This window comes from Sander vitreus, chromosome 9 (genome assembly GCF_031162955.1).
Source record: "Sander vitreus isolate 19-12246 chromosome 9, sanVit1, whole genome shotgun sequence".
Taxonomy (NCBI): Eukaryota; Metazoa; Chordata; class Actinopteri; order Perciformes; family Percidae; genus Sander; species Sander vitreus.
The window spans coordinates 32,280,560-32,352,648 of record NC_135863.1 but is presented as its reverse complement, the minus strand read 5'-3'; the positions used below and the strand labels follow the sequence as shown (position 1 = coordinate 32,352,648).

At 40.8% G+C, this 72,089-nt stretch overlaps 3 protein-coding genes across 3 annotated transcripts in view; 1 reads left to right on the top strand and 2 right to left on the bottom strand.

The window, feature by feature from the left end:
- The window catches only part of LOC144522974 (protein sel-1 homolog 3), a 17,805-nt gene extending 14,180 nt beyond the window's left edge, over positions 1 to 3,625 (top strand). The window contains 8 exon segments of the mRNA XM_078258218.1: positions 108 to 191; positions 287 to 368; positions 618 to 693; positions 784 to 905; positions 1,071 to 1,189; positions 2,528 to 2,636; positions 2,881 to 2,956; positions 3,122 to 3,625. Coding sequence (XP_078114344.1) covers positions 108 to 191; positions 287 to 368; positions 618 to 693; positions 784 to 905; positions 1,071 to 1,189; positions 2,528 to 2,636; positions 2,881 to 2,956; positions 3,122 to 3,363 — 910 coding nt within the window. The 3' untranslated portion in view covers positions 3,364 to 3,625.
- Positions 3,626 to 21,090: 17,465 nt separating this feature from the next.
- LOC144522973 (sodium-dependent phosphate transport protein 2B-like) lies at positions 21,091 to 29,350 on the bottom strand. The gene is made up of 12 exons (XM_078258217.1): positions 29,305 to 29,350; positions 29,078 to 29,209; positions 28,853 to 28,981; positions 28,474 to 28,617; positions 27,466 to 27,577; positions 27,160 to 27,355; positions 26,152 to 26,247; positions 24,742 to 24,853; positions 24,021 to 24,188; positions 23,161 to 23,277; positions 22,942 to 23,066; positions 21,091 to 21,953 (listed from the first exon to the last, which is right to left on the bottom strand). Exons 1-12 carry the CDS (start codon positions 29,348 to 29,350, stop codon positions 21,408 to 21,410), a joined length of 1,923 nt encoding a protein of 640 aa, XP_078114343.1. The 3' UTR covers positions 21,091 to 21,407.
- Positions 29,351 to 38,951: 9,601 nt separating this feature from the next.
- On the bottom strand, positions 38,952 to 44,448 carry LOC144522972 (chymotrypsin-like elastase family member 3B). The gene is made up of 8 exons (XM_078258216.1): positions 44,406 to 44,448; positions 44,202 to 44,290; positions 43,544 to 43,641; positions 43,211 to 43,339; positions 42,778 to 42,914; positions 40,605 to 40,747; positions 39,799 to 39,951; positions 38,952 to 38,969 (listed from the first exon to the last, which is right to left on the bottom strand). The coding sequence occupies exons 1-8, from the start codon at positions 44,446 to 44,448 to the stop codon at positions 38,952 to 38,954; spliced, it is 810 nt and encodes a 269-aa protein (XP_078114342.1).
- Positions 44,449 to 72,089: the final 27,641 nt, after the last annotated feature.

The following is a 72,089-nucleotide window of genomic DNA, read 5'->3' as shown; positions in this document are numbered from 1 at the left end:
ACCTCAACAAATCAGAACCTATTTTTAGATCATGTTAAAATATTTTCCATTTATGTGGAGAAAATGATATTCCATAATTCATCACCCATCCTTTACCCTCCGTGCTGAATGCTAAAAAAGGTCTGTGAACAGAATGGACACCTTGGATTTATGGTCAGAGCTGCTCTCCAGGCCCACCTCCAGGGCTCTAGGTAAGGACTTTTCAATTGTGCTCATTTAATCATTTTCTCTGGGCCTTACCATTTATCTCTGCTTCTTCACATTTGTTTTATTTTGTTGCCAACAGGCAGGAAGCATTTGTGAAGTATGTTTTGGCAGCTGAAACAGGTCTGGGTTTAGCCCAGAGCAATGTTGCACACCTGTGCCAGGTAAATGTATGCTGTTTCTTCATGAATCTCCTTAGCAAAACAAGGAATATTCCTTTTATCTGATTTTCAGCACAGCTCTAAAAATCAATGTCTCATAATTGTAGTTCTGAAGGTAGCTGACGGACATAATCCCAGTCACATACTAAAAGAGGAAAACCAAGCCGGAGGGAAATTGTCAGCAGTTGATAACATAACCATCATCATTGCTCACCTCTTTCTTTCACCCTGCACTCATTCTCCCAAATGCAGGAACTGAATCTCAGTTATGATTGTCAGTGGAGATATCATAACTACTCTGTATTAAACTATGATCCCCATCCATCCGGTAAATTCCTCTCATTTCATTTTGCTTTAACCTCTCTCTCCTTCTGTCAGTCTGCTCAATAAACAATCAAGTATTTATCTTCTTTTATAGCGCTGCTGAAAATGGGAGACCACTACTACTACTCTTCCTCCAGCAAGCGAGAAGACTCATTATCCTTAGTTGATCAGGCCATGTCGATGTATGGCAGAGCAGCTCTAGCAGGAAGCCCTCAGGTGACAGATTTACTTGGGCTGTAATCTCATCACTTTATGATAAACTTAATTAAACCTTCATGGGCTCAGGCACACCGCAATAAAAACAACAAACAGTATTAGAGACTTTCTCTGTGAATAGCCCACCTGCCCCCGATATGATTTTAATTTCACACAAACTCACAGGGAATGTTCAACTTGGTGGTTTTGGTGCAACAAGGCCACGTTCTTCCATTGAGCATCCACGGCTTGTTTAATGTGTCACATCGTGATGAGCAGGACATCGTGGTGAAGATGTTAAAAAGGTGACTGCCACAACAATTACTAATGTCAATTAATATGTTTTGGGTGATCCATAATGGTACCTGTAATATACAACACATTCTAACTCCCATCGCGTAAAATATGGACGCATGGTCAGGTGCCTTTGGCGTTGTTATTGATGCTAAAAGTCTCCTTTAGCGTCAGATCTAAACACGCTTTATCTTAACGAGCTGGGTCGGGACTATTGGCGTCACTTTTGACGCAGTTAGGTTTAGGGAAAGATCGTGGGTGGGCTTATAAAAGGTGCGTTTACATGACACGTGGGACAAGAACGGAACAATTGGGTTTAGGTAAAGAAGAACGGGACAGTTGGGTTTAGGAAAAAAAAGAACGGGGCAGTTGGGTTTGGGAAATGATCGTAGGTGGGGTTATAAAATGCTAATTCTGTGACACTCGGGACACAAACCCTGGTCTCCGGGGTGAAAGTCCTGTACTGTTTGACCCATCCACCTTCCCAACCAAACAACCTCCCTCACGCGGAATTTGGGCTTTAATACTACTCGCTACCACGCCGCGGAGCTGCTGCTCTGCCCGGTGCATTCCATACACACGCTGATGGTGCTTATTGCGTCGTATCTGACGCTGAGAGCCAATGACCAAGCGTCCGAATTTTACAAGTTGGGAGTGAGAACGGGTTGTAATATAATGGGCTTCTACAGATGTTTTACTTTTTTTTTTATTTGATAGAATATTTGATGTTAACATTACCAATGGTATTTCTGTACATACTCACTGTCTTGCCTAGAGTTAGGTGAGAATATTGGTAAAATACATGTAGCCTATGTACGGTATATATGAAGGCACCAGCAGCAGCCTGTTAGCTTAGCCTAGCACAAACACTGGAAACAGGTGCAAATAGCTAGCTGTTGTCATGCTTTTTACACTTTTTAAAAGAGAAAAACAAACGAGCTTTAATGTGTTACTGTGGAATTTGTTACCTTTGGACAGAGCCAAGCTAGCTGTTTCCCCCTCTTTCCAGTATTTATGCTAAGCTAAGCTAACTGACACTTTTAGTGTTTGCTTGATATTACCAGACAGAAATAAATGTGGTATCAATCTTGTCTTCTAACTCTTGGCAAGAAAGTGAATATTCCCCAAAATGTCAAAATTCTTTAAGGCAAATTCAATTAGCTAACATTAGGTGTTATTGCTAAACACATCTAGATATTGGACTCCCACTTCTGCTCTTGCAGTTACTCATTGACATCATTCTTATCATTTCAATGATGTGCTTCTACTGTTAGTTTAACAAAAAAATATGAAGCCTTGATGTGCCCATTATAGTGTGTAACACAGTTTCCATTGTTTTATCTCCTAAGATGTGTGGAGACTGAGGAAGCAGTAACGCCCTGTTCTCTAGCACTGCTCGGAGTCCAGATGGGAAAAGCCTTGAGGAGAATGACTCAGAATCGTGCACAGCTCCTCCTGGTAGGCATAAGGAAATCCACTCTTACTGTACTGTATGTAGTAAGAGAACAATTAAACCCATACAAGCTGCACTCCTACAGTTTATTATCCTCCTTTGATATTTTAATCTACCTTTAATTATTGAAATACGTGAAAAATGCTAACTGGACTTTCATCATGAATAAGACATTAAAGACACTATGGACTGCTATTTTGAGGACAAAAATGTGATAATTTATTTAAATCGTTCTTCTCATTTCTCTAGGTATATGCATCTCTTCTTTCTGTCGTCGTCATTACTGTCATTGTGCCATTGCAGAGCTGTCTCGATAAGTGATTGTGTCCTTCTCTTCTGCACCCACTTGCACGTTTGCCACAAGATGGCGCAATTTCCCCACATATTGGTTTACTACCTCTTGCTCTGACTTGAACATCATCTGTGTAATCATGTTTGTTTACCATGAAGCTTACCTCCTTTCATCCACTTTATCTGCAAATTAACACAGAACACAGGGTTCCCAGTCGCGGAGTGTTTGCACTGAGGGCAAGGACATCGCCTGTCAGCCAAGATGGTGTGAATTGAGAGCAAGATGGTATCATGGGAGGAACCTACAGAGCGACAGGGAATCCATGGCTTACCACACTGATTGGCGAGCAGCGGCTCTGGCAGACCTGCGATTTGGCTGTGACTCTGTCAGGCGTGTGCCTGTGTGCTTCCTGGAGCACACTCCTCTATCATCTCTTATGACATACAATGCCCAGCACAGTGATCCAATAGCCACAGCAAAAGCCTCAGACACTACATATTGTAAGAGCATACATTTAGAGAATGAGTTACAGCACTGTTCATGTGACACATTTGTGTTTCTGTGACTCATTTGAAGTTATGAGACAGGAAGGGAAGTGCTGATCAGAGTGTGAGTGTGCTGCTTTGTCAGCGTGGTGATAATGTTTCTGCAGTAACCATTTTTCTGTTGTTTTATTTGTGGAAAATAAAATACTTATCATGCAGTTCATTTAATTAGTGCTGAGTCCGTCCTGCAGTTTATATGGTCTCTGGGATTTGGCGCCAAGGAAGCAGAGCGAAGCTACTCTTATGCAACGTTTATGTCTAGTTAAACATATTTGAATATTTTTTGATTATTATTAAGTCATTTATCTTGTGAAAATTGATTTCAGATATAGCACTGTTAAAACTGACAGACACATTTAAAAGCGTAACGGCTCATCCACAACCTCAGTGATGGATGGTGAAGGACAAGTGAGAGATGATGGGATTACATTTCACTGAAATTGTACCTCGTACAGTACAATTTTGCGTGACAAATAAAAATGATTGTTTGATGGAAGCTGTGTTCTAATAGGTCAGCTATTAAGCTTTGTCGCCAGCCTTATCAGGGACATGGTGATAAGTGTCTCACAGGAGACTGGACATGCAACAACATGCAGGGCCACCAAAACATTTGTCCAAGGCCAGAGCAATGGAATTTTAAGAAGTTATTGATTTAGTCTGGGCAGGTGCTCTTGGTCGATAGATAACAGACTTTACACAATATCAGCTTTAGCCATCGCTATGGGAGACAAGAACATAAAAAAACGTTTGACCTGAAAAATAAGTTACTATAGAAGACACCTCAAACACACCTTCAGAGCCCTTGCTGGGGTGTTAGTCAAAAAGTAATGCTTCTCTGTGGTGCTGTTGTTACTGTATTCATAACAATAATGGGCAATATCTTTTAAGGGATTTAGTTTCTATTGCCGCCAACAAATATGAGGAATAGGCAGTGTTACTCAGTCCCTAACGGTTATTTACAGTGTGGTGACAGTTGTGATGATATGCACTTTATAGCAGTAAGTGTTGTTGCCTGGTATTCACGGAGCTGTCATTAGTTAAATAAGGAGTTTCACAGTGTAAACAGCACCACGTGGAGCTCCTTCAGTTAAGAGTGAAGTCTGTATATAATTTGGGGATGTAATAATGATCTCCCTTTTCCTTCTATCTCCATCTGTCTTTCTTTAAAGGGACAGGTCTCCAAATCAAAAACATTGCATAGCCTACTTCTACATGTGAACTGCAGTCTTTGTTAGATGTTTTTTTCTGCAGTTTATGTGGTAGTATTTTCATTGGTATTGCCATTGCTAAATGCTTACATTTTAGACACATTTTTACACTTGTCGATGAAGTTGTATGCTGTGGCTGATACCCCATCTCTATGAGTATCCATGCTGTTTGTCACGCTTCACTAAAGCGGAACCCAGAAGCAGACTAGGACAAGGTGAGTTGAATAAAGGCGAGTATTTATGTAGAGACTTAAATGTGGAAGCAGGAGAATCCAGGTGACGGAGCAGGCAGTGGAGGTGAGTAGATGGGATGAAATGAGCAGATCCAATGTTGTTTCTGAAGCAACCGACGACCAGACAGAGGTGGAGTGAATATCCCGGGAGTGTAACTGCAGACAGAGGAAGCGAAGGTAAGTTCACAACGAGCGAAAATAACAGAATGGCAAAACTAACTCTTAGTAAACTGAGGCTGATACACAGGCACAACATACTGTTCATGGCTAACGATCCGGCAGGGAATGGCTGTCAGGTCAGAGCTTATGAAGTGAAGCGGTGATGATCAGGACCAGGTGTTCAGATGGCTGATGCAGGTGTGGGTGATTGAGAGATCTCCCGCCTTGCTTCGTCGCCAGGCAACCAGACAGGGTGCGTTCAGGAAACTCAGGAAAACAGAATACAGGCAACTCAGGCAGAAAACAGACTCAGGAAGTGGGATTCATGACAGTACCCCCCCCTCCGATGAACGCCACCGGGCGGACCACCCGGAGCGTCAGGATGGAGGCAGTAGAAGTCCTTAAGGAGGTCAGCATCAAGGATTTGACGCCGAGGAATCCAACTCCTCAGGACCATAACCCTACCAGTCCACGAGATACTGGAAACCCCGAGTTTCGCCTGGAATCCATGATGCTGCGCACCATGTAGACAGGACCACCTCCGATCATCCGAGGAGGAGGGGGAAACAGAGGACTGAGGAGAACAGGCTTGAGGCAGGAGACATGAAAGGCGGGATGAACTCTGAGCGTCTTGGGCAATTTGAGTCGAACCACAGCAGGATTAATGACCTTCTCCACCACAAACGGACCAATGAACTTAGGTGCCAGTTTCCTTGACTCTGTCCGCAGAGGAAGATCCTGTGTAGCCAACCAGACCTTATCTCCGACAGCATAAGCGGGAGCTGGGATACGGTGACGATTAGCCGGGCGCTGATACCAGTCAGAAACTCTAAGGAGGGCTTTTCTGGCCCAATGCCAGGTCTGGTGGCAACGGCGAATGTGGGCTTGGACAGAGGGAACTGAGAGATCCTTTTCCTGAGAAGGAAACAAGGGAGGCTGGTAGCCGTAAAGGCACTGGAAGGGAGACATCCCAGTGGCAGATGTAGGGAGAGTATTATGGGCGTACTCGACCCATGGCAACTGAGAGGCCCAAGAGGTGGGGTTGGAGGAGACAAGGCAGCGAAGCGTGGACTCCATCTTCTGGTTAGCTCTCTCAGCCTGACCATTAGATTGGGGTTGAAATCCAGATGCGAGACTGACTGTAGCTCCAATGGCCAAACAGAAGGATTTCCAGACAGCGGAGGTAAACTGAGGACCACGATCGGAAACTGTCACTGGGCAGACCGTGGACCGTGAAAACTTCCCTAACTAGGATATCGGACGTCTCAGTGGCAGAGGGAAGTTTGGAGATGGGCACAAAGTGGGAGAACTTGCTGAATCTGTCCACAATAGCCAGAATAACAGTGTTCCCATCAGAAGAGGGCAACCCAGTGACAAAGTCCAGGGCCAGATGCGACCATGGTCGCCGGGGAATAGGTAGGGGGTGAAGAAGTCCAGAGCTGGGCCGATTGGTACTCTTATTCTGCGCACAAACTGGACAGGCAGCAACAAATCTCTGGGTATCTTCTCCCATGGCAGGCCACCAAAACCGTCTGCGTAGTAACGCCATAGTCCGAGCCACGCCAGGGTGACAAGCCATCTTGTTGGCATGGGCCCACTGGAGAACCGCAGAACGGACAGACTCTGGCACCAACAACCGACCGGGTGGATCGTTACGGGACCGGGCTGCGTCCGAAGGGCTGCCATAACCGCCTCCTTGATCCTCCAAGTAACTGCTCCAACGACGATGTCCCGGGAAGAATAGTCTCAGTCTTGGCCCCACTCTCCTCCGTCTTGAGAACATCCGGGACAAGGCATCTGCCTTGCCGTTCTTGGAGCCAGGTCGGAAAGTCAAAGAAAAATTAAAACGTCCCAAAAAACAAAGCCCACCTTTGGCCTGACGGGAGTTGAGACGTCTAGCAGATTGCACGAAAGCAAGATTCTTGACGTCAGTCCAAACAGTAAACAGTTGCTCCGCCCCCTCCAACCAGTGGCGCCACTCCTCCAAGGAGAGTTTAACAGCGAGAAGTTCCCGGTTACCCACATCGTAATTTCTCTCCGCAGGCGAAAGACGACGAGAGTAGAAAGCACAGGGATGGAGCTTACTGTCAATGGAGCTTCGCTGGGACATGATGGCGCCAACCCCCACATCAGACACGTCCACTTCCATGACAAACTGACAGGAAGTGTCAGGTTGAGAGAGAATAGAGGCGTTGGTGAATCGGCTCTTCAATTCCAGGAATGCTCGGTCCGCCTCAGGATTCCAACAGAAGGTGCTAGAAGTCAGGGCAGTTAATGGAGTGGCCACATGGCTGTAATCACGGATGAACCTTCGATAGAAGTTCGCAAACCCCAGGAACCTCTGGAGCTGCGATCTCGTACCGGGCTGGGGCCAATCAGGAACCGCCCTAACCTTCTCTTGGTCCATCTCTATCTCTCCATTGGAGATGATGTATCCAAGGAAGGATGTGGTGTGGGCGTGCTTTCACAAACAGGCGGTTCTCCAATAATCGCTGCAGGACCTGCTTGACATGCTGGATGTGACTGGAAAGCTCCTTAGAAAAAAAATGAGAATGTCATCCAGGTAAACAAACACAAAAAGACCGATCAGATCTCTCAGAACGTCATTAACCATACTCTGGAACACTGCTGGAGCATTGGTCAGTCCAAACGGCATCACTTGGTACTTGAAATGTCCCATAGGTGTATTGAACCCAGTCAACCACTCGTCCCCCTCTCTGATACGGACCAGATGATACGCATTGCGTAAATCAAGCTTAGTGAACACAGTAGCACCCTGTAAGGAGTCGAAAGCAGAGTTCATCAAGGGCAGGGGATACTTGTTCTTGACAGTGATATCATTCAAACCCCGATAATCAATACAAGGTCGAAGAGAGCCATCCATTTTTACTCAGGAAAAAGAATCCTGCTCCCAGGGGTGATGACGAGGGACGAATGAGACCGGCAGCTAGATATTCTTTTATGTAGGGCTCCATGGCTTCACGTTCAGGTCGAGAGAGACTGTATAAACGTCCTTTGGGATAGGCAGCTCCAGGGATCAGATTTATGGCACAGTCATATGGTCGGTGGGGAGGAAGTGACAGAGCCTTCTGCTTGCTGAACACTTCACCCAAATCGTGATAGGTTTCAGGAACTGGGGACAAATCTGGGGGGGCAGAATCAATGACCTGACTGGGAACAGAATGAGAACAGGCAGTTTTAAGGCAGTTAGCATGACATTCAATACTCCAACTAGTTACCTTGCCAGTCACCCAATCGAACGTGGGATTGTGTTCCCTCAGCCAGGGGTATCCAAGAACCAGGGGGCCACGGGGAGATGGCAGAATGAAGGAGATGAGCTCCGAATGATTACCTGACAGCAGCATGTTAACAGGTTCAGTCTTCATAGTAATACGTGCCAGAAGTCTGCCGTTAAGAGTGGTCGCTTCAATGGCTTCCGGTAACTGCTCCTTGAAAGCCCCAGCTGTTCCACCAAGTCGGCATCAGCACGTGAATCGACTAACGCGTTAATCTCCAAAGTCTGACTATTGTTCATGAGGGTTGCAGGAAAACGTGGTCTGACAGGGTTATTGGGAGACTGAAACTGGCTCACTAAAAGTCCTCCCAAACTTAGCGAGCCGGGCAGTTTAACGGCCGCTGGGGACAAGCGGAGATGTAATGCCCCGGGTTACCACAGTAGAGACAGCTGTTGGTCTCACGTCTACGTTGGCGCTCCTCCTTGGTCATCCATGATCAGCTCGTTCTGGTCTATTCCCCAACTTGGATGGTAACGGAGTAGATGACTGGTTGGAAGCCCCCCCCATTGCTTCCCCCTCCTTCTCTCTCGGATTCTGTTATCCACTCGAATAGATAACACTACCAAACTGTCCAGGTCACTAGGTTCAGGATAAGAAATCAGTTCATCTTTAAGTTGCTCCGACAACCCCTGATAAAAATCCGCTTGTAGTGACTCCTCATTCCACCCACTCTCCACAGCCAATGTCCTGAATTCAATTACAGACTCTGCTACACTGCGAGCTCCTTGGCGAAGAGAAAACAGCCGTTTAGCTGCGTCCTTACCTCGGACTGGATGGTCAAAAAGCTTCTTCATCTCTGCCGTGAATTCCTGGTATGATGCCATACAGGTGTCCTGTCGTTCCCATAAGGCTAAAGCCCAATCCAGAGCTCTTCTACGCGGCAGTTCAATTACAAAGGCTATCCTAGCCTTGTCTGTGGCATTTACCCAAATCCCCTTCGAACTTATCTGGTGTTGGAATCTTTTGCTCACGGAAAGAAACAGCTCCAGAAGCGGAAGGCGTGGGGGGTGAAACACGTGGTAGATTCTCAGCTGGTAAACTGAGCTGAGCCTGGATACTCGTCAGACTGGCAGACAGGTTCTGAACCGAAGACGCTATTTCCTGTAGGGCCATGCTGTGTTGTCCCAACATATTCCCTTGTTGGGAAATGGCATGGCGAACAGAGTCCAGGTCCGCTGGGTTCATCCTTGGCCGGATCGTTCTGTCACGCTTCACTAAAGCGGAACCCAGAAGCAGACCAGGACAAGGTGAGTTGAATAAAGGTCAGTATTTATGTAGACTTAAATGTGGAAGCAGGAGAATCCAGGTGACGGAGCAGGCAGTCGAGGTGAGTAGATGGGAGGGAATGAGCAGATCCAATGTTGTTTCTGAAGCAACTGACGACCAGACAGAGGTGGAGTGAATATCCCGGGAGTGTAACTGCAGACAGAGGAAGCGAAGGTAAGTTGACAACAAGCAAAAATAACAGAACGGCAAAACTAACTCTTAGTAAACTGCGGCTGATACGCAGGCACAACATGTTCATGGCTAACAATCCGGCAGGGAATGGCTGTCAGGTTAGAGCTTATGAAGTGAAGAGGTGATGATCAGGACCAGGTGTGCAGATGGCTGATGAGATGCAGGTGTGGGTGATTGAGAGATCTCCCGCCTTGCTTCGTCACCAGGCAACCAGACAGGGTGTGTTCAGGAAACTCAGGAAAACAGAACTCCAGGACAGAATACAGGCAACAGGCAGAAAACAGACTCAGGAAGTGGGATTCATGACACTGTTACCCAAAACAAGGTCAAATTCATTTCCAGCACTAAAATGTATATGCAAGGTATGTAGAAGAAAAAAAACAATGTAGGCAGCTTTGTTACAAAGGAATTGCTAGTTAATTTGGGAAACACTGTTGCTTTCTTCCCTAGAGTTAGATAAGAATTGATACCAGTCTACAGCTACAGCTGGTTAGCATAAAAACTGGACAAGTGGAAACAGCTAGCTAGCCTAGCGTGTTAATAAGCAAGCTTTAGTCGTGCTGGTAGGTACATTTTTGTTGCCTTTGGGCTGAGCCGGGCTAGCTGTTTCCCCCCTGGTTCAAGTCTTTGTGCTGAGCTAAGCTAACCAGCTGCTAGCGGTTGCTTCATATTTACCGTACCAACACGACTAAGTACTGTAAGTTAGCTAATGTAAGCTGTGGTTGTGATTGCTCAACACATGCTATACCGTCATATCTGATCTCACACTTACTGTTGACATCATTCTTATAATTTACTACTACATTATATTGATTTACTGACCATAAAACATTCTGTTATGATTCTGAGTTAAAGCTATAGTGCGTACTATCTGTCTCCCCCATGAGGAATTCTAAATAATGACAACACTGTCGGCTCGTCCACATGATACAAGTCTTACGTGATTGCGACGTGCCCCCACACCTCCTCCACACAGCTGCTAGTAGCCAAGGTGGACACGGAGGATTAAAAAAACATGATGGACTCTTCAGAAGAGGTAATGTATCTTCACTCGAGTTTCTGCGCGCGAAAGTCACCATATGACACAACATAACCATACTGAGAAATAGAGAGAGAGTTGTGTGGAGCTGATAGTCTTCATTAACTTTGTATCAACTCATCTGGCAATTGCTTGAATGTAACTGACGTGCAATAATATCAGAAAGTTACGCACTAAAGCTTTAAGTCAGTTTAATACTTTATGGCTTAAAATCCAGTGAGCCTTGATTGTGAAAAACTAGACCCATATCACCACCAAGATCTGCACAATAGCTCATCTTCACGGAAAATCTGATACTGATAAACTTTCTTTCCATTGACTCAAATTCAAATTTAAAGTCCAAAGAGAAATTGAAAGTCCAAACAGAAAACGAAGCGAGATCAAATTGGATACATTTTCCATTTGGCTTTTCTATTTGGATTTAATATTTGGCTTTTCAATTTCAATTTAACATTGGCTTTTCCATTTGGATTTAATATTTGGCTTTTCAATTTCAATTTAACATTGGATTTTCATTTGGATTTAATATTTGGCTTTTGAATTTCAATTTAACATTGGATTTTCATTTGGACTTGACACATGTCAATGTAAATGAGGAGGTGTGGCCCAAAGGCTGGTGGGAGGGTCTGAAACGAAAGGGGTGCAGAGGCACCTTATGAACAGCAGGGGGAGCTGACTGCTGGGGAGCACACTGTTGAGCATCTGTCTGCAGCTTCGCCACCAGGCTGGCTTAGCCTCTTATTTCACATGATAGAAACTGATGATGTAGGCTAAACACAAACGACATTTCATGCAACAACAGTGAAGTTTTCATGTAGTTACTATAATTGGGCTCGTGTTAGTGAGGACTAGATTAGGACTGTATTTAAAGCTGATTCTGGTTTCCAACTTCGCCCCAGGTGTGTCTGTTTAAAACATGGACGGAGACAACTTCTATCTTTTGATGTTTTATTTAATTAAGCAACAGTACAAACATGGGTGTGGGTAGCTCTGCTACATGTTTTGTGTGTTGTCAGATCTTGAGGACACACACACACACACACACACACACACACACACACACACACACACACACACACACACACACAATCTCAACCGGGTAGTCATCGTCCGAACTGCGACCTCTCCTTTTTCTTTCTCTCACTTTTTTCTCCGGGTGGTGCGCGCGGTGTGAATTGCGTGTCCGCGCTATTCTCCGACATGTACTCACAACAATCACTCCTGATTGCTATTTTTTCGTTCATTTGATTTCCGATTTTGAAACGATATCCAAATTTGATATCGAAACTTCACTGTTGTTGCATGAAATGTCGTTTGTGTTTAGCCTACATCATCAGTTTCTATCATGTGAAATAAGAGGCTAAGCCAGCCTGGTGGTGAAGCTGCAGACAGATGCTCAACAGTGTGCTCCCCAGCAGTCAGCTCCCCCTGCTGTTCATAAGGTGCCTCTGCACCCCTTTCATTTCAGACCCTCCCACCAGCCTTTGGGCCACGCCTCCTCATTTACATTAATAAGTCCAAATGAAAAGCCAATGTTAAATTGAAATTGAAAAGCCAAATATTAAATCCAAATGAAAATCCAATGTTAAATTGAAATTGAAAAGCCAAATATTAAATCCAAATGGAAAAGCCAATGTTAAATTGAAATTGAAAAGCCAAATATTAAATCCAAATGGAAAAGCCAATGTTAAATTGAAATTGAAAAGCCAAATATTAAATCCAAATGGAAAAGCCAAATGTAAAATTTAAAAAAAATAATAATATTTTTTATTTGATCTCGCTTCGTTTTCTCTTTGGACTTTCAATTTCTCTTTGGACTTTAAATTTGAATTATGAATAAATATTTCCTCCATACTGAAGTAGACAGAAATTAGTCAAGTGATTTTAAATGATGTAGTGGACTGTCATGATTTCCATTGTTTGAGTTGATAATGCGTTGCTTACTGTGGCTTTAAATAGTTCATGGTTAACAGACACTTTGCATTATTACACGCTGACAGAATCTCTCAATTGATTTACAGCTTTTTCCACTGTTTATTTTTTTTCAGTTGAATTAAACTGTCACTAAATCCTCCGGGGTATTTAATTAACATGGAGGGACCAAAAAAAAACTTTGACCGGTAGACAAGTTGTGTGAAGAAGAAAAACACCTTCATATTTAATTTATATATTTATTTAAGTCCAACTGGCTTCAGCATGTGTACACATGTCACAAAAACACACACGATCATGTCAGTACTATTGATTTCCCACAAGTGCAATTTTAGTTAGTAAACAGTAATTGTTAGTCAAAGAGTTTGATGATACTCTCTATAAGCATCTCATTTAATTTCACTTCTTCTCTAATGGCAGCTGTAACATGCAATTAAATCCAGCAGCCCATTGACATTCCATTCAAACTCCTACACTGTTCACAATGAGTGCCTTTTCATGAGGGTAAGTGTCCGCTTAAACAGAAACAACACACATGGCTGCCTGCAACCTGACACTTGAAGTTGTAGTAGTCTGTGGTTTTATACATTAACATACACACTCCTCCGTAAGGCTTTGGAGCTCCTGCAGAGACATCCCCATCTTGCGCAAGCAATGCACAGAGTCTACCATGGCTGAAACATTTTGACATTTAGTTATTAAATAGGGATTGTATCCACCCGCAGACCACCCATCTCACCTTAGCTTTAAAGAACTTCAGAGACACAATAGCAAAATAGAGGGATTACATATTGTTGGCGTTCAGGGCCTGAAGTTAACTTTTTTGGCAACCAGCCACTGTGCCAGGTGGATTTTAAAATCCGCTAGCCACACAGGCTTTTTACCAGCCTTTATTTTGCCAAGGTGAAATACAGGAAATGCACGAGAATCGTTTTTGAACTTGTTAAGAATACACAGGTGTGGCTGTGGCTCAGGTGGTAGCGCGGTCGTCTACCGATCTGAAGGTCGGTGTTTCAATCCCCAGCCCTGCAGTCCCATGTCAAAGTGCACCTTGTAGGGCAGCTTTGGCGGTGTGAATGGTGAAAGGCTCCTGTGCTATGTAAAAGCACAGTAGTTGTTCAGACTAGCCAAATGCTATATAAATACAGTCCGTTTACACTGAAGTACTGTCAAGTTCTTAACGAGATCAATAAAATTAATGACTCTTAGAGTTTATATTTTGTAACTTTTTATTCATGGATTTCACGGACAGTTATATATTGACTGCTCCTCTGAATACACAAACTAGTCCAACTAACAACCAACTAACAACTAACAGAATATTCAATTCTCATTGGCTACCCGCCAATGTGGCAGGTGGATTGACAGTTTCACCTGCCAGGCAAAATTCATCCGCATTTGGCGCTCACTGTTAACTTCAGGCCCTGTTAGCATTACATCAGTAGCTGCTTGTTATATTCATGATTTAGTTTTTATGTCCTTCAATCACCTTGGCAAGGGGTATTGTTCACCAGGTCGCTAGATACAGATGTTGTCTGAAGTCCAGAGGTTGAGGTTGATTGTGTCACAATCAATGTCAATGTCACAATTGAGTAGGTAGGAGGAGAATTTATGTTGGTCAGTTTAGTTAGCTGGACACTGACCTATTCATTACATCCGAGTTGACCAGATAATGTCGGTATTGCCTAATAAAGTCATGTTGGTTGCACATAGGTCAGTTATTGCCACCTTAATAATATTATCCAATTACTGTATATCAAACATAACTCAATTCTTGACATAACAGGATTAAGTAAATCTAACAATAATGTTTTTGTGTGTACTCCCCTTTGAGCTCAGGTTTATCCCACACAGTGAGGCCTGTGAAATGTGATGAAATTTAACTTTGGTTTGATAACTTTTTTGTGTCAGGCATTGTGGACATTTTCTTAAGATTGTTTAATGTGAACAGTTATGCAAAATAGAGGGATTTAGTTGGACAAATTTAAGACCAATGTCTGTTTGTAATTGGAATTGACACAGTACTAGGCACACACACACACACACACACACACACACACACACACACACACACACACACACACACACACACACACACACACACACACAGGTATGATAATAGATGTTACTGCATTATTGTCCACTGGCAGCCCTTGGGGCAGCCAACAATAGGGCGTTAGCCTGGGCCGACCAGAGGGCGAAGCCCCCGAAGGGGAGAGGCTGCCTGGCAGGCACAGGGATACATTTCTTAAATGTAAAATATGTGTGTAGATTTTTCATTTGAATGTAGGCGAGTGAACAATAGCACAATATGAAATAACTCAGGAATGTTATCAGGGTTTCTGGTGCCCTGCGGAACAAGCTCTTTTTTTTTCCACATGTAATCGGCCTGTCTAACTTGTGAAGCAGACGACTAGAGACTCAGACTTTGGCACAGGACATTTATTGCTGTTGAGTGTTTTAGAGAGGAGAAACACAGCGTTGGTAGAATTCCCTCAACACACGCCGCTCTCGGCCAGATCCAACATTTCTCTTAGAAATAATTTCATTTCTCAATAAAATAAAAACACATAGGAAACAATAAATGCAAAAATACAACATAAGAATATAAAAATACTTTTGTAATATATAGCCTATATAACACTGCTCTCAGATGTCTCACACTTTAACCAACTTTATGCCAACGCAGATACATATGAAAACATAGCATGTAAGCTAGCTCACTAAAACACTCAGAACTGAATAATAAACAGAAATACACGAAAGAGAATGAAACAGTCCAACTGCTAAAAACCTATACTAACCACAATCAGCCTGTCTAATCACTTAAATACACATTAAACATAGTATTTTATACATCCGCCTCGCGTTACACAAAGTACCTACCGCTCTCGGCCAGATCCAACATCGTCTGACAAGAGTCGGGAAAACAAATAGTACGTCCACAAACGATGGGCGCATTACCCATGCAAAATACATACACAATCCCTTCATTGAATAAGGAGCAAATAAACAAAAATGAATACACAGTAAAATGAGGGCTATTTGGTGGAATACAAACACTTTTCCATACCTGCTACACACACAGTGTCAACATTTTTAAATGATACAGACCCAGAAACCTGACTGAATGTCTCAAGGTCAGAATACCACTTAGCCTAAAAATGTCAGCAGCTAATACGAGAACTGAATGCACTGCCCTGAAACTGAGTGCATCTGAAGCCTGCAGGGGAAAACATGTATCACCACCCACATTGCTAAAAGTAAGCTACACTATACGCTGAAAAGTGATTTTGCCCACAGTGAATAAAGGTTGACATGCTTCTTTTGCAAGTCTACGGGCAGTGTGTACTGCTGTTCACTTAACTTGAAATAATAGAAAAGTAAGTGGGGGAAGTGACCAGTCGGTAAGAGTTGTTCTCGGAAGCTATTATTTACTGGAGCCAGTTTGTACCACTGCAGAGCTGGTGTATGTGTTCAGGTGTTGTTCTCAGAGTTGATTCAGTATTCTTGATAATTGTGCGAGCCTGCAGACATTGCACCTGCAGGGTTTGGTGAAGGAAGGATTTTGTAGCTCTGTTGGTAGGTAGGTTGCTTGTTTTGCAAGATATGTGGACACAAGTCCTACAAACCATACAACTATATGGGTTGTTTCTTCCTACCCTCTAACGCGACGGTTGCGGTTTTGAACATAAAGATTGCAGATTTAAACACGTCTCTAATGTTGGGAAACGGTTGCATTTTGGTTATGTTTAGGCACAAAAACTACTCAGTTTAGTTTAGAAAAAGATCATGGTTTGGGTTCAAATCATACGTTACTTCACTTTCGGTTACGCACTTGACGCACAACGGAACGTTCCTAAAGTTAAAAAAAACTCGCCGTTCACTTTTATTTTCAAACAGGAGTCAAACCCCACTGTCCTGGGTGAAAGTCCTGTGTTATATGTACATTACTTCCTGTATAATTACTACGGCCACTTGCGGGCGCCGTCACTATAAACGTTACTGTAACAACACTTCATCCTCCAATCAAATGCCTGCCTTGTTATCCAATATCATTTCACACTTCTGTCAACTGTCAATATACAAAATCTGAATGAACCTACAACTTTTCAAGTGTACAGGAAGTGAGCATTTTCATATTAAAAAGATTAATTTCAGGTAGAGTATCATTAGTCAATTTATCATTTGGCTTTGCTGCATACAAGTCAATAGTAGTCTTTTCCACATTTTGACTTTTAATAGCAGGATAAGCACACGTGTAACTAACATCAATGATGGCTCCATTTCATAAAAGTGTCCCAGTATGTCATGTCAGTGACCTAACTTGCACAAAATCATGGCCACACGGAATCACGTCAGCAGACGCAGAATTCCGCAGATCTTAATACATTTTTATGTTAACAATGCAATCACTAAATTATGCATTCACTGTTTAATTTGCCATGGGACAAAAACACCTGCTGCTCATCAATGCTGCCAAATGGGTGAATGTGATCACTAAATATTAATCTTTAGGATGTGTATGCTGACTTTCGCTGTGACCATTAACACCTTTATCATCGGTTCATGAGGTTGGGTGACCTCATGTAATTCCAGCAGCAGAGCTCCACCCAACTTCAACCCGAGCAGAGGTCTGATCAGAAGTATTAAATGGAAAGTGCTGTGTGGGCGTACAGGGCCTTTATTATGTGGTCATATATCTGGTTTATTGTCCATCTGCATGCATTGGGCAGCGCTGCCAATAATTGGTTGAGCGTTCCCTGGCACTACTACTCAATTGATCATGAACACGGTTAAGTGTAGCCATAGTTTTATAAAACAGCCTATTTAATAATTTAAGGATAATGTAGAGCAGTGGTTCCCAACCTTTTTTCCTTGGCGCCCCCCCTACTCATGTCTAAGAAAAGCTGAGATTCCCAAAACATCTGAAAAAAACGTCAAAAACGTTGACAAAAGCACCAGAAAGACCATCAAAAACGACCATAAAAGCGCCAAAATCGTAGGAAAAAGCAACAAAACGGCAGAAAAGGGACATTTTTTGAGGATAATGTAGAGCGAGCTGGTATTTATTGCGAATTAGAACCCCGACAGGGTTATGCAGGACTGAATCAACATAGGTCTTGAATCAGCATGAATGGGTTCTAATTTGCAACAATGACGCTCTACATTGTCTTGCGTATTACATGGCTACTCATACAGAGGTTATTAGGTATTAATACTTTTACTTAAAGTGCTCATATTATGCTCATTTTCAGGTTCATAATTGTATTTAGATGTTGTACCAGAATAGGTTTACATAGTTTAATTATCAAAAAACACCATATTTTTGTTGTACTGCACATTCTGCAACTCCTCTTTTCACCCTGTGTGTTGAGCTCTCTGTTTTAGCTACAGAGTGAGACCTCTCACTTCTGTTCCATCTTTGTTGGGAGTTGCACATACACAGTACCTCGGTAAGGACTACTAACCAGTCAGAAGCAGACTAGGGCGGGCCCTGACAAGCAAGCTAGTGTGATCCAAAACAAACCCGCTTCAGCCGGTAACCATGGCTTCGGCTCAGCCGTACATGTTTGAACCCGAGTCTGATCCCGAAATGCAGGCAGAACAACCCAAACCAGTTTCGCAACCTAGACTGGAGCAAGACCTTTCAGAGTGTTAAGTTATTTAAACTAACGTTTTAATTCTGCTAGTCTCCTAGACATGCAATAAGTATCTGAACTCTTCGGGCCTCCGCTCTAACTAGCTTGGTTTGAGGCGTGCCACACTAGCAGCTAGGCGAGCATTATAACCTGTGTTCCAAAGTGACCACGTTTGTCTCTGAAGTAAAGGCTGGACTACAATAGAGCTGTTTGGAGCAGTGTTTTCTGCTGGAGATGGTAAGTCCCTTTGGGGGGGACTTTGGGCTTTTTCACTTTGTAAACCTATAACATGCACAAAAAAGATATATAACACAATAAAGGAAAGGGGAAAAGCCCAAAAGCATAATATGAGCACTTTCAATAAAGGATCTGAATACTTCTTCCACCACTGCAGAAAAAAACACTTTCTTCAGAACAATTTCTCCAAGGTTAGCCGGTAAAGGGTTATATATTTGTGAACAATTGTTGCAAAATGCTGACAGGTTTTGTGGATAAAGGTTTTTGGATGAAGAATTATGACAGATGGTGAAATGGGAGGCACGGTTTGTTTCATATTAATACAGGTTTACAGTATTTGCTTTAAGACATTGCTCAATATTTATATTTACTCTCTCAGTATTGTATTTTATCTTTGCATAAAAAGTGCTCTACAATTCTCCATCTTTGCCTACCTGAAATTTATCTGTGGTTGAGGTAGAAATATGGCAAATTTCACAGGAACTGAAGATAAAACTGGGTTACACTTTACATGAACTCCAGCATCTAACACTGTGATAACAGAAAACATATTTTGACACCAGCATGGCACATGCATTATAATCAGGGCCACACGGAATCTGCAGATGCAGAATTCCGCAGATTTTGAACAAATTTAGAATAATTTTACAATTTTTATGTTAACAATGCACTAAATTATCACCTGTTTAATTTATTGTGTGACAAAAACACAGGCTGCTCATCAATGCTGCTAAATAGGTGAATATGATAACTAAATATTAAGATAATACAAATGTGTCGAATTCTTAAAAGTGTTATCACTGTGAGTTATCTAATAAATCACTCACCTGGAATGAAAACAGAAAGCAAAGTATACGGCGGAAAGTCTTTCAACATTGTCTTTAATCAATTACATAACTGTGTCAACATTGTCCCAATAAATAACTGTGTGTGATAATTAAGTAATAAATACATAAAACAAAGTATGTGGTTACAGCCTCCCTTTGACTTGATATTTCTTTAACCCAGATACTTTGATTGGACTCTGGCCAGATGGACAGTACAACAGTACACGCAGGTTACTGGCTGTATTAACCTGGGATTGATTGATATTTGTACCCTCAACCACAACTCTAAACTGCATATAGAGTATTTCAAAATCTATGGACTAACAATTGCTTACCAAATAAATTTAGAATCAAGAGCTACCTGGAAAAGAAATTCTCTAATTATACAGTGGGTAGACTTTGATCGATGTTATTGTCTGAAGTCACAAACTTACTGTTCAAAGGCAAATCAGATATGAAAGCGATAATCTTTTTTTGCTACAGGAAGTCATTTTCTCCTAGCACACTTACAGGAAACCAGTGAACCGTCCTGATGTATCATGTGAAACATGACACATAACAAGAAATGTCTGAGTTGAATATTCAATGAATTGATTAAAATGCACGTTTCAAACGTTTCATTTACAGGATTGTTCGGGTGCCGCTGGAAATTCGGCCGGATGTGCTTCACTTTCCTCTGTCTCTGTGTTGGCGTTCTAACCTCTGGTGGATTTGTGAGGACTATGGTTAACTGCTCCTCAGTCTAGCTAGCTGTCTGGATTTCCCCTGCAGAGATCTATCTGTCCAATCTGAGGTTTCTGTTGCACGACTAAAACTACTTTTGAACGTACACATGTTCCACCAAAACAAGTTCCTTCCGGAAGCTATTTTACAACAGCACCATCATTGAGTCTGCCGCTTAGCGCCGCCCATAACGATTGTGATTGGTTCAAAGAAATGCCAATAAACCAGACCTTCCTCCGGAGTGCTGTGGAGGTAGGTCTGACAATGCGAGACTAATTAAAATGACATATCAGTAACTATATGTAACTTCAACTTCCCTGCCAGCGGCGGGGAGACCGTGGGGTTAGCTAGCTAGGGACCGGGTTGGGCGATATGTATACATTTTTTCAACCGGCCACCATCAGCCCAGCAACCGTCAGCGCACCACCTATAGTGTATATAGCTGCCATAATTGGGAAATAAATCTCAGCTTCTGGATCTGCCCCTGGCCACGTAACCAGTAACATTTCTCGGTTAGGTTAATGTAGTAGTACAATGTTTTACAGAGAAGTACACAGCAAGTCAGTAATATACAGTTGGGTTGCATATTAAGTGGCTTGAGGGCCATTTGTAAGTACTTTTGGGGTACAATGGATCTGGAGAAAACTACTAGCAGCAATACAGGAGGCCAAACAGTAGGTTCTGAACAGACATGTTTTGAACGGACACTGCACTAGTCTATTGAAAAGTGATGTACTGAATGGAAAAAATTGACAAAACTGCGCTTTAAAAATAGGAATTTCTTTAATTTACAAATATTATAGTCTTAAATACTGAAGCATAACACACATTTTGAAATGCTGGTTCGAAGTTGAAAATAAAACCAGCAATCTCTTACACATACCATAAAAATATAAAAACATGTCATAACATTCGGAACCACCCATAGTTAAGTCATAGCAGATAGTGAGTCTGAACAATAAACTGAAAACATCGTAAAATAAACATCACATGGCCAGAAACAACAAGTTCATTCTAACATGTCCAACCCTTGTGTTCATATTCTCTGCATGGTGGTGTTTACTACAGTGGTTAGCATATAATCCAACAAAGAGGAATCATCAACATACCACAACACAAGAGGTGTGTTACAAATACATTATTGCATTGAGTATAGCCTCAAGATACACATTTAACTTGATAATATTAAAGATGCATTGCTTTAACAGCCTCCGCTGTATCCTCATCTCTTGACATGGCTGGATTATCGTACATCTCCAGACTCTTCTGGCTGTTCCTCCGAATCTTTTCGTCCTCCTTTTTCCTGCAGCACTTGCAGCACTTGCAGCACCAGCAGCAGTGTTTGCTACAGCAGCCAAAGACCTTGGTCACCACCTTGTCCCAGGGCGCCATGGAGTGCAGGGGCCGTGGCAAAAAGTCCCAGTCACGGAGGAACTTTGGCAGGTAGCGGGGGCAGCGAGACTGCATAATGTTGACAATGATCACAAAGACGACCAACGTAACGATGGGCACGCCGACGCCGACCAGGACTTGCCAGCCAGCCAGCGACAGGCCGAATACAGACAGAGGTAAAACCAAGAAGCACAGGAAGAGGTAGAAGATGGCAAACCAGCGGTACTTAGCCGTATGGTTCCCCAGCCCTCTGGCCAACCTGATGGGCAACCGCGTAAAGGGGATTGGATACCACAGTAAGATCCCCATGATGTTGAAGAAGAAATGGCAAAGTGCAATCTAGAAAAACAAAACACAGATGACAGTCAAACAAAGCTATCACTGTCAGATATCATAGAAAATATCAATCAGCGAGCAATGTTTGAGTTAAAAGCTATCAGCATGCTAACAATTATAATGCTATGCTAGCATGTTGATGTTTAGCAGGTATAATGTTTACCATGTTTGCCTTAGTGGTTTAGCATGTTAGAATGCTAAAGTGTGCTAATTAGCAGTAAACAATTAGCGCAGCTGAGGCTAATGGGAGTTTTTAGTTTTGATGATGGCGCTAGATGATTCAACATTCTATTGTACCATTTTGTAGTAAGGGTAAATCTGATGTATCTTTCCAATTTACTTTATTTTACATATTTGGATAAACCTACCCTGCAAGGGGATGAAGGTTATTCAGTTTCATCGTACATTCTTTCAGGAAGACTTCTAAGCTTTCATTCACCCTCTCTCTTTCTTAAACTGATCAGCTGACCTCTTCAGTCAAACCAACCAGAATTGGCCATGAATTCCATGAGCCAATCACATCATAGCATCCCTGCTTTAAATCTGCTCTTCTCTTTGCTGCTGTCAGTTGTAATTTTGGGCAAATCGTGCAACCCTCCTCCACCCCATTCACCTCCAGTCATCGTCATCCATCGTCTCTGTACATTTCAATATCGTGTGATGTGATGAATACATTTATTTATTCTTTGTACCTTTCAACGAAGTCTCTCCTGATTGAAATAGAAGTTAAGATATTTCACTAAAAATAACAAACATTTAAACCTCATGATGGCCCTCAAGTAAAAGTCAGGGGATCACCAAAGTCAGTAGGATTCATCCTCTGGGGACCATGAATGCTTTTGGTTAATGTTTAAATGTTTCCAATAGTTAGATATTTCAGTTTGGATCAAAGTGGTCGTCTGACCAAAATAACAATATTGCCATTCACAGACCCACGTTGCTAGCATGGCTAAAAACAGCCACATAAGGGAAACTTTGTATTGCATCTTACCTGCAGGGAGTTGGAGAGTGTTTCTCCAGGGCTAGCCATAGCAGCAAGTATAGCAGTGGTTGTCGTACCAATATTAGACCCCAGTGTCAGGGGATAGGCTCTCTCCAGGCTAATGACACCAATACCTGGTGAAAGAACATTGACAAGATATAAATCATGATGTAATCAAAAATAAAAATTAGAAAATACAGCTAAACCAATATGTAAATGATGACTTACCAACTAGAGGAGTTATAGCTGAGGTGAAGACGGAGCTGCTCTGAACAATGAAAGTCATCCCTGCTCCCACGAACATCGCAATGTAGCCGGTAACCCAGGCGAAGGGGAAGGGGAAGTCTGTAGTCAAACAGAAACATAGAAAGCGGGCAATAAACCTGATGAAGTAAACACAGTGTTAATGCACACATTACCACCTCACGATTAGAGCAAACGACTAGTTTTATCACAACAGTATTGTGTCTCAGTCACGCAGCAGGACTGATGGATCTGGAGGCGAGCCAAAAAGCAGGGAGGCTGTACCTGTGTCGTTCATCAAGCATCCCTATGGAGAACTGAAGGGCTGGGTAACTAAAAAAACCTAAGGAATCCATGGGTACAAACTATTTCATGCTAGCTTGTCTAGATGTGGGTTAAATGAGCAAAGTTAGGCTAGATTTTGGCGAGGGAAAAACTGGCATGGCCATTTTAAAAGGGGTCCCTGTGTCACCTCAAGATATCTGAATGAAATGTCACTCAAAAAAACTCACTGACTGTAGAGTTGCACTTAATTGTGTGTTCTTGTGAAATATCAGTACATTAATGTAACTGTTTTGGGGTGAATTATTAATGTAAACATTGATACTTTTAATAATGCAGCAGGTTAGTGGGAAACTTGTACAATTGTAGAATCTCTTTCATATCCAAGCTAAATTGGTTTTGCAACAGAAATATCTAATTGACATTGAATCACAGAAGTAAGTAATGGATTTGGGACCTTATCAATCAGAATGGAATCTATTCGTGAAATCAGTGGCGATACCCAGCCCTAGAAGGTAGATGTGCTGACTATCAAACAGGCTGGAGACTAACAGACTATTTACCCATGTTGAGCACCTTCTTGATGACCACGGCCACCTGTCCCTTTAGCATGGAGTTGAGCAGCTTGACGATGAGGATGAGGCAGGTGCAGAGGACGAGCAGAGACAGGGCCAGGAGAATGAGGCCCACGGCCAGGTCCGGCAGATTAGCATTGACGAAGATGTGTTTGCCTGCAACAGACGGTCAAAGAGATGATTGACATTTAAGCGTCCACTCTTGTCTCGCATTATGTCGCAGCCAAAAATAGCCTCATGTGCGTGACTCACTTTAGAGCAAATCTTTCTTTGATAAATTGAGATGATAGCAAGAATGTTTTGTTTTTTTTAAGAGCTCAAGACCAGTTTCTGATGTAATCAAATTGAAAAAGTGGAAAGTGTTTTTCCTATTTCTAAAGCCAAGCACAAAAGCATTTACTTTAACTGGGGGCAGAATACTTTGACCATTTTATGGTCATGTGGCACTCAGGTGCTTTAATGAGGCAGCGTGAATAGACGTATTGAGCAGGTAGACGGGTCAAGGGAGGGTATTAGCTGAGTCACTATAACGACTCAAAGGTAGTCATTGTTCGGACATCAGAGGTTCTGGATGAAGGAGGTTGTTGTGTCTCATATATCACTGAGCTTCAGTGGATCAGATGCTCCTAATTGCTTTGTAAATGTTCTTTTTTTCTTTCTTTCTTTGAAAGAATTCACTGATAGTATTCACTGATGGAGGCACGCTTACATTTCTGTTGGTAATCGGTCCAAGACGAGTTCATCTGGGTCCAGGTCAGGTTTCCTTCCTCCCAGCAGACTGCACCAGCAGTGCAGTTCTCCACTGTTGCGTTCCAGAAAGTCTAAAAGCAAAAAAAATAGCCCCGAATGGTTTCTAATAAAAACACCCGGAATCTTTTAGCGTTTTAGAAAAGCTTCAACTTTGTGTAATTTCCCCTCAGTCTCCTTGGCAACATTTACATTGCTACGTTTTAGTTTTTTTGAGCCAAAAGCGATCTCCGTGCACACTCCAGTAGAAGAACTAATCACCGTTTAAACTAACACACCCAAACCGCATATCTTATCAACATTCTCGTATACTGGGCATGCACGTGCCGGGGTCAACAGGAAGCAGCATGTTTACTCCGCCCGTTGCTGGTAGTTGCCATGGTTACGTTAGTAGCTTAGTCTCAGAGAACGAGAGTTAATTTCCCAATCAGGCAGCGAAACATTGGCATCGGTGTCGGTGTTGCCAAAGGTCTCCGTTTGCGGCCGTTGAGACTGCAACACAACCCCGCAGATTCCAAACCATAACGGGGTCAGAAGTGATTTCAAATGTCTCCGGTTTAGAGGCTCTGAAACGCCAGAGATGGGGGAATGCGAGGTGTAAACGTAGCAAAAGATATTCATTTTTAAACCAAAATATAGCAATGTAAATATAGCCTCTGACTGGACCGGCAAATAAATGGAGCAAAGGTTCTATTACTGGGGAAATATCGCCGATCATTCTATGATCTCTACTCCAGCACAGTGGAAGAAAGATAGGTTTCCAGATTAGTAATGCTGTTTACGCCAAATCCCTACCCTACCTATGTTATGTAGCCTAACTTAAAAATAGTAACATCCAACATTCTTTGTCCCTTTTTAGGTGTCAGGAGTGAAAATGAATCATACTCAACATCCGTTGTGTTCTGGTTATTAACAGTTGGAGAACAATTAGGATGTTGGCTCTACAGGATAACTCTTTTCCTTGGCAACTTTTATGTTTTTCCCAAATGATGTACATATTTTTAGGCATTCTATTATCAAATATCTTGAAAAATAGTGATTTTTTTCAAGATATTCAGGTCTGGGCTGAGCCTCGAATGTTTACGTCTGGCTCCGCCCCTGAGCAGCAATAATTAAGAAGTCAATGCTGCCATAATAATCTTTAAATGATCATACGTAACATTCCACCTTTTATGAAATAACACACCTTCAAAGCATGATCTAAGAACACAATCACTGTGGTCACAATACAACAAGGACAAAATCAATCATTAACAGGAAAAAGCAGCGGTAACCACAGCTTTATCATATGTTTTTACTGCTACTATGTTATGTTCGGTGTGTGGCAAACTAATAATTTATGCACGTGATGCAGCTCTTGTTGCTTTCTTACCGTGTTAGTCTCTTTTTTGCACCATATTTTGATCAGACTCTTGTTTCTGGCTGCTGGGTCACCAGTGGCAATGCCAGTGATAACAGATTTGTCCAGCTAAAAAAAACAACAACACAATTTTAAAGACATTTAAAAAAAGGGTTCTTTATGGTAATGTTACATATTTCTTGATGATTTCAATGCCACTGACTCCACCCAGGGTTATTGTAGTGCACTAAAACTAAAACCAAAATAAGCAGTAAAAAATATTTTTGTAACATGAAACTAAATAAAAACTAAAACCTTCAAGAAAAACTAAAACTAAACTGAAACTATATTGCCAGGTTAAAAAGCAAAAAAAAACAAAAATTACAATAATAATCATGATATTAACATTCCAGAAAATGGCGCTTCACATGGGACACTAAAGTAGCACGAAGATGAAACATTAAACATCATGGCTAGTCCTATACAGTTCTCCATACCTGTAATTAGGGCTGGGCGATATGGAGAAAATCAAATATCACAATATTTTCAACAAATACATTGATGTCGATATTGCGGCGATATTGTCGGGTTGACAATTGGTGCTTTCACAAAATATTTACACAATGAGATTTGTGATAAATAATCATCAGTAATGTGGATATAATGACTAAGTGGGTAAAGGCAAATAATAGAACAGCTATTACAGTCTGGTAAGTTCAGAAAATGACATCACTTTACTGTAATGCAGCCTTTAAATCCAGGAAAAGACAACACGTGTGCATATTACGATATCCAAAATTTAAGACGATATCTAGCCTCATATATTGATGTCGATATAATATCAATATATTGCACAGCCCTACCTGTATTTTGTATGTATATGTAGCTGCATACATCTGAGACAATATACTGGCCCCTAACAAAAACAAACTAACACTACTGTAAAACTAAACCTTTCAGAAAAAACTAAAAGTAACCTAAAACTAGCAATCACACAAAACTAACTAAAACTGACCTAAACTGTAATAAGCTTGACTCTACCTGGATGATGGAGTTGGTGAGAGGGTCAGTGATGACGTTGAGCAGGTCGGGGGCGTCCTCCCCGCTCTGGATATTAAAGGATTGGATTATGAGGTTGGTGAGTTTGTACAGAACACCGGTGGCGACTTCCAGGGGCAGAAGAATCAGCACGGACAGCCAGTTGAAGAAGTCGTGGACCGTAGCGCCAGCAAAGGCCCTGGAAGTGAAGGAACATGCTCTTGTATGCACCAGACACTGTTTCTGGAGTTATTATTGTACCGCAGCATTGTCTTTGCCCTATCTTTATCATTACATGCTCTGATTTACCTGCGGAACTCATTTCGGTCTCCTGCCTGCATCATGGCCACTATAGTGTTGGTGACAGATGTTCCGATGTTGGCGCCCATGATGATCGGCACTGCAGACTGAACGTCCAGCACTGCAGAACAGAAGTGCCATTATATTAGTGTGTGAGACACTATAATAGGGCTGCAACAAACGATTATTTTCATAGTCGATTAATCTGTTAATCTGTTTTTTTTCTTCCAAAGCCTAAAATGACGTCCTCATATGTCTTTTTGTTTTGTCTACAACTCAAAGATATTCAGTTTACTGTCAAAGGACAGACGAGTGAAGAATCCAGAAAATATTCACATTTAAGATTTAAGCTGGAATCTGAGAATGTTTATGACTCAAACCGAGAAATCATAGATAAAGTTGTTTTAGTGATTAAAACAAGGTTTTCACATAGAAATGTAGCTGTTTGGAGATGGATTCACGTGGTTCTTAGAATAATCGATGATCAAAGCAGTTACCGATTACTTTAATAGTTTAAGAGACAACTAATTGATTCATCTTTGCAGCTCTAGACTACAGTAGGGCTGCACCATATGAGGAAAATTTGCCATATGCGATAGCGCTGTTCAATATCACGATAACGATATTACTTGCGATACATATTACACAGATATTAATGTGTACTCAGTTCTGCTGCTTTAAAATTTAAAATACAACAAACTGCTTAAATGAAAGGAAATCATTTCCAACATTCTTTTACTGAACAAATTGAACACTTAATTGAATATAAAAGTCAGCACTAAAAAAAAGAATGACAGTTACATTTGAAAGTGCATTTTTCTACTGATATTTTCCATAAACCAACATCAAAACTGTGTCTTTCGCGATATTTTGCAACCTTTGGTGATGTGGTTGTTGCGCCAGTTGATATTGCGAAGGCGATAAAAAAACATATTGTGCAGCCCTTCACTACAGCTCCATGCACGTGTCTGGGTTGAAAGAGTCGACTAATACAAGTGTGCGTACTACAGTACTTACATCCAGAGGACACCATGCTGACCACAATAGAGGAGGAGGTGCTGGAGCTCTGCACCAACACTGTGACTAACACCCCGATCACCAGCCCAGCCACAGGATTGGACAATATTACATTGTCCTGGAAGATGTCACCAGCAGCTTTGCCTGCACACACACACACACACACACACACACACACACACACACACACACACACACACACACACACACACACACACACACACACACACACACACACACACACAGGTAAAAAACAGCACTCCACGCACATTAAATAAGCCGCACTTTGTTGGACCTTATTATCAAGTAAATGAACTAAATGTGCAGTGATGGGCGGTGATAAAGATACAACATATTAGATGTAATTGTGTGATTTTACCTCCGACCAGCTGGAAAGCAGAGCTGAGAACATCCAGCGAGCAGATAAACAGGTAGAGAAGTCCCAGCAGCGTAACAGCCTTCAAAATACCAGTCAGCACTCTCATAATCTTCCCTTTTGTATCCAGCTCTGTGAGAAGAAGAAAAAAATCCACAGAGTACTGAATTAGAGTCAGGTTTTGTAAAGGTGTTCTCTCGCTGTGCAGAGAATGGAGAGCTGCCTCACCTGACCACTTGATCCCAGTGTCTTTGAGCTCTGGGAGATCCCAGGGATCTTCTGCATCTGGATCCTCATTCACCAGGTCCACGGTGGAGTAAGCCGGCAGGATGGCCACATCTTTAGCCGGAACGTTGTCATCTAATGCAGGGCAGACATAAGGGGATGTTATAGAAAAGGTGGCAACAACACAGTTTGAGCAGGTTATTTAAAGTATGCAAGAGAAAAGGACATACCAAGAGTGGGGGAGGAATCAGTCCCCACTTGTGGTCTTGGAACCATGACTGTCTGGGAAGGGGGAAAAAGTTAGAATAAATTAATAAAACAAGTCAGATATACACGTCATTATATTATTGGCAAAATTAGAAGGAACATGTTTACTAGTGGAGCAAAAGCTGTCGTTGATAAAGTGGACATGTGCTATCTTTGCAGGTCACCTTTTCAAAATAAAATAACTCTTTTTAAAGCAATCATTTTAGTCTACAAACAATCTGTATAATAGTCATTATAACACAATGAAATTATTTACTGACAATAGCCTCAACTTGATCACCTTTACAGTTGATCCAGTAGAACTAAATCTCCAAAATGACTGTGATAAAAAAAAAAAATAACACACACACAATTACCAAAACATAAACTTATCACTAATTCGGCTCTAAGATAACTTAGAAAAACTGCATATAACACATTTCCCCGCGCTCCCTGGATCCTTAAATTGATTAGACAGATTTCCTGGATTACAATCACTTCACATGTGACGACGTGGCCTCTCTTCCACATGAGGAGAACAGAATACGCACCTGCGGGCAGCGGAGCGCTCTGAGCGGGGAGAGGGACGCGTCACCTGGGCTACTTGTTGCTCTCTGCCAGGAGGATGGCTGCTTTTATAGCGCGGCACACACACACACACACACACACACACACACACACACACACACACACACACACACACACACACACACACACACACACACACACACACTACTCTCAGTTCAAAGGTACAGAGTACAAGCGGCTGTGAGGACATCTGTAGGATATGTGGTGGTAAAACCAGTGAGTTTATTTAAGGAATTATGAGAGGATGGCTGGAATTGATACACATTATATAGGCCTAGTGTTGCATAGGGAAAAGAAATCTGACACAAAGTACTTTATTTTCTCAACAATAACATATTGGTCGACTTAATTAGAGTTATAGCTAATTAAGAGCTAAACAAATACAACTCTCCTATATGTATAGTCTCAGCCACAGGTACAGCCAAAGGCACAGGTAGTTGGCCAGTGCATGATACTATAGTGAAGTCAAGGAAGCTGCCCCCTGGTGGTTGTAAATGTAACACTCAGCTGCATTTCATCTGATTTCTTTCTCAGTAGTGGGGTGTGGCAAGAAAAGTTTGCTGTGTCTTCATAGATTTTACAGGATATTTTAATGTTTAAAATGTTCTGTATTTTCTGTTTATATATTTTTTGTAAAATACTGGATACTTTAATCCAGAGATCTTCAACGTTTTTAGGCCAAGGACCCCTTAGCTGAAAGAGAGACAGAGTAGAGAGACCCCCAACTACATGTAGCCTACTGTATAAAATTAACTTGCATTAAACTGGGCCAGAGGGATGAAAATGAATGGCTGTGAATCCCAGGGGCGATTCTAGGATCAGACCTTTAGGGGGGCTCAGCCCCTAATGAGACGCGGCTACAGCTCCTTGCAAAAGTGTTTATCTTTGCTATTAGAACAATGTTAATGTATCTTTTCAGACATTTACATTTTTGAAAAAACAAACTTTCAAAAGATTACTTTTTAAACATAATGGACACTGGCTAAATCCCCCCGCCACGTTTTACAGTTTTTTTTTTTATGTAACTAAGTAACTTTTACTTAAAGTACATTTTAAATGAACTACTTATTACGTTTACTTGAGTCATTTTTTGATTTTTCAACATTTTTCAAAACAACTGCCCCGGAAAATAAGAAATTAAAAAATCCACTCCAAAAGATTCTTAGCACAATGCAAACTCTGAGCTGCCTGCTAAACCAAACAATGGATCTACAAATGAATATGATAAATTATTATTATTATTATTAAATACTTAGCAACACAGTTTTAAATACATCCAAATATTACTTTGTATGATCATATGAGAAAAACACGATGATGATAGAGAAGCGACGGCGAGCAGCTTTTTGTTAACATTCAACATGGCGGCCACCGAAGCGCAGCAACCCGTTGATGCCGCTGTCGCTGCTGGTTTAAAAGGCAAGTTTTCTCTGAAAATGGAACAGAAACTTTCCCTGGAATAATTCCTACAAAAGAAGGATGTGTTACTACTTTGCCTTACTACTGACCGGTTCTGCAAAGTACGTGTTGGTCTGATTGGTTGAAGGACTATCCCATTGCGTACAGAGTCATTTGAACTATGCCTGTTGATCCCGCCTCTTGTGCAGTAAAAAATACAGAGCAGACACCCCAGACTAATGTTCAATCTTCTAGACCACAATCTGCACTAACTGTATATTGACTATATTGACAATTTACTACATTTCAGCATTTATATAGTCTGTCTATTCTTGTATATTGTATTATTACTGATATTGACTCTTTACTACATTTCAGCATTCATATAATCTGTCTATTCTTGTATACTGTGTTATCACTGATCTTCATCACCACCTAGACCACACTTTGCACTAATTGTACATCGACTCTTTACTACATCTCAGCATTCATACAGATTGTCTATTCTTGTATACTGTGTTATTACTGATCTACATCACTACCTAGACCACACTTTGCACTAATTGTATATTGTCTCTTCTCTACATTCAGCATTTATATAGACTGATTACTGCTTACTGTGTTATTACTGATCTACATCACTTAATAGACCGCAACCTGCACTAACTGTATATTGACTCTTCACTACACTTTAGCATTTATCTAGACTGTCTATTCATATACATTGTGTTATAACTGATTTACTTCACTTACTAGACCACTAGTCTAGAGCAAAATCTGATTCTGGATTCAAATTTAAATGAATTCATAGCTTCTTTGATTTTGATGTTTTTATATGATATTTTTGTGTGCACATTCCGACCACTGCAAATAAAATACAGTTCACATTTGTAAAATGATACTACTTCACTTTTGGACAAACAGCTGTGAACATGGACAAGCAGCACCACGTTCAAAGTGCCTAAACCAACTGTGCATAAAAACCATAAAAACATATATATATGTTAAAGTATTAATTCCTAATTTATTTCATCAAATCTTTCTACTCTGAATCAATATAAAACACAATGTTTTTTAGTAGAGATGTTGCTGATATCGTTATAAATAAATGATATAAATCACCATGAAAATGTCATTATTTATTCAAATATTGTGCAACTGTATTTCAGCAGGAGTAATTATAGGTATATACGCTAATTATTTTTGCCGGTAAACAACATAAAGCCAGGTACAGTACATAGTTGATTAAATAACCAATGATAAGAAGTTACTGATAATTGTTTGTGCACGCACCCAGAGGCTCCTGTGCAGTTATGAGCAATAATATTATGTGTGATATCTACAGTATCTGATTGGTTCCAACAGGGGTTCTTGTTCTGGCCTTGACCTCTCCACAGCCCACACAGTAACATGACACAATCCGTGCACAAACCAAGTTCCATTTCAGATTCACAGTGTGGTGCACGGTGATGTATAAAGAAGCATCTTAAAGTGGCTTTATTTTACAACTCTCCTAGTTATTGATTGACTAACACTTTAGGTTTAATCCAATGTTTTTATTCTCAGAAGAGGATTGACTCTAACCTTTGGTATGGTCCTGTCATCGTCCCTCACTCCCTCCACCCACACACTTATCAAAATACTTTGTACTTATGCCTGCAACTATGTTGGATTTTTTTTCTTCTTCTTTTGAATGCCCAGAGTGACATTTATTTTATTTTATTTTTTTAGAAAAAACATTTGACATGTCTTTCTAATTTGACCTGTATGCTCAAAATCCCATTCACACATTCAAGAGGGTCTGGTGGTGGGGCACCTGGATAGCTCACGTGGTAGAGCTACAGTACAGTACAGAGGCTCAGTCCTCACCACAGCGGCTGCAGGTTCAATTCCGACCTGCAGCACTTTGCTGCATGTTGTTCCCCCTCTCTCTCCCCCCTCATGTCTAAGCTGTCCTATCGAATAAAGGCCTAAAATGGCAAAAAAATTATCTTAAAAAAAATAGAGGGTCTGGTGGTGCTAGTAGCCCACACAATGATTGCGAGAAACTGGCTAAAAAAAATCCCATCATGCATTCTACTTTATTCTCCTATGGCCCATTTACTCCATCTTAATGTTTTGTTTTCCTTCAGTTATGGTAGCAGAGTCAATGATTGCCTGCATGGCCACTGAGTTCATGCCACCTCTCTGCTATGCTGGCACAGTCCACAGAGAGTTTGGCCTGTTGTTTCTGCCGGGAGCCACCCTGTAGTACCATGCTGTGAGTAGGCTGAGCTGTAATCGATAAAGCCATAAAGATCATCTGTAAGAACTCGTCCAAACTAGTTGAGTCTCAGAGGGTAGTGAGGCTGAGCGGCTACAGTGTCAAGGTTTCAACCAAATTGACAGTGAATTTACACGTGATGGAAAGAAGGAATGCAACATAACGCCTGTAGTCTATTACTGCCAAGTTGTATCAGTGTCTTCTGAAATCTAATGTTTCTGTCTTGAGTCGACATAGCCGACAATATAAATAAATAATTTGAATAAATTATATAAATAAATACTCTCGGCTATAGTGCATCATTTCAAAATAAACTAAGATAAGATAAAATAAAATAGACTTTATTAATCCCATACTGGGGAAATTCCTGTGCTACAGCAGCTCAAAAGATTTTTTTTTTTACACACATCAGAATAACACAAATACACATTAAGTAGACATAGGAGAAAAAGTATACATAAAGTATAAGAAATAGAAAAAATAGAATTAGTTATAATAATAATAGTAATAAAACAAACATATTTACGCAATAAACACCCTTATATAAACAGACAGTATATAAACACAGATATACAGATGAGTAAGGTGCGGATGAATAGGAATGACATATTGCACAGTTGGAGGTAACTAGTATCTATGGCAGTTAGAGTACACATTGTACAAAATAAAACTCCATCCTAGTATGAATTCAATTCAACAACTTTATTAATCCCACAAGGGGCAATTAGTTAAGAGCATCTACAGACAACACACAAATACATAACAGCACACAAGCTTATACCCTAGAGAGTAGATACAAAATGATAAAAGGTTTTATCCATGTAAAAGTTGAATCGCAGAAGGGATAAAAGAATTAATGTGGCACTTAGTTTTAAAAGCAGGTAAAATATAACGACGTCTTGATGGCAACAGAGAAAATTCACTCGGAAGAACATGATCAGAAGATGACAAAATGCTCGTTGCTTTACGCAAGATTTGTTGATTACAAAGAGAATTTAAATCTCTTTGTTTCATACCAAGAATTTTAGAGGAGGGTTTCACTATAGACCCTTTGTACGTGACGTCATGCTCTACTCGCGCAAATTATGAACGCCATGACGGACGGCGGAAGAATTATGCTGTAGACGGACGGCAAGTCAAACACGTACGTGTTCGTGTTTGCTCATATAATAAAATGGTTGTTTCTTGTTGCGCGGTGGGCTTCTGTAGGCTTTGTGTTATGTCTGGTTTGAGTCATTGTGTTAACAAGGGGAGAACACACTTCTAAGGTTCCATTGATATTTAATGTATCACAAACTGGCCCATATTAAATCACTCTTAACGTAGAGCTAGCTAACTATTAGCCACGTAATGCTAGCGTGTTAGCCTGCCTAAACCGCTTCTATTTAGTTAGGTTAGTTAAGTTTAATTATATTAAAGTGATAACAACAACGTACCACACAGACTCCGTTTGTCTTCGTATTTGAATGGTGCACAACTTCCCTTCAGTTTCACTTCATGTGGCTCTTTTGGGAGTTTGTCTTTGCTGCTGGCTGCAGACTTGGCATGGAGCTCAACAGGAGATTGCTAGCTAACGTTAGCTTCCAAGATAACTTGTGTTATTTATACCTGAAGTCAGCTGTGGAAATACACTAGCCTGCTCAGAGACTTTTAATACGAAGGCTGTCTTTAATACGAAGGGAAATTCAAATGTCAGTACAAGTTATTCACACACTCGACCGATAACGGCACGACAACTTATTGTTCAATAGAAGAAGCCATAAAGAAGAAAATAGTATTATTATTACAGTTTATTTAGTGTTATGTATTTTAAACTGATTGAAACTAATGAAACTTTCCGCTCGTCTACTACACATAGAAAGTAAAATGCTACTACACTGTTTAGCTTGTGCTTCCGCTGATTCTGCCATCCGTCATGGCGTCGTCACGTGTATGTTGTTTACTAACTTGAGTAGTTATGTTGACGTAATGATCTTTTAGTTTCTTTGATAGAGAGAGACTGATGTATGACAGATTATGCCATATTTGCATCACTTCAATTCAATTCAATGAACTTTATTTATCCAAACTTCATTTGTGCAGAATATCAGTCAGTGTACAGTTCCCATAACCAGCAACACAACCCAGTATACGTTTCACACAGTCACACAGTCAGCGTGTACAGTTCACATTCCCAGCAACACAACACAGTATACCACTCGAATCACATTCACACCCCCGGCGGAATTTCCGGCGGCACCGGAACAATCCCGTAAATGAAACGTTGTCAATATAGACTAACCCCTCAGTCACATTAGCTACAAGAGACAGCGACAAAGCGGTAGGCTGCCATTCATTTTCAATGGGAGTGGCCGTTTGCCAGCGACAAGCGATGAGCTTGTCGCTGGCCACGAGCAAGGCGGGGCCAAAATAGACAAGAAGTCTATTTTATGCAAATGCTGAGCGATGCGACAAAGCGACTGCCAATCGGTGTGAAGGCAGCGTGAGGGCAGTGTGACGTATGTACGTTGGTTGCTCGAGTCGAAGAAAATCATTCAAGATGGCGGAAACGCTTCAGGACATCGTATTTCTGTATTTATCTGATATGTTTGGCATTTTATCTCATATACTTTGTTACCCCTATTGAGAAATAAAAACTTTTAAATCCAAAAACATCATTCTTGTGACTTGACAATACCTCTGAAGTGACTTGTAAGACCTCTTGCACATAAGCACCCACGTGCACCAGACTGCCAGTAGGCTCCATTCATTTAAAATCAAACATTGCAGTTGGTGCTAAGTGGAGCGTCTGTCATAGTGTGATTGGTTATGTTGCTGTCAGTCCCATGCTGATGGCGGTTATGTGTCAGTTAAACTTCTCCAATCATATCTGTATCTGTGAGAAGTGGCGCTGTCCTGAGTTGAAAGTCCAACATGTGACTTTCAACATTTCTTTGACATTTAACGCTTCTTTTCACTACCATGTATAACCACCACCAACACCAACTTATTACTAGTTTTACACTTAATCTTTGGAATTCATGGTCAATAAACCTCATTTATAGGAAATTATACTTAATACTTGAGTTAAAAAAGCAGAAATTATGAATTATTTAGACTACTATTAAAGGAAAAATATTCACAGACTGGTATATGTCAACGTTCAGTTGAGATGCTGTTTTGAAACATTTAATTATTTTTTTTCAAATGCAAAAAAATTGAATAAAACACCCAAAATTAAATGAGAGTAGAGATTTATGCTTCTGTTTAAAACTAATTCAAGAGGAATAGCTTTTTGATGAAGTTACATGTCATATTTAAGAGTGTGTGTCTGTCTTCTTTTCTGCCCACAGGATGGAGCTGCTGTGATGCTGTCAGCACTACGCAGGCTCCCACATCTACCAGCAGATGGGGATACATGTCCAAAGGTTTGTGTTCATGTCATGGTTTGAAGCAGAACCTCACTCATCAGTGTAGTCTTACTCTATTTCAATAATATAGAGTACAAGCTCTAGATACTTATTCATTTAAACATTACATTGAAGTAATGGATCAATAATTATAATCCAATAATAAAATATGGGCCATTCTGCATGAGTGTATTTTGATGTCAATACTAGCATTAGGCCTGGGTTAAAATAATCAATTCTACAATTAAAAGCAATCTTTGTTTGAGTGATCTGATATTGATAAAATCCCAAAATTGATCTTTTAATATACAGTATATCTTCTCACCGTCTCTTTTTTTTTTTAAAGATTATTTTTGAGCAGTTTTAGGCCTTTATTTTTGACAGGACAGCTTTGACTTGAAAAGGGAGAGAGAGAGGGGGATGACATGCAGCAAAGGGCCGCAGGTCGGAACCGAACCCGCGGCCGCTGCATCAAGGACTGAGCCTCTGTATATGGGCACACGCTCTACCAGGTGAGCTACCCAGGCACCCAAGGATATATCTTTTATGTTAGTCCTTTTGTTTTTTTTAAGATTATTTCTTTGGCTTTTATTGCCTTTATTCAAAGGACAGCTTAAGTCAGGAAAATGGGAGAGAGAGTTAAAGAGTCTAAAGTTGTGAGCTTATTTACTGTATGTACCCTTGTACAGTATATTATCACATTCTATCATGCTAAAAATAGCACAGTCTGTTTTCACAAACTGGATGTATATTTGTCAAAAGTGGCTCAAAGTGCTCCCGTTATGTGATGCAGCAGACGGCTGAGGTCGTGCATCACGGTAACCTACTGCTGCTGTTCATCTGATGGGAGATGGCTCAGCTCCACCTGGTGCATCATCAGACCAGCGCGGACACCTGGCCGACCTTGGTGATGATTGATAGGAAATACTGATTCATAAGTCCTCCACCCACACACACAACACACACACACACACACACACACACACACACACACACACACACACACACACACACACACGCGCACATACGCAGCCATTCCTCATTCTTCTTATCACACAACAATGCATTTTTACAGAGATGAATCTTTCTACACTTTTGTCAACAATTGCTGATTTTGTTTGATTTTAGCTGCTGCTGTGCTTTGTAATAAACAATTATGGTTGCTTTTTTGTTTTAACATACACGTGATGCAAATTAGGCACTTACTGTAACCAGGGGTGTCAAACTCTATCTAGGGCCACACTGGAAAATGAGAAGCGCATCAATGTATGGTTTATTTACATGCTTTTAATCGAAAAAGTAAATTATTTTTGACTATATTATTGCATGTCCCATAGTCTTTTAGCATACAATTTGGCCCACATGAATCCCTAAAAAAAGTCAGTAAAAACATTCCTTAGCTATCATAGAATTTAGCAAGTCAAGCAAAACAATCATTGTGATTTTCTTTTTGGATTCTGACATTATTAAAAGGCTACCAAACTGCCGACTCACAACAACCTGTGTCACAGGCCCGAATATGCAAACTCTCTGATTGTGTGGTCATTTCTGAGTCTCAAAGTCAGCGAACCTGCCAAATTCTGCTTTGAGTGTTGCGGAATTGCAGTTTGAAAAACAGTTTCCCATCTTTTTGGTTTGGTGCAGAACTAGGCGGGCCAACATTTATTGTGAACCTAAATTGATACGTGGGCCAAATCGAAATTGGCGAGGGGCCTGACTTTGCCCGCGGGCCTCGAATTTCACATGTGCACTAAACGATTATATGACATCGATTTAAAAAAAGGTCCAATAATTTACAACCAGAGGTGTCCTGATAAAAGACAGGAATGTTTATTGAACAGTAAGAAAAGGATTTAAATGCATTGTATCTTCCTATATTCTAATGTTTTTCAGTAATTACAGACATATTGTTCTGAGTGAGAAAACAGAGAAAATATTGGCTATTGACTTGGGAGCTCATTATTGATCAACTGGTGTCCAGTCCAGTATATCTTCAGTACCGCAGCATGACCTGAAGAGAAAACATAACTTATTGATCTATGAAATGTTCAGTGACATGTCTGTGTCTCTATGGACAGACCCATGCACATGTGAGCTGTGACTGTAGATCAGAGATCTTCAACAGGGGGTCAGGGACCCTTATGGGGGTCCTCACAGTTACTTTAGGGGGGCCCAAAGTTATTGTTCAATCATTTAAAACAAGTTTCAAAGGTAATATGTCTGAAAATATATATAAACATGGGTCCAACATATTATTAGCAAAGATAAATTGGCCTATTGTTAATTTTTAACATTGATGACTGGCTTATTGGCCTGTAGGTAAGGTAGCCACTAAGGTAGCCATACAGTTAAGCTTAAGGATTCACTGTGCTACATATTCATTTATTCATATGGATCTGTCATTTTATCATCCTGTTTATGATGTATGTGTATGTTGTGTGTGATGTCTTTAAGCTACTGGGACCTTGAATTTCCCCTTGGGGATCAATAAAGTATCTATCTATCTATCTATCTATCTATCTATCTATCTATCTATCTATCTATCTATCTATCTATCTATCTATCTATCTATCTATGTTTAACATTAAAACACGATGTATAAATATATGAATATGTCAATAATAATTATTGTAATACCTTAGTATTGTATGTACCATCAAATGGTATGTGTAAAGGCTTTAGGTCGCCCTACACGTTATTGGAGGCCCAGTTTACTCAATTTCATACAATATGTGTTGGGGGTCCATGCTCCGTCTCTCTTTCAGCTAAGGGGTCCTTGGCCTAAAAAACACTGAAGACCCCTGCTGTAGATCAAATAGAACAAGTATGGATTAACTTACGTCGCTGAGCCACTCAGTGAAGGCAGAGATGCGGGTGAAGACGGTGGGTTTCTTCACTTCATTGCACACACGAGAGGAAACGAAGCTGGTTACACCCTGGACGTACCACCTCCCATCCTGACCCAAACAGTTGAGAGGACCGCCAGAGTCTCCCTGAGAGAGGAACGGGAACACAGTCACAGTGGAAAGTAACAGACCTTGTTCACAGCAGGTGATAATTAATACAGTGACTCCCAACCAGGGGTACGTGTACTTCTGTTGTTGCCAGAGAGTACTTGGAAAAATTGTGGAGCAGGTCAGCTAATTGATGAATGAATACATGATTTGAATAAAAGAATATATCAGCTGTAACACCTGGACATTGAAGATGTATAAAAGTGCTTAAAAAACTAGCAAGCAAGCACGGAAGTTTAAACAGGTTGCTAAAAGTAATACATAAACAGTGATGATAAGATAAAAGTAATGAATACATGGTAGAAATAAATAGCTAAAACTATTGACTAAACAGTTCAAATGATTCGCTAAAAAGTAATGAAAAAATGGTTGAAACTTTCAGCTTCATTATTGCCCAAAACAACCTTAATATTGACAGTTCAGTTGTATGAAAAGCTTAACAAAATGTACTTATATACTGTATATATAATGAATAGTGTTATACATTTGGAACATACATTGGGAATTGATAAAGAGGAACGTGAGTTCATCTGAAAGGGCTGTGGGGGGACCTCTGACTAAAAAGGTTGGGAACCACTGCTTTAACACACTTTTGATAACAACAACAAGTGGCTTTTCTGTTGTTGCCTCACATTGCATCCAGACACGATGTCTCCTCCTGCACAGATCATGGTGCTCTTGACGTTGATGCCCCACCAGTCGCTGCGGCTGCACACACTGTGCTCCACCACAGGCAGCAAAGCCTGCTGCAGCCTGTCAGGCATGGGGCCATGGGCTGAGACAAACACACATACACACACACACACACACACACACACACACACACACACACACACACACACACACACACACACACACACACACACACAAAGGAGAGACATGCTCAGCAACACATAAATACACAAGGCAGAGAGCAGTGTTGGAAAACAGACTTCAAAACTGTAAACAGTCATTACACATTGCTCATTTAAAAAAACAAAACTTTAAATTTACTCAGCAGCAAAAGTAATTACTTTTATTACACACACACACACACACACACACACACACACACACACACACACAATGTAGAAACATACATGCTAGCTAAAGTTAGCCTTGGTGAGTAACTTACGCTAGCTCTCCACTTGTCCCGACCAGACCAAGTTGATGCCATCTTATCAACATCTTTTTTTAGATTGGCATAGCCATTGAGGTAAACATTAGTTTCGTAACCGTGATGTGTAAAACCCCCCCCCCCAAAAAACATAAGGTAGTTTAAAAAAAAAACCCACCATTTTCCCTAACTAAATACTTATCTATATCTATCTGGAAGAAAAAAAGGCCGTCTGCTGAATCCTAAAAAATAATAACAGGCTATATTACTGTAACCCATTTCCCAACCTGTGCCTCTGTTTCCGACTCAAAACAAAGATGGCAGCCCGCCGACTACGTTCATAAAGCCTACTGCACACCGAGCCGATTATCGGCCGTTGGACAGTCTGGCGAGGTCAGTGACTCAAGTCTGTTCGGTGTGTTCCGTGCCGTCGTCCGTCCGAGGGGCTTTCAGCCTTCATTTTGGCCGATTTGACATGTATAATAAGCGGGGCGGCCACTGCCGGCAGTCAGACTCAAATGACCCATCTGATTGGTAGAGTGCTAACCCGGAAACGGGGAGCTGGATGAGCGTGACTAGTCTCTCAAAATCTGACAAAAATCTTTTAAACTGACCTTTGTTGATCTGAAATGAAGACAGATTCAGCAACTGCATGACCTATTTCTCGCTAAAAATGTTTCCAGAAACACGTTTCGGTGAACTATTTCAGTACAATATGAGATCGTATTCTGAACAAGCCGCCATGACAGTCTGTCTTTGAATTTCCGGAGAAAACAGACCCACGTGAAGCATTCGTCCAATTTCTTATTTTTGGGCGACAATCCAGATTAGCGCCGCCTGCTGTTATGGAGACGTATTACGTCTCGTCTCTTCGGTGTGTTCTGAGGAACTTTTTTTGACCAATTCGGGGAGAATGATCAGTCCAACTGCCTTTTCTGCCGAGGGTCGGCCGTCTGGTCTGTGTGTCTGGGCCTTTAAGAAGGAAACAAAGTTGCAACTTGGGAACTTACTACTTAGTCTTTTTTATCATTCAGCGGACGGACTATATTTTTCACCCAGGTGATCAGAAGAGTCTTTGAGGATTCTGGAAATAGCCCCAGAACAACGGTAAGTGTTTTTAAACAACGTTTTGGGTTTTTCAAAAATTCTCGGTTAATTATCTTTTAGAACTGATGGATTATACTCAGATTCTAGTCAGAACTTCCCGACCTCAAATCGAATCTTGTGGGTGGGGCTAAGTTCGGCTGGCATCCAGGCTAGCTGGATACCATATAGTATGCTAATACATGTATTTCCAGTTTATGCAACTTCATACCTCTATTACCCCACTACATAGGCAAATACTGCACAGTTACTCTACATGTGTCTGAAAGCCCTAGTTACTTTATATATTACAAGTTTAATACCTTTCCTGTCCAGTGAAAACCATGTATTTTCAAATTTGGTGATTTTTCTGATAAACTGAAAGGTTTCCTGTTCCTTTGTGGGTTAAGAAATTATTGGATTCGCTGGAAAATGCATTGTAATGCATTGTCAGAGACTGCAGATGGTTTATGTCAACCAATGCTCACAATAAAGTTACAACTGAGTTCTAGGCAACATTTTCGCCTGTCTGAGCCTGAAGCACCCATTACTTTTTTAGCCAAATGAAACCCTGCAGTGACCTGCAGCCATCAGTGCAAAGGCAGGATGACAGGTGAGGACATTACTGTAAAGGTTGCCCCAGCCGGAGATGTAACATGGTGTCCCGTGGGTGGGTATCTCTCCAGCCTCTGGAAGACAAGCCACGCCAACGCTGTCACTCATGATGGGGCTCTTATCCAGTTTCAGCAGTGCAAGATCGTTGCTGTGAGAAAAAACACTGTTATATGTACATTTTCACTGACTGAGTGGAACATACACTTTAAGCAAGCTTAGATCTTTCAGAGACTGTTTTTATGGTCTTTATTGATAGCATGAATTCATTGACTCCCTTTCAGTATATTGTACTGTATATGGGTAAATTGGTTACATTACTCCATTTACTTAATACTGTAGGTTCTTCTGCTTACTTATTTTGTGTGTATTAAGGCTTCCACTGGTGATACAAAAACAAGGGAATTCATTGATTTGCAGTCAAGAATTTTAATATAATAAACTCACCCAGCAGCCACAAAGTCAATGTCCCAGTTGGGGTGGACAATGATGCGCAAAACATCTCTGATCTGTTCCGTGCCCTCCTCCTGGCTCATGTCGTGCTCCCCCAGGACCACACGGTACACATCCCCTGGCCTGTAAGACATCTCATTTCAGATTACATTTCCCTGTGTTATATGCCTCATATTTCTACTCAATTCTCTAGATCTCATTTGTATCACACTATATTCCAACATTGGTTCTGTGTGCTTGCTTCAATAAATCCTTGACGTCTGTCTTAGGCTCTCACGTGTTATCCCTTGAGTCACACAGTAGGTATCTTGTCTTATTGTTAGTCACCAGATGCAGTGTCCAGCCGTCAGCACCCAGCGAGGTCCAATCAGAGTCCCTCCGCATGTGTGATGGAAACGGCTGCCGTGCTTCACCTGCAGGGAGATCTGCAAAAAAAAACATGATTAATAAGATCTGGGAAATATATCAACATTATCATGATATTGTGATACAAGATTAGATATTGTCTTAGATTTTGGATATCTTAATATGGCCACATAACAGTAAAATGATGTAACTTTCTGAACTTACTTCCTACCTTACTGATACTCTTACTAACTACCTTACTGTTCTGGCTGTTCTATTATTTGTTTTTACCCGCCTAGTCATTATATCCATGGTCCTGATAATACAAAATATGTGTCAAACTATTGTGGTGCTGCAGTGACGTCCCAGCCAAATCAAACCTACAGACTAAAGAAAAACATATTTTCAAAAATCACACTATAATCATTTAAAAAAAAGTGTTTTTAATATGAATCGATGAACATGAGAATAATGATACAAAAATCATCCATACCTCCAATATTGTGAACCATATCGCAAAATCAGTCAAAATAATCAAAAACAATTATATATTTCCCTCATATTGTGCAGCCCTGCTATTTGGTCAAAAACATTGTGATACTGTTTAAGTAGTGAATTGAAAACATTGGGCTTACAGTACCTGCCAAGGCCAGCTATGGGGGCGGGCGTCCTCTCCATTCACCACCCTGTTGGTATCAGGCTTGACAGCAGGTGTACCACATCCAAAAACTACAAACACATAACATTGAATTCTGTAACTGAGAATTTAGGGCTTAATCTATCCACATTTTGTACTTTACCAACTTTTTTTGTTTGACTTCTCTAGCTAAGCCATGCTACTCACCATATGCTACCTGGAGCAGCAGGAGGGCCAGTGTCTGCATCATGGTGTCAGTCTGTAGCTATACACACACACTCTCTCAGCTCAGATCAGCTCTCTTATACCTTCTCCGATTCTGTCAACCCAAGCACAGATTACATTGAACCTGTGGAAAAATGTTATCAGCGTCTACGGCCGATTGTGGCTGGGAAAAACATCTTGTTCAACAGATGGTCTGCCATGCATGCATGCATGCAAAAAAGGAGATTGTCAATGTACATGTGCTAACATACTTGTGCTGTGTCTGTACAGATAATTTCCCAGTGCACCATTTTGCAATAGAATAGAAAAAAAAGAAGTGAATAGAATATATAGCCTAGGTAAAATGTTAAACTAAGGATTCAGGAAGTTTTTTTTGACATTTTTTTGAAAATGAACTAGTGGTGGATAAAGTATACAGATTTACAAATGTAAAAATACTCTGTTACCTTTAAAAGTTTTGCATTCAAACACACACACACACACACACACACACACACACACACACACACACACACACACACACACACACACACACACACACACACACACTTATACTTAAGTGAATGTACATAGCTGCTTTTCACCACCATACATAACTATAATATCTTTGCACTGAGGGAAAGTATTACATGTTGTCTGCTTGACCATACCGTATACTGCTGGAAATAATACTGCATCACTCTGAAGCACAGGTGTACATTTGCCGGTGAATTTAATGCCACAGTTGCACATTTACATTACACTGTTTGTCACACAGTAACAGGAAGGGATGCATTTTACATTAATTGCAGGCAGCATTCCGTAGTTAGCATTTGTGAAGCGAAGAACACACCTTCATGAATGTAAACCGCAAGGAGAAAGACCTCACATTACTGCTGACACTACACAGTGATCTCTGGGAAGGGTTGTGTAAACACAGCAATAGCAGCTAATCACAGATTGGTGCTTAACCCTTGTGTTGTTTTCCCGTCGACCGTGCAACTTCTTGTTTTTCTGGGTCAAAATTGAAACGTTTTGGTTGTGTTTATGTCACTGTTTCGGATGTTTTTGTAAAAACTTTCCTGCGCCTTTTGACGTTTTTGTGGGTTTCCCCCCCCCACGTGGGCTGATCATTTATTTTACTTGTGAAGAGCGTTGTGTGGAACAATCCGCGTTATTTTTCTGAAAATTTGGTTGAAAGAAACCCACTTTTCTGATAAAGAATTTCGTTTTAAATGGATCAAATTTGACCTGAGGACAACACGAGGTTTAATCAATATAGCTACATGAAAAACATGCAGTTGAACATAAAAAAGAAATCCAGCCTGAACACACAGAACAACCTGTTCCTGGGGTTTGTGAAAATGCGAGTAGCTGAGGTAGCAATTCAGAGTGAGTGAAGAAGAAAACCAGAGAGCGAGAGGCGAGGAAGGCAGAGAAACTGAGACGGGGGGTTTAGCGTCGTCAGCTGTCATGGTGCTCAGTGTACTGCGAGAAATACATTTTCTTCCTGCGACCACAGAACTGGATAGCTTTGGGTTACCTTCAAGAGAAACAGTCCTGTAACAACTTTCTCTCCTTTAATAACATGTTATACGTTGACGAAGGGGCCCACGCTCCTGCCAAACCTGGAGCCAATTCTTCACGCCTCGCTCAGACAGTATCCTTTCCTCCTGAGGGAAACTAATAGCACTCTCTGGAGAGGACAGCGTGCGTCTATAAATTTCCTCTTTTAGGAAGCAAATCAAATCAATAGTGCCTTAGCTAAGAGGCTTTGCTTGTTTTCCTGCCGTGTTAAGATAATTCCCTACACCAGTCTTTGCAGGAAGATTTATGAACCTGACATGTGCTGTGTGTTTGCATAACATAGCAATGACACCACTGTGGATAATTCAAATTAGGGCTACAGCTCACAATGAATTAACCACCGATGCTGTTTACAGGAGGTCAGTCAGGTGGGAATTGTGTGTAAAAAAAGAAATAGTGTGAAAAAGAATCAATGGCAATTTTAAATCAATTTAATGTTAGTGGAGGACTGTTATTTAAAATGCAAATATTGGAAACTTGCAGCAATGCAACTTAATTACAAACCTTCAATCACACAGACATTTGAGGTCATTACGGAGAACAGAGACACATTTAGCAGTTTTCAACATTTTCCCACAAACTTTGAACACTTTGAAATGTACAGTCACATCCTTCAATAATATTACACAGCAATGCAATTGAATTTAGCCTGCATCTTAAACATGATTTATATTCACAACACTAAGAGTCTACAGCCAGGCTAGCAGCTCTGTGAGGCTGGACTTAGGGACAGTGGTGCTTTGAGCTAAATGCTAATGCCAGCATGCTAACATGCTCACAATGACCTCTTAACTAGGGTTGGGCATCGTTTTGATATTAACAATTCTGATTCCAATTCCAATTCTTCCTTTCTATTCCGGTTGTTATTGATTCTCGATTCTTTGAGGGGTGGAGTTGAAACGGGTCACATGCTTATTTCACAGATAAGAGGAGCATTTTGATTTTATGGTGATTTACAGTTTTACCAGGCTTTTTTAACGTAAAATAAAACCACGCAACACAACACCTGCCTGGAAGTGCGGCGGCCGCCGGAAACCAAAACATGTGCGTCTTAAATTTGGAACTGACGACTGGATTCGAAGCCAAATTTTGCAAACGATTCTAATAAAAAAACGATTCCACTGGAATCAGAATTTTTGAAAACATTCCAAGTTGGAACCGCTTCTCGATGCCCAATCCTACTCTTAACACCGCATTACCTGCTGGTGGCTCATAACGTGTCGGCTCCAACAATGCCAATGGAAGGTCAGTTAGGATGCTTTGTCGTGGTAGACACACGTATTCCCTGGTTCAACACAGCCCTGTCTCAAAGTCTGCATAGCGAGGAGTACGGGGTGGATGGATGGGTCAACCCAACATGGTTCACTGAAACGTAAGATAAAATACGTAATGTACTTAAAGGTCCAATATGTAATATATTTACTGTAATAAATCCAAAAATGACCCCAATGCGTCATCAGATATTAAGGAAACATGCTAAGTTGAAATACTATCTTTTCTGACAACAATGCTAATGCCAGTATTTTCTCCTTTTGAAATTTCCGTTCTGGGGAGGAGGGGGCGGGGGAGACGACTCTCTACAGTATTTTGAATTTGTACTGCAGTAACTATTTTAAACACTAGCTGTCAGTATTACACATTGCACCTTTAAGTTACTGTCACGTAGCCCTTAATACTGAAACTATGTACGTAACATCATTATTTTAACCTGAACCGTGATATTTTCCTAAACCTAATTAAGTAGTTTTGTTACCTAAACCTAAATTTTTTCCATAGTGCCGACACGTAATTTTAACACATTACGTAATGCTAAGAGGTCGTTGTCGTTTCACGTATTTCTGTGAGATCAGGTCGCACAATGACAATGCTAACATGCTAATGTTTAGCAGGTGTAATGCTCACCATGTTGCCATTTTAAGTGTGTTAGCATGCTAACATTTGCTAATTAGCACTAAACAAACAGGTGAGGTTGACCTGGGAATGTTATTAGTTATACAGGTATTTGCACATGGGAAAATAGACATTTTTGCGCTAGATGAAAACTTGATTGATGAAAAGGGATCCCCAAAGGTATTACAATTCATCCCAAGGAATGTTTGTACCAAATTTCAGTTGTTGAGACATTTAGGATCGACCAGCATTACCATCCGTAGAGCCACAGCGCTATAGTGTGGCTAAAAACAAGTCCAGTCAATGTCTATTTAATCAGAAATATCCTGAGGAAATGATTTCTGTATCATATTACAGTGCATCATATTTTATAGCATAATATTTCTTGATTTTATGATAAAATGGCTGGAAAATATTTAGTTATAAAAATATATAGTTTGGTATAAAGTTATATGAGCCGTTCCTAAACTGCCTGCATGTATAACTCTTTTATTGTTTTTTCTTTTTCCTCCATAAAAGAATTTCCATCAAGACATTGTTCTGCTGAGCAACGTAAATCGATATTTCCAAAGAGAAATGCAGTTAGCCACAGAAGCAGGCCTGCTCTTTATTCAGTGGTAGCTTAAGACAGAGATAAATCATCTGAGAAAGGCTAGCGCCGTTTAAGGCCAAGTACATATCTCCCAAGGTTTTCAGATATGTCAAAAAATCTGACGAGTGCAGCCTGGAGACGGAGGAAATGCTGCCAATTAGACCTTTGAAACATAAATCACACTTTACAGCTCTGTCACATCAAGTGGCCAATATTCAGTTTCCAGTCACTGAGAAGAAGAATATCAGTCATTAATAGAAGGCATAAAATAGGGTGAATAAATGCATAGCACATGCAGCTTCCCTTGAGTTAGTTCATGATATCACCTTTCACCACAAGAAAGATGTGGTGCATGAACATGTGATTTGGTTGAAAGCACACATACAGCGTGTCTCCCAGTGATTCATATTTTCAGAAAGGGCCGAATGCACAGTATTAAAGAAAAGGTTGGACATTTTGGTATGCTTATTTGTTTCCTTGCTGATGGTTAGATGAAAAGATTGAAGCAATGCTTGACGATTTGATTCAATTACACGATCAATGAATTCTGTCTTTCTTTGGCTCCCCTTGGCTGTTCTGGTACCATCCGGTTCTCTCACTTCTCCTGTGTCTGCGGAGGATGGTTGCTGGTGATGGAGAAGCAGAGTGAAGTCTGCCTGAAGGCTCCCGTCAGAAATGATTATGTCTGCTAGTAGCTCTGCACAAAACGTAGCCTTCGGCTGTTTTTTTTTTTGGACACGCAATCCTCTTCTGTAACTACTGAGACGCTCCGCTCTGTTACTTACTGCTGCTCCTCTTCTCTGTCAGGATAGACCAGGTGGGTTTAATGTAATTATTGCAGCAGATGTTGGTTCTGAGTACTTTTTAAAACATTTACTCAGCCGTGAACAGTTGAGCGAGTAATTTATTTTCTCAGCAATGCCCTATTTCACACTTAGCTGCACCGTCTGTCTCTGTTTGACGCTGCTTCACTGGTGGTTCAACGAGACTCTACCAGCAGAGGAGTGTCCTGTTTCAAATTCTTTTCTTACAAAATAGGTGAAGAATTAAAAGAATGTCAAACATTACTGGTGTTTATCATGTGTATGTTATATATTGAGACGCCACTTTACATTTGGATGGACTTGGACACAGTTCTCAGGTTAAGGTCATTTCGGGCTCGCCCCGCAGATGTTAGCAAATGAAAAGTGATGTTTAAACGTGTTGTTGTAAGGTTTAAGTCGGGGCTGAGATCAAAGCCAAATGAGTTTTTTCCTCAAGTGTCTTGTTCTGATTGCAGAATAATGGTGAGGTCATTGTCAGAAGGAAGAACAACTACAAAGTAAATGCCTTTGTTGTCTTTCGTGGACCCCTCAAGCCAAGAAAACAAAAAAAGTGGAAGAAAAGAGGGGAGCTATTCATAACAACACAATTACACCCCCACTTTGATAATTGGCATTTATAGATGAAGCAAACCATTAATCCAAATAACTTAAAGTGCTCTAGGCCGAGCAGCTGGAGCTTTACAGCAGAATGTCTCTCTTTTTAAGTCGTTCGTGTCTTTAACCATCATCATCTTTTGTTTCACACTTTTTCTGATAATCCAACCTTAACACCTCGGACCCCCGCCGGCCAGTTCAGAAACACTGAGTTTTCACTGGTAATGGACTCCATTTGGGCACCTCTGGGCTCCTGTTGAGCTACTTTTCAGTTTGATTCATTGCTGCCCCCCCCTTTTTTTTACCTCCTCTTCCTCCCCTCTCCTTTCCTTTCCTGCATAACATAAACCTTGTTGGTCAAATTAAAAACAGTTTAGCTTGCTGCACTGGCTTGCATCACAAGCCTATAAACACAAAGTGCTTTGGTCATGTAAGACAGAGGCCCTGTGATTATCTCTGCTCCTTCAACTCACAAATCAAACATGGGTTCAGCTGCAGGCCCTGATATGATAGGAGCATTTTATCAAAGAAAGTGAAAACAAGAAGCCCAGCGTTTTATAGCGGGAACCGGCTCAGTTCTATCACAATGAAAGAGCATCTCAACACATGGAGAGCAGATCTGTCAGGGATTTAGATTTTGTGTCCAGAGATGGAAAGACAATGAAAGACAATGAAAGACAATTTGACGCTGCGACAACCAGAACTTTAGTGGCCGATGGAAATTAGTTCCCTGTTCATTTGTGAGATTTAGGAGTAACACTTTTTGGCAATAACCTTTCAGTGGTTTCTTCAAGTGCCACCTGCTTACTGTGAGATTAAATTGAACTGAACAGATCCATAATTCAGGGTCCACAACATCAAAAGGAAATCAACATAATAAGGCTTAATCGCTAAATTTCTGATGGCTAATGACCCCAAAATTGACTGTCGGTTTAGATTAGACAGCTCAATGCTTAACACTAACCTACCAGAGCTGAAATTAAATATGCTACTGAATTATTCTTTTTAAAGGGAGGGGGTAGGGAAATTCAGAGATGCCAGCAGAAACATTATAGAAACACCAGACAGGGAAAACCAAAAGCCAGTCCTTCTCTTTAGTCTCCTCTCCCACAGAGGCTAAGGTTTCTTGGCTGTGACTGATGGACAATAACAAGGAAGCCCTCCCCATGCACTACCCGTCCATAAGTCATAGTTATGTGTTGTCATCGCCGTGCTCTTTTTGTTCTCGTAAGATCGGATATTCTGTTATTAGACTTCAAATGAAATAGAAAAACACATGCACTTATGTTTCAGACACAGTCCTTCATTCTCAACATACATGTTTAGAGTTATTTTTAAATAGTTTTATCTTTTTCAGCCATGCTCTTGGCGTAGCTCTAGGATTGGCAATGTCAGCTTTTGTCCAGACTGAAATATCTCAACAACTATTGAAAGAGTTTACAGACATTCACGGTTCCAAGATGATGAACCCTAATGATGGTGATCGATCCTCTAAACTTTCCTCTAGCATAAAACGTGGCACAGACATTCACATTCTTCTCAGGCCTTTTTTCTGGCATTTTAGGCCTTTATTTTATAGGACAGCTTAGGACTTGAAAGGGGAGAGAGAGGCTGAATGACATGCAGCAAAGGGACACTGGTCGGAACCGAATCTCGCAGCTGCTGCGGCAAGGACCGAGCCTCTACACATTGGGAGCACGCCATACCAGGCGAGCCACCCAGGCGCCCTGAATTGTCATGACTTAAGTGATCCCTTAACTTTTTATTTATTGACTCCATCAGGTCAAAAGAGACACTTTGGCACTGTACTTTGTTGATTAAAGCTAATTAACAAATGTTAGCATTCTAACAGGCTAGATTAGGATAGTGAAGATGGTTAACATTATACCTACTAAAAGTTAGCGTGTTAGATAGGTCATTGTGTGCATGTTAGCATGCTGATATTAGCATTTACCTGTGCCTAAATATAGCCTCACAGAGCAGCTAGTAGGCATGGTATGACTCTAGCTAGCATGAATGTGTTTTTTTTTTCAATGCTGAGAATGTACAAAGAAAAATTAGTTTATAGACCCAATTACAATATTGTTTGTTTACAATAAACACTCTTGAGTCCCGTACTTAACGGCGCTGACCAAACTGGCACGATATACTCTCATCTCATTCATCTAAAATGCATGTTTGATGCTTTCATACGTCAACACTAACGTAAGGTTGGAGACCTAATTTACCTGTTGGACCACAGACTAAAGAAAATGACATCACCCAAACTAGCTGTTACTGTTCTTAACACTAGATTTGGTTTATCAAAGACGCTAGCAAAGCTACACAGGACAGACAAAAACCCACAGCAGAAACATAAACTAGGTCAGACCACCATGTTATATATCTTTAAACGTTACAGCTGAAAATGACAACACAAATAAACAAGTTTGTCGATTTCACATTTCTCCACAATTCAAAGCAACTCCCAGTTGTCTACGCGGATGTGACTTTTGTCACTGTGATTCGGTCTATTAATGTGTACTTTTGTTATTTTTTTTTTAATTATATATTATATATTATAAGTATGCAACATGTATACTACAGTATGTTTAGTGGTAATACAGTATATTTGTATGCTTAAAAAGATATTGTTAATCAATGGCAAATTTTCATTTACTTTTCTAAACGTATTAGGTTCATAATGGGGCCATTGACCAGCTTGAGCTCACCTCCCACTCCCACTGACACCTGCAACACCCCTGCAAATTGGCAGGCAGCAGTGGTTTAATATACTGAGCTGTGAAGTGTTCATAAATCTCTTGCAACCTGGTTAATAGCAGCTTTGAGGCCACTGAAGAGACAAAGCCTCTCCAGATACACAGTTGTTTTTACTCAAATAGTATCTTTATTTTATATTCTGCATTTCAAAATAGAAATACATAGGACTTTTAAATGAAGAAAGAAAAAGGTAAGAATTGATGGAAAAGAATCCCAGAAATACTAATCAATAAAAATAAGTGCATCTAGTGTTTCGGATAATGACAAATGAAAAACAGCACCAAAATTGACATGATAAAACAAAAGCAATTTAGAAAAAGGTTGAGCTGTTCCACACAGAAATATCCTGTACACAGCTATATATGTTCTTTCCTATAAACTTAAAGCCTTGTTGGTAACCACAAAGTGAAAGTGTGTAACTCAAGATGAACTTGCAGTCACTTGGCCGGCAGCACCATCGTGTTAATGAAAGTGACACGTACTCAGCTCAACCTGAAACCCGAGGCTTAAACAAATACATACAAATCACTGCACCGATATGTCCAACACCGCCTCCACAGTGCCCGCTCTCAATGATGACATGGGAAAGAGCAGTTCTCCCCTGGTTCTTACAGGTAAATACACCTGTATATTTATAATTTTATGCAAACATTATATAAATATTGTCACAAAGTCGTTGACATAAAGTTGGAGCTGGCTGACTGCTGGTTCCTCCAGAAGTTTAAAGCGATACACAAAGAGCTCTCTGTGGAACATATAAGCATTCACACATGCTCAACACTATGCACTCCAACACGCACGCATGCACGCACACCCACACACACACACACACACACACACACACACACACACACACACACACACACACACACACACACACACACACACACACACGCATTGTGTTGGAATCTTGCTGCCATTAACATTTTTAGCCACGTTTACAATTTTCACAGCAAATATGGCTACACAGTTTTCATAGTGTAAATAACAGACTTATGATTTTGCCTCTCAGTGTTTAAATATCTCCAGATTCATCTCATGTTTCTCAGGTGGATTTATTTTTTATTATTTGTAAAGAATAGTCTGGGTGCATCAGGGGTCAGGAGTGTGGCGCTGAGCATGCCATTTTTCCAAACACAAGCTGAGTGTTTGTGTGTGTGTGTGTGTGTGTGTGTGTTAGGGCCCATGTGCTAGTGATTTCACCGCCCTCCTCTGTGTACGCCGGGCTGACAGGGGCTGAGGTCTCGGGGGGCCAGGTACCGGCACCATGACTGTCAACAGGGACCCGTAGCAGCTGATAAAAAGAAGGTGTGCTGGTTACTGATTGGCTGTTGTCCTTGCAGAGGTGATACACTTAAACAGCGTGTCATACTCTCCCCAGACTCAGAAAAGGTTATGCTGAGGACATCCCAGCAAGTCTTTGTGAGCAAGAAGATTGATACCACTCTCATGTTTGTCCGTCAAATATTAGGCTATAACCAGCAGCTGGCTATCTTAGCTTAGCATAAAGACTGGAAATGGGTTAACAGCTAGCCTGGTCATGCCCAAAGGTAACTCTTGCTTACCAGAAACTCTAAAGAATTCTCTAAAGCAAACTGTCACCATGTGGTTCAACCAGTGGAGACTCCAGGAAGTCACTGTTTCTAATGTCCTATTCACACAGACACAGGACTAGTATTACCTGGGGACCTCTAGTAATTTGTAATAATTGCGGAGGTCGTCTGTGATCTTAATCCTGTGCAAATGTGCCATGTCTGTAAATTGTCAAGTAAAAATTCCACCGCAAATTACCTACCATGTTTCCACCAAACGCAGAGGTTGTATGATAATATTAGTCCTGTGCGAATCAGCATCTCTGTGATTTGGGGTCGTATTGGCTGCGCTGGCAATTAGCCTATAGCATAAATGAAAGTTTTCACAGAGCCTTGACATCATATGCAGGGGATAATGTCAGTAAATTCGAGTATAATCAGTAAATCTTTGCTTCTTTTGTACGAATGCGCCACATTTTCTAAATCTTAACTTGAGGTCTCCTGCTTCTGTGCGAAAAGGGCTTAAAAAATAGTCTTGCTTGTAACTCAAAACCACAAATTGTTCTTTGTAAACTTTGATTTTGGTACAGATAAAACAAAAAGATATAACATGTCAATTAGTTAGCTATAGGGGTGCTGGTAGGTTGATTTTGCTACTTTTGGAAAGAGCATGGCTAGCTTTATGCTAAGCTAAGATAGCCGCAGTCTTTTTGCTAAGCTACCTGCTGGCTGTAGCTTTATATTTAGTGGAAAAATTACATATTTCCCAAGCAAATTTTGACCCAAAATGTCAATCTATTCCTTTAAAGATTTAAAACCTTCCAAACTGACTGGAAATTCATCACGCACTGTAATCGTGCTAAATGTGGCAGCCCTGAATACATCAAGTACGTGTCTACATGTCTGAAATAAGATGAGTCAGATTTCCTTAACAACTACTGAGAGCAGGTGCAGACTCCCTCTCGGACCTCTGGAGTCCAGGATGTTGCTGTCTGTCTTAAGGCGTCTCTGGTGTTTGTCTGGCTCATCCAGACAGAATTCACATAAGACCTGTTGTGGCCCATTTGTCTCCTTACGGATCCTTTTTCTGGCGGATTCTTCTGGGGTTATGTAAGTCTTTGGGTGTTAGGAAAAAGAGACTGGAAACTTCTTCAAATCCCAGTGGATGTGCTCGGAGTCATCTGATTAGTGAATGACACGCTGTCGGTCTGGGAAATGTTATGACAGGATCCACATCCTCTTTAGTGCTAAGCAGATGTTCCAAATTATACTATGAGCAGTATTAATCTTGTTTATAACCAGGGAGGGAAAAGGTGTGAACAGGAACTTCCACTAAAACACTGGATTTATTATGATAGCTAAAGCGATTAATTTTCTCATAGCTGTTCATATTCAGAGCGTTGACTCTACCATCCACAGATGTGCACCTGTTATTGTGCACTCATGTTTAACTGAATGGCATTACACACTGTTCATATACATACACGTGCACATGTACTGGACTACAAACATACTCTGTGTTTGTGTTACCCGTAAGGACTTGAAGGTCTTGGATGATTTCTATAAGTTGATCCAGAGGGGGGCAGTGTCTCAAAAGGCATTAGAATTTACAACACAACCAATGTATCCTGTGTGTTATTGCTCCCTGACATGGATTTAAATTGTATACATAATTTATTTAGAAAACAATGCATCTTATATGAGAAAAGTGCCCACTTTAGAGAATAGACAGGCTGGACTAAAATTGACAACTAAAACTAACTGCAGGGCCAAACAGATTGTTTTTCTGTAATATTTTCCATCTAACTTTTTTAAACTACGGTATTTCTCTACGTGAGGGCCTCAAAAATATGCTCTCAAAATGTCCCTTTAAAACATTGCTTTATAACACAACTTGCCTCCTTTACAGAGAAAACATTGATCTTGCAGCTCCTAATTTTTGACGCCAAAGAGGAAATTTGAGCTCTGAATCATACATCCTTATTTATGAGGCTTACTATAAAGGCTTTTTTGTTTGTTTTAGTTTTTCATATTTTAATGGCATTGGCAAAAGGAGATGGTCCAAGGAGGCCTGACCTCATCACAGTTAGCAGCTCCTGTTTTCATGTGGCTCACATTTGCTGTTTTATTGTCCGTCTGTTCTTGGCTAAACCCACTCGCACTCACACAAGTGTTCTGAGATCATATTTGGGTGTTGGAGTAACAATCCTCTTGAGCAGTGTGATGAGAGTGTAATTGGGAGTTTGCTTTTACGTAAGCTGGATTTCAGCAGTTTCTGCGGTGTTTTCTATGGTTTCTATTTCTCGTTTAGAGCTGATTGTGATTCCAACACTTGAAACCCAAGAAGGTCACCCTGGTTTTATTCAGTCATCATCATTGCAGGTGGTTATGGCAGTGTGAAGGACTGGTGAAATACAGCAACAGTCTCCAGTAGATGGTAGTAGTGGGCAACTCTAAATGAGGTTTCAGCATTACAGAAGATATTTGAATTAGTTGACTCATCAAAGGACATGTTATTCCAATAACATAAATGCACTTACACTTTATTACAGTATATAGCTGATACATATAAGGTAATGACTGAATGGGCATTAGTCTGTAAACAAATTGTGACCCCACTGTAACTTCATATTTTTGACATACAGTAATGTAGCATACTTAGTGGTGGATATTAGGTGAGACCTTAAGTCCTGTAAGAATTTCCCCTCAGCCTGCAGTGTAGCACATATAAGCTAACATTGACAATCTAACAACATTTTAAGCTACAATAGAACATAAAATACGCTAACTAGTTTGACAGGTCAAATCTGAAGAAAGTTGAACGTCTAGCTAGCTGAAGGCTAATTTTTTCATTAGCTGTGGAAACAGGAACTAAAAGATAAATGAATACTGGACTTTTTCAGGACATTCATCACATGTCAGAAACACATGCTAAGTGCTGAATGTATAATTACACAATTGTTTGCTAACAGGTTAGCTAACTTGATATCAATGGAATTGTGTAAAGGGTTACAGTTTGTTTGAGTGAGTCCTTCTGCCCCCTAGCTCGACTTTGTTTGCTGGCGTTCCTTAAGTGTAAGTCCCAGCGTCAATAATCACTGCTAGCGAGTACCGTAATGTGAAAAGATTCCAACTATCACTTTAACCTGCATTAAGTGTTTTTTTTTGGCCACTTGGGGGCAGTGGAAACTAGCTAAAAACACAACACTGACATTACTTCACCTTATAAAGTTAATATGATGAACTTGTTAGCAAACAGTTTCTAAGTTACACATTAAGCTGATACATTAGCAACATTAGCATTCATGTGGAGTTGTATCTCTGGCCACCTGTCAAACGCAAGTTAGCTTAGTGCTTAACTGTGTTCACCAGCTATTCGCTAACTTTGTCGTTCTGTCGCTTGGTGGTGGGAACCTGGTGTAGAGTGGCTTTTTAGAGCCGTTTTGGTGTAAACAGCTGCTGGATATGACGATGATGAGAGAAGTTAGGGTAAACCAAAAACGGCCACGTTGCAGGCAATTTGCGATAAAAACAATTAGCTGAAAAAAACGCTCTGTAGAGCTGTTTAAAACTGCACAGTCAGGTGATAACTATCTGTGATTTCAACACTATGAATTCACATAACACAGTCATTTGATCCACCATTGATATGAAATAGCAATTGGAGCAGCTTTATGTTGATGAGGAAGGACGTTCAAGATATAATTCTATAGTGCAGGCATTAAAACGAGCAGCGAACATACTGTAGACTTACTGTATTTAATTTGTTAAGGCTAAAAACGTATTGGCGCACACTGCAAAAATAAATCCTACATTGAATAAATCATTGTCTGGTTCACAACTTTGATGCTCAACAAAAGAAAACCCGTCTCTTGCTGAGCTCAGACTTTACACCCGCGGCTCACCTGTGAATGTTCAGATAAAGACCTCTCACTAAAAAGCAGAATGTTTTCATAAGTTAATGATTTCCTCTGTGAACAAAAACACGCACACAGGAAAACTGAATTCTTCATACCTGTTACCATGCACCATGCCTCTCCAAGCTTAACTCTGTTCAGGCTCATGTTCTTCCAATTTTCTTTAAAGGCAGCAAATCCAATTGATACTGTTCCTAACGAAGATAAAAGAGCCAGTTGTTTTGGCCTGATGTCACCTCTCACAGTAATGAAATTGTCTCAGTGGGGGGGATCTGGTAAAAGTTTAACACAGATGAAATTTACTGACAATATATGTGGATGCAAAGATGTACAGATGGCCTTTAATGAAAATAAAACCCAGCGTTTAATAGGTAAGATTTTTAAACATCTTTGTGCCAGATGAAGTTTTTCTTACAGTCTTTGATGGTGTTTATAAATGGAAGCCACAGGATAAATCAGAAAAAAAACTAGTATTGTGTTTACTCAAATCTTCAATATTAATCATCATCATATTTGGATATCAGAAACGTTACTTTTCATCAACTTAGTACCCAAGTGATACATTAAGGTGCAAGCAACTGAATTTCCATCACCAAAGAAACAGTCAGTCATTTTGCACAATGGCAAAAATGAACATCGTAATTCACCAAAAAGCAAGTAAAAACTTGATGTTGTAAGCAACTGTTAATCACAGAGGTTCTTTTACGGCTGTGATTGTGTGATCTGACTGGTGGTGTGTCTGTCTTAGCACAGGTCCTTCTCTCTTTTCTGACTTTTCACACTGCAGCCAAACATTACTACCCAGGTATAGCTCATTTGGTCTCAGGTTTAACAAACTCTTTTTTCCAATAAAAAGATTATAGTGGGCATCCTTATGTCACTCTAAAGTGATTTTAATATCCATATTCAAAATGTAATATACAGCTGGGACATGCTGACAAAAATAAGAATAACAATAATGGTAATCTCTTTTGTCCCAAGTGGTATTCTGTCATTCTTTGACCGATCGTATCATGGGCTATATGGAGCTTTCGATGTGAAATTAAGAAGGTCTTAAAAAGTGCCTTTTTTTCCCGCTTGAGCACCTGTCTCCCATAATGCCCCTGCATGTGTGTGTGTGTGTGTGTGTCTGTGTCTGTGCGTGTGTCCCATGCCTAAACTGTCAACAGGATTGTTTCCAGGAGGTCATAATGAAACACAGATCATTTCATCGCAGCATAAACTAATAAAGGAGGACAAACAACAGCTCACGAACATAATCAAACCTGACGACAAGTGACAGGCGAGCATTAGCTGCAGTTCACAAAATTAACATTCAAGTCTCCGGCAGGGCTAAAAGTCACATTTTAAAAGGGCTATGAGTAGTTCATGGAAGCGATTATGCGGCTGGCCTGTGGCCCTGTGAAGACCCAAACAGGGATACGAGGTCAGAGGTCACGCAGACCATTAGCGGCGTCATTATGGGGCTTTGCTTCACATTTGCATGCTGCAGAACAGAACATGAGCTAGAGCTAAAACAAAGACAAGATTAGGGCCCTAAAAGCCGTCAGCAACACACTGTTTATACGTATGCATGTGTGCGTTTCTTTAAGAGCATTAGCCACTTGCCATCATTCCCCCCCAACTTCATTAGAGATCTATCTCTGCAGAGAGTGAGCTTTACGTGGCAGCTGAATACATACAATTCATCATAATCCGGTTGATCTCTGAGATGTTTGCTGGAGCTTTAGCCAGCTCCATTTCCCTGATAACCCAGTTTGTGAAGGCTTAGATGTGCGATAGAATGTGTCGAAAAGTAATCTTAGGAAGGAACACTGTGAGATGTTTGCTTTAAAGAGATCACGGTTGAGTTACAGTCATCAGCTAACAATAGTTAAGTGTAGTTTATTGTCATAAGAGCTGCAAAGATTAATGTTGTAAACTATTACATTAATCTGCAACTATTTAGATAATTTGGTAATTCTTTATGAATATTTGTATTATTTTTTCTTCTGTCCTCTGTGACATTAACCTGAATATCTTTGAGCTGTGGACAGAACAAGACATTTGAGGACGGCATCTTGGGCTTTGGGAAACACTCATCAACATTTTTCACCAGTTTCTGACATTTTATAGGTCAAACAACTAGACAGAATAATCGACAATGAAAAAAAGTTATTAATTGCAGCCCTGATTGTCATTTGAACATGGTAAGAGATGAAGGAATGACATCCGTTACCCAGGTCCAGCAGCGTACACAATAAATAACAGATTGCAGTGTCATCATAGCTAAAATAGAACCTTCAAATAATAATTATAGAGCCATGTAATCATATGATCCTCTCAATCTCTTTTTATAATTTAACCAAAATGAGAGACGTGTTTGCGGTGTCCGTCGTCTCTGGTGGTGTTGGAGTCGATTAGGAAGCTAGGAACTCTGTTTCATATTCATGGGCTGATGGGGGATGGTGTGGCCAAAGGAATTTTACCCGCCTCACTTGTCCACCACTGCTTGTGTATTGTCACACTTTGGAAACACACACAAACAGCGTGCACGCACAGACACACACACACACGCTCAAGCACACAAAGCTTGTGGAATGGTTTGTGACTCTAATGGCCCTTTCTTTTGGGGGCACTTTTAATTGTTTGGTCATCGTCTCCATGCTCAGTGTGTCACAGTCAATAAAGCCACATTAGAGGAGACAGGAGGTGAGGGGTGAGGAGGGCCGACACAGGGGGTTAGGACCTTGGCGTGGAGAGAATATAAAGCGTCTAAACCCTCCCAGAGTGGCATTGTCCCGCTATCAGAGCTCTACGGTCACTGTGGCCCATTGTGAGGCCAATGACTCATTCTTACTTGGGGAACAACCTTTAAAAAGTCCCAGGGATTTCAACAAGTGAGGAAAAACCTCTTGGATTTGCTTCAGCTGATGTGTTTGTCAGTGTTTTCTCTAGGTTTGTGGAAGACTTAGGTGCATGTATTTGGTGGGGGGTTTCAGAGTCCTCAAGAATGTGATGTTTTTCATTTAAAAAAACATATGCAATTTTACATCAGGGTAGGGAAAACCCTGTGTGTGTGTGTGTGTGTGTGTGTGTGTGTGTGTGTGTGTGTGTGTGTGTGTGTGTGCATTTGCATGTGTGTGTGAACTTTAAAACGATCGCATAATTTCATGATCAGATATCATTTATCTCTCGCAAACCCTATAATTTTTGGTAACCTTTGCTAATGTGTACAAAAAAATGACACACAGCCTCTCAAGCAGAAAATAAACCAAGCTGAGATTTAATTTGTCTCATATGTTGCAGCGAAGGGCTCTTACATGCATGGCTGCAGCTCTTTTATTTGATGTAACTTGCTTTTAAGCTGCTGTCAGTGATAGCCATAACATGTCACCAGAACCTGGGAAGTGTGCGATGGTGACTGTGATAACCCGGGCTCAGCCTCTGAGAGCTCAGGTCTTAACTGTCACTCTCAGCATCTGCAGACCACCAAGCTAGTCCCACTGACCTCGCTGCGACCTGCTCCACCTCACTGTCATGAACTCTGCTCACCACACACCCATCTATCTGCCTAATGCAGGCCTGTGTACCACTAGAGCTGGAACAATTCCAAATTTTGCTGTACAATTAATTGTCTCAGAAATAAGTGCGATTGACAATAGAATTGTCTCTTTCTATCAAAATTAAAAATATTTAATTATTTTTTAAACTAATTAAACTTTTGAATGGATCCTATGATACATGTTTTGGTTCTATCACTGTTATGTAGTCTCTCACTGCTAGACCTTTCTCCACGGCGCTGCGGAATGTAAATCAGTACTCTGTAGTACCGACATTGTTTGGTTGGCACCTTTAAAAGTTCAGAGTTTGTTACCCAACCCAATTTTTCATCTATTTATGCTTTTGACAAAACTTTGTGTAAGTTGGATATGTTTGATGCAATTTCAGTGAAAATAAGCTACTGGCAGTAAAGTCTTCTTTAGAATTAGTTTAATTAAATATGGCTGGTCTGATAGCAGCACTTATTTGCACAAAACAATGCACATGTGACGGCCATGTCACTCAGTGACGCTGTGTTGCTAATTCATGCTACAAATGTACCTTTGCTACAAATTACAGTATGTGTGTATCTCCTGTCTACATCCATAAAGAGTTTTTTTGTGTACTTGTATTGTAGTTAGGGATGGGCAATATGTCAATATTATATGAGACTAGATATCGTCTTAGATTTTGGATATCTTAATATCGTAATGTGGCATAAGTGTTGTCTTTTACTGGTTTTAAAGGCTGCATTACAGTAAAGTGATGTTATTTTCTGTTACCAGACTGTTCTAGCTGTTCTATTAGTTTTACCTTTACCCACTTAGTCATTATATCTACATTACTAAAGATTATTTATCTAAAATCTCATTGTGAAGATATTTTGTTAAAGGACCAATTGTCAACCCTATAATATCGCCACAATATCGACATGGAGGTATTAGGAAAAGAACATTGCGATATCTGATTTTCTCCATATCGCCCAGCACTAATTGTAGTATACCTGAAAATGTGCTATTGATGATTATTTTAAGGTTCTGTGACTAAATGCACCCTGCCAGTAGGAGGCTCTTACTGGGGACTGAATCAACTGAACTCAGACCAGATTATTGGATTTCACTGGTGCCCCTCCCTGCTCTGTGTCTGAGGACAAGTCTCTGGACACATAACTCAGAAGTGGTTCTTGGACATACTGTTCACTTCATATAAATCCTGTGCGTTTTATGAGTAAATGAGGTTTACTAAGCTGTCCCCTTCTCTCTCTCTCTCTCTCTCTCTCTCTCTCTCTCTCTCTCACACACACACACACACACACACACACACACACACACACACACACACACACACACACACACACACACACAGACACACACACACACACACACACACACACACACACACACACAGACACACACACACACACACACACACACACACACACACACACACAGTCACACAGTCACACAGCTCTCTACTGTAAAGGTCACACACCTCTGCCTTATTTTGGGACTTCAGATACGTCTCGTGGTGTGAAAATCACAAAACTCCCTCATTGCACAGACGTGTTTTTCTCTCTTACTCATGTGTGCTTCGGTTATGTGTTAGAAAACGCTATCTAAGCTAAGAGTCATCAGAGTCTCACCACACTGGTACACCCTCACAACGTAAAGCGCACCGACATGGCAAGTTAGTACCATGGTTAAAAGTTAGAAGCCACAATTTTTAGTTTAGGTCCTTGTCTTGTGTGGCCCATAGTTTAGGACCCACCTGCCAAAGTAATTTATGATCCTGTTAAGAGAAACACTGCCCAGGATCTTGAAGGCTGAATTTCTGGCCCCAGCGCTGCTACAATATTTCACGATTATCAGGCTATCCCTGGCGGTGTCATAAAACACCTCATATTACCACACTTCCCTGTCTGTCTCTGTCGAGGCCTATTTAACACCCTCGCTGTGGTGGGTCACAATTGAAGGCACTCTCAGGAGGCGATATTTTCTTCCGAAACCCCAAATTGGCGTGTCACAAAATTGTCAGATGTATTGGTCATTAAAACGGGGAGTTGGCCAAACTCTCTCCTATTATTATTCGTATATTCTTTTTCAGTACAATGTGTGTTGTTGCTCCAATATAGATGCATGTTATGCTGACAGTAATGTTGATGCAGAACGAAGGAAGTTAGGAGTCACAAAGGGACTAGCCACAACAGTGTTTCTCAGAGAAGTGTTTTACTGGCAGGTCTTTCACTAAAGCATATAATACTGCTGTTGATTTTAGCCGGCTGTAGACGAACTGCAGTTAGCCCAGTCAATGGCACTGTTCAAGGCCTCTCCATCATTCTCTGTGAGCAGAGCTGTGACTTGCTTGTAAAGCTGCTCATAAACTGACACTGACAGAGCCAGCTCTGCCCAGATACATAAAGCATCCAAAGCAACACACACAACACATTAACGGAACGGTATTAACAACAACTCAAAGCACTTGCAATTCTTTTCACCTGAATCGGGCCATCAGAGTGCACATGATTGAAGAAGCTTTTAACTGCTAAATGTTTTAACTTCACTGCATTAAAACTTTATATTAACCTGTCGGCTTAAAAGTATTGCACTTACAATGTCATTGCTTTAAGAGGTGACCTATGAATCACCCTGATTTGACTGAGAGCTCAAAATCAACCAAAAGAAGAGTAAAGTGGAGGGCTGAATTAAGACGTGAAGTTTAAAACCTCTTTTGTGAGATGAAATATTATAATCTTCCAGAGTATAGGGTGGGATTGACCTCTCAAGCCCGCACTGTATTGAGCAAGGGCTCAATATTAGCTCAAATAATGGCCCGTTCTGAATTAGCTAATCCTGCTATTATCTGAAATAGGAACAACTGGCCAGACTCAGTGACTGCTTCGCTGAGAATCTGTTTTGTGTCTTTGCTTACGGTTTTAATTGTAACAAGCTGAGGGGAGAAAGCAAAAAGACTGAAATCTATTATGCCAATGTCACTCGGGCAAGCATTCCCATCGGAACATCACAGCAAAAGAGTTCTTTAGGTGCAGATTCCCACCAGAATGGCACAGAACCCCAGCCAGGAAAGCTAAAGGCAGGTCTAAAGAGAAACAACCTCATTTTACTGGAAAATTGTTAATTTGAGAAATCTATGAAGCACAAAGATTGCAATCGAATGGAGCAACAAATGGAGCAGACAAAAGGGGTCAAAGGTTTTTGTTTTTTGCCGTGAATGGAGGCACAGTGACTGAGGAATGAAGACAGAGCAGCATTTAAGGGCCCACAAAGCTGTGCATTTAAATAAACAGGGTTACGTCCTTCTCCTTTGGGCCCAATGAAGTCCATCAAAGAACATGGTAATGCCTCAGTGAATGGACGCAAGGACTCCCAAACTCCCGCCTTTTCACTTCGTGTGAAAGAATGTGACATAATAAACACAACATCCCCCCACAACAGACATAAACTGAGCTTTAACAATTTCTGCCCTGGTTACAGCTTTAAATCATTATTTGGGTTGCCATGTAGAATGTTTTGCAATGTGCAGATGTCATTATTTGTGGGACGTTAATAAGGTAATGTTGTGCCCTCAAGCAGTAAAAAACAGAAATGCAGCAATCAATACTAATTGCTGAGGGGCAAGAGCAACAGCAGTGGAAAAATGTGTCAATTCTATTGTAGCCAATAAAGTTAGGTCTACACAGCTTCCGGGATTATCAATGTACAAGTTCTGCTCATATATTGCTATAACTAATATAGTGAATTGTAATAGAAAGTGATGGAAGAAATATTAGATCCTTTAAGTGAAAGTAGTGATACCACAATGTAAAAGTCCTGCATTCACAATGTTACTTAAACCTGCATTCATTCATTTGTTTGGCCACCTGGGGGCAGTGCAGAAAGTGGTAGACACAACATTAACATATTATCACTTAGCATGAGCATTTGTTTGGGGTCATGTTTCTGGTCACCTGGCTAATTTAAGGGAAATATTGCAGCTGGTTAAGATTATTGCTAGTTTTGGATATTGAGTAGTTTCAATAACAATGCATTAAAGTTTTTTTTAATTCTCATGTTTTGTGTACTATATTTGTCAAAAAAAAAAATGTTTTCCCTTCTGAAATGTAATGAGTAGAAGTATAAAGTAGTTCAAAATTGAAATACCTAAGTACAGTACAAGTAGTTAAATGTACTTAGTCACCTTCCACCACTGTTGAAAGGTCAGCGCATTGACAACGACACATCCGTCACACAGAAAAACAATTGACTAACTTAATCCTACATTCCAAAATGAGCCAGATATCAGCGACAAGAGAAGATTTTATTAGCCTGAACAGATGTTACTTTCCTGCTGATTATCTATTTGTAAGCATGTACACACAATTGCACGCAGAAAATCTTGTTTACAATGTAGGCTCAGAGATTGTGGGCCAGTCCAGTCTAGAGACAGGTGTTCCCCGCCAGCTCGGTCCCAGCTGAGCTGCTACATAGACGCAGCTCTTTCACTCGGCAAAGCATCCACATTCCAACTACTTTTAATTTTACTAGAGCCCAGGGGCCACTAGACCCACTCTGGCTCTGGATCTATGGCGTCTGGGCCTGGAAGTTCTCCATGGACCAGAGCCACGCACGCACGCACGCACGCACACACGCACGCACGCACGCACACACGCACACACACACACACACACACACACACACACACACACACACACACACGTTATCCTGTGTAAATACTGCAGGCCAGGCCCAGCTATAGGCCAAACTGGGTGGGAGCACTGTGCTGCGCTTTGACTCAGACATCTGTTCATTTAACTGTTATCTGCCATCATGCCCTCAGGTCATCTCATTTGGCAAGCCACTTTGTTAAGCTAAGGGGGCCGAGGGAATTTTATGCTAGGGTCCTGTTAACTAAAGGTTGTATTTGGTTCAGATAAGTGGAAAAATACACAACTTACTGGGGATTTTGCTCCCTTTGTAGGTGAGTGTCAAGGCTTCTGGCGTGTTTCTATCTTTCCGTCTCTCTCTCTCTTCTTTCTGCAGACACAGTATCTTGTGCCGCTGGATGTGAGCCCTCTCTTCCTCCATATAAATGATTAAAACCCTCATTAGTGTTAGGGTGATTTGGCTGCAGTGGAAAAGATTTTGGAGAGAGGCAGAGAAGAGATGGAGAACATGGAAAAGAAGACAGGGAGTGGACCGGGAAAAGTGAAGGGGGTGGCAAGTAAGAAAAGAGGAAAAAACAGATAGCGTTGAAGGAGGGGTGGAAAAAGAATGGGTGGCAGGAAGAGGGTGGATTGATCAGTTTGGAGAAACAAAGGGAAAGAGAAGATGGCTGAATGAAACGGATTGAAATGTAATGTTGATGGCAAAGGATGAGAAAGATGAGTAAGGAGGTTTTTATATTAGCATTTTCTCAATTTAGCATTTCTACAATATTATTTCCAATGCAAGTATTATAAAGATTTGTTAGTGATTCTAGAGGAGTAAAGGGGCCCGTTGTTATGTGGAGCAGAACTCAGGGGTTTTGACCTGTGGATATCGGAGTCTTATTACCGAATCATCTCTAATCTGTTGCACAATCCTCTTCTGGAGCCCTTGATTATGAGTGCAACTGGTCCTTAAAGAGTTCCTATATAAAAGCTGGCACTTTCTGCACAGTTTCATTCATAAGACAGGGAGAACCAGTTTGCAAATTGAGGTTTATTTGCTTGACTGCTAAAACTCTACAGAACACACTTTTGTAAATAAAGCCTGGCAAACTTTGCCTTCTGCGGTTATGCCTCTTGTAAGTATGCATGTGTGTATACGCTCTCATGCGGGTGGCCTCCATAAAAGCAGATGTTACAACACAGTGCAGCAATAAATACAATCACTACAGTGTATTCCTTTAATCAGTGATTTACAGCAAACTACTTTCAGCCAATGACACGCATGGGTTGCATGAGCAGGAGCTTGGCTTCAGCCAGCATCTGTTATCTACTTCTACCCAGAAACACCTGAGTGCTAAACATGGTTCCAAGTCCCAGGAGAGATTAGATAAAAAAAGTAAATGAAGCTAAAAATGAACTTGAACACATGAGATATTAAGACCCAACAAAATGCTACTATTAACTTTATGACTTGAATGATTCACCTGATACCTTCTTTTATTAACTTTTTATGTAACAAATGTCATGTGAGCGCATTCTTATCATTACAAAGGGCAAGTAGGTGCTCACAATATTCAGAACATTCAGAATATGCTCCTTGTTTTGGGTTTGATATATATTTAAAAGCAGTGGTTAAAAAGATGACAATGTCAGTCTGTCGCTCCACTATACTTTGGTCCAGACTAAAATATCTCAACAACTAGTGGATGCATTGCTATGACATTTTGTACAGACATTCACCTTCCCCTTAGGATGAACTGTATAATAATAATAATAATAATTGCTGTGTTTAGTGCTAATTAGCAAATGTTAGCATGTTAACACTCTAAACTAAGATGTTGAAATTGGTAACAACGAAGGGGTGTGGTTAAGACGCTGGCATTACTGATAGACTGATAGCTAGTCTATATTCTTGACGTTCCACTTCAGGGATCGCTCCGGTGCTGCAGGAAATTCCGCCGGACGCATGTATTTTCCGTTTCCTTCCACCTTCTTTGTGTTGGGATTTTAAATCCGGTGGATGGTTAACTGCTCCTCAGATCTCTGCAGGGTAAATCCAGACAGCTAGCTAGACTATCTGTCCAATCGGAGTTTTCTCTCGCACAACTATTTTACAGCGGCTCTGGGCAAAGCTTAGCGCCGCCCATGACGATTCTGATTGGTTTAAAGAAATGCCATTAAACCAGAGCACGTTTTCCTCCCATCCCCGAATGCTATGTGGAGTAGCCAGACTCGCCTTCAGCGCACTTTGGAGGAGGGTCTGGCAAAGCGAGACTAACTGATAGCTAACGGCATTTCGTCAAATTAATGCAAAAATATAATTTGGTTTCTGATTTTTTTCTCAAATGAAAATGAAAATTTAATTTCTGTTAAATATATGCAAATATTTAACTGATATACACTTCAGATGTTATGCTTTAAACTTACCACAAAAAAGACTTAGCATAGCAGCAGTCATAAAGGCATTTGAGTCAACTAGTCCACAGAGCACTCGGCCATGGCGTCGATTGGAGCTGGTAGCAAAAGTTGGAAAACAAAGCAGAAACTGGAATGACAAGTTTGACCTACTAACAAACATCTAACTGCCTTGCACTATATTTATATTTAAATCTTAAATCTCAGACTATACTCATATTGCACTATTCTTTCCCTCTCTTCAAATGTTATTGTATATTTTTTATAAATTTGTAAATTCTATTGTATTATGCTGCATACTTAACAGTATTTTTATATTTGTTACTGTCCTTTCTGTTTTTATATGTTTATAAGTGAGTGTTGTACTTTGAGAGCAAAGATTAACCAGAGTTAAATTCCTTGTTTGTTTACGCAAACCCGGCCAATAAAGCTGATTCTGATTCAGATTCTATCAACACACTGTTAATAGATTTACTGTCCCTAATGACTCTTTGAGTTAGGACTAATAGTATTAACACCCATGACACCATTAACCCTAGAGCTGTCATTATGTAACGCTGGAGACAAACTTTCACATGCAATGCAACGGGTAAGGGCATCAAGGTCCCTCCACTCCCTCCGCACTCATTACAGCCGAGTGGCCGCCCTTGATAAAGCATTGGAATGTCTTGTTTATAGATCCACTCCCAACCCTCACCTCAGCTTACCAACTCCACGACAGGCCCTGGATATGTTTAGTTGTTTGTGGTCTACCACATTATTAATGCTTGATGGTTGCTCACTGTCTCATAGTCACAGACTGGTGTCCTTTCAGAGAAACTGGCAATATACTGCATGTGCAGCAAACCGGATGGAGAAAACGGGCAAAAGGCGGTGATGCTATCTAAAATGTGCAGAGTGAGCGATTTCCCGTCTCTTCATTTTTGACAAAGAAAAGCAATTAACAAGCAGTGAGGAGGCTAATACTTCTCATTACAGACCTTTGACAGCCTTAGCGAGGCACCATACAAAAGGAGGAATTACACTGGGGTGGATGAAGAGAAGCAATAAATGTGAACCTCAGCTATAGGATGTAGCTATTTTAGATCGGTCTATGGCCCTACTACAATGTAAATTAACTTCTCTGTAGACTCTCGGGGATCTGCAGTCGTCAAATACAATAGAAAAGACCTGTAAAATGTAATGCATTCCACGACAATATCCATGCAATAAATAGTACCTTTGTGGACCTTTTTGTTCATTTGTGGAGATTTTTAAAGGCTGTAGCTTGTGATTTGTTGTAGTGAGTTGCATAGACAGGTTTCCCATTTACAGACAATCCAGGATGAACATGCAGCAGAGCGGTAGAAAAACATATGACACAATGTCATGATAGCTGAATTATTATAACATTTTCAGTATTCAGAAATGAGGCAACTTGTTGGAAACCAGTCAAAATACTCTTTAAAGGAAAATGTGTATGCAGCACTTGTCCTTGCATTTTTAAAACTTTTTACCACAGCAAATGTTTATTCTTTTTTTTTTCCTGCAGTGTACAGATACAGAAATAGACTGACATGTTACATTGCATTTTCTTCAGAGTAAATAGAATAGATGCTTTTGATAACACAATCTTTGGCTAGGTAGGTAAACACATGACACTCACCATTAATAACTGTAATGACATATCTCTGTTGGTAACAAGTAGCTGACCTCGTCTGCTATTTTACCACTGACACAGTCTGAACAGCTGCATTAGTCATTGTCCCGCTGTTGTTCATACAACCACAAACTGCAACAATAGTGAGCCCAGAGGAATGTCAGACACACACACACACACACACACACACACACACACACACACACACACACACACACACACACACACACACACACACACACACACACACACTTGCCTCAAAGTGTACACAGAGAAAAGAAGTCTGAGGAGGAAAAAATGTCTCACCTCAGCAACAGGATTGTAAAGTTAAGTTTAGGAGTGCTTTAAAAGGAAAGCTGTGTCCTAAAAAGAATTACGTAAAATTTATTGAGACACACCCAAGTGTACACAGAAACAAAAATGCAGTTTTAACATTTGTCGTAGTGCAGTTTGCTGTCAGCTTAGTGACTATCACATTATACGCTGTGGATAACAGAATATAGCATTTTATCCCTAAAAAGTGAGAAAATGACTAGTTAGTTCTTTTCTGATTAAACCCTTTCAGGCTGAGGTTTTCACCTTTCTTGTCTCCCTCCAGGACTTTTTTTGGATTCCTGTCAGACTTCATAAGCAGGATCCCAAGTTCTTTCCAGAGGTCTCTCCAAACTCCAGCCCATCCATCACTATGATCTCTATTATGCAGCGAGCTCCCTACCATGGTCCTTGGACCGTGATAACAAGACAGCGTAGAAACAGATGTGTGAAAGTGAGCCGAGTTTGCACGCTGCAAAATGGAAAAGGTGGGCAAACACCTTTATTTATCACGCGTCTTTTCATGAAGAAAAGGACTTGTGAAGTGTATGGTTCAAGTAGAAGAAGGGAAATCACTGGTCACACTGCATTGCTGCAAATACAGCTAAACTACAGTTCTATTCAACCCCATCCCCTCCAGATTTGACTTCTAGCACATACAGTATTTAATCACAGAGTAATGACCCTTTGGTTTGGCACAGTCACGCTTTTCAGGCCAATTCACAGCTGGGTATTCCTGGCTCACCTCTTTACCCTCTGCTTAATTTATCTATTTTCCTTTGAGAATAAAGGACATCTTTGACTCCACGTAGTGAAGAAAACCTCAACTTTTTAACTTGTGCTGTATGAATTCCCCCTTTTGTTTTTTAAGGCTGACAGTTCGAAGGGATCCACCAGCTCTGGGACGGAGCAGCCCTTCGTATTCTCAGGTTGTGTGACCCTATTGTCTACTTTGTCTTTTCACTGCTGTCAGGAGGGAAGTGTGATAAAGTTGCCTTTTCTTTGCCTGTTTCTGTGTTTGACTGTCTCTGCAGTCAGCCGGTTGCTGCGAGGGGGACTTTGGGCACACAGGCGATTGTTTTACGCGAGGTTACAGGAAGGTCAGATCCAAAATCAATGAGGAAACAGCTCTGCTGCTCCAAACTCTATTTCTGCCAAGCAGGATCCTTTGAGAGGAGCCGGGATATCAGGAACCCCAAATGGGAGGATCGTTAACATGACAGATAGAGGGAAGAGACGGGAAGAGAGGAAGAGAGAGAAGAGAGCTGTTACGTGTGAAATGTGAAACGCACAGGTGTAATGGAAGAATAGTGTTTTCTTGAAAACATTCTCGGTGCTAAGCAGAATTTTATCCTCTGGATCCATTACACTCAATGAAATGTGACAAGTATTGCATGTTCAGTTTCATACAGTTCTACCATTCAACGTGAGGACAGAAAAAAACCCTGTGCATGCAGG

Coding starts and splice junctions, on each gene's coding strand:
- LOC144522973 (XM_078258217.1), bottom strand. CDS start 29,350: ATGGTTCCAAGACCACAAGTGGGGACTGATTCCTCCCCCACTCTTG. Junction 29,210..29,304: donor TGATTCCTCCCCCACTCTTG/GTATGTCCTTTT, acceptor GCCCTGCATTAG/ATGACAACGTTCCGGCTAAA. Junction 24,854..26,151: donor GCAAAAAAGAGACTAACACG/GTAAGAAAGCAA, acceptor TTTTGCTTTTAG/ACTTTCTGGAACGCAACAGT.
- LOC144522972 (XM_078258216.1), bottom strand. CDS start 44,448: ATGATGCAGACACTGGCCCTCCTGCTGCTCCAGGTAGCATATG. Junction 43,642..44,201: donor CCCATAGCTGGCCTTGGCAG/GTACTGTAAGCC, acceptor TTTTTTTTGCAG/ATCTCCCTGCAGGTGAAGCA. Junction 39,952..40,604: donor ACATCGTGTCTGGATGCAAT/GTGAGGCAACAA, acceptor TTCCTCTCTCAG/GGAGACTCTGGCGGTCCTCT.